General features: G+C 36.0%; 6 protein-coding genes across 6 annotated transcripts; 3 read left to right on the top strand and 3 right to left on the bottom strand.

Moving 5' to 3' along the window:
- Nucleotides 1-2,347: 2,347 nt before the first annotated feature.
- LOC141693787 (uncharacterized protein At2g27730, mitochondrial-like) lies at nucleotides 2,348-5,383 on the bottom strand. The gene is made up of 4 exons (XM_074498949.1): nucleotides 5,250-5,383; nucleotides 3,887-3,998; nucleotides 3,224-3,262; nucleotides 2,348-2,809 (listed from the first exon to the last, which is right to left on the bottom strand). The coding sequence occupies exons 2-4, from the start codon at nucleotides 3,986-3,988 to the stop codon at nucleotides 2,603-2,605; spliced, it is 348 nt and encodes a 115-aa protein (XP_074355050.1). The 5' UTR covers nucleotides 3,989-3,998; nucleotides 5,250-5,383; the 3' UTR covers nucleotides 2,348-2,602.
- A 2,659-nt stretch (nucleotides 5,384-8,042) lies between these two features.
- Nucleotides 8,043-12,124, top strand: LOC141691537 (uncharacterized). Its single transcript, XM_074496267.1, has 4 exons — nucleotides 8,043-8,598; nucleotides 8,962-11,102; nucleotides 11,178-11,470; nucleotides 11,602-12,124. Exons 1-4 carry the CDS (start codon nucleotides 8,043-8,045, stop codon nucleotides 12,122-12,124), a joined length of 3,513 nt encoding a protein of 1,170 aa, XP_074352368.1.
- Nucleotides 12,125-25,512: 13,388 nt separating this feature from the next.
- Nucleotides 25,513-29,053, bottom strand: LOC141689117 (uncharacterized). The gene is made up of 3 exons (XM_074493296.1): nucleotides 28,676-29,053; nucleotides 27,880-27,998; nucleotides 25,513-25,889 (listed from the first exon to the last, which is right to left on the bottom strand). Exons 1-3 carry the CDS (start codon nucleotides 29,023-29,025, stop codon nucleotides 25,693-25,695), a joined length of 666 nt encoding a protein of 221 aa, XP_074349397.1. The 5' UTR covers nucleotides 29,026-29,053; the 3' UTR covers nucleotides 25,513-25,692.
- A 2,435-nt stretch (nucleotides 29,054-31,488) lies between these two features.
- Nucleotides 31,489-32,789, bottom strand: LOC141691536 (putative ripening-related protein 1). Its single transcript, XM_074496266.1, has 2 exons — nucleotides 32,749-32,789; nucleotides 31,489-31,924 (listed from the first exon to the last, which is right to left on the bottom strand). Exons 1-2 carry the CDS (start codon nucleotides 32,787-32,789, stop codon nucleotides 31,489-31,491), a joined length of 477 nt encoding a protein of 158 aa, XP_074352367.1.
- Nucleotides 32,790-34,364: 1,575 nt separating this feature from the next.
- Nucleotides 34,365-34,973, top strand: LOC141691535 (uncharacterized). Its single transcript, XM_074496265.1, has one exon. It carries the CDS (start codon nucleotides 34,365-34,367, stop codon nucleotides 34,971-34,973), a length of 609 nt encoding a protein of 202 aa, XP_074352366.1.
- A 26,909-nt stretch (nucleotides 34,974-61,882) lies between these two features.
- LOC141691534 (uncharacterized) lies at nucleotides 61,883-65,215 on the top strand. Its single transcript, XM_074496264.1, has 4 exons — nucleotides 61,883-63,155; nucleotides 63,757-64,315; nucleotides 64,462-64,810; nucleotides 64,922-65,215. Exons 1-4 carry the CDS (start codon nucleotides 61,883-61,885, stop codon nucleotides 65,213-65,215), a joined length of 2,475 nt encoding a protein of 824 aa, XP_074352365.1.
- The last annotated feature ends 3,296 nt before the right edge of the window (nucleotides 65,216-68,511 follow it).

Raw genomic sequence — 68,511 nt, 5'->3', positions numbered from 1 at the left:
GTTACCACTGCCAAGGCTTGGGAGGAAGAATTTGTCAAGCTTTTCTATCAACTTGGTACAGAAACCAAGTACATATCTCAGCAGGTCTCTACTCGAAGCATGCCATGGCACCAGAAAAAGGACTGGCACTCGTGCTGAATATCGCTCATATATCTTGGAATGGCTCCGCAAGAGAGATGGGAAAGCTCCAGATGCAGGCAAGTTGGACAAGCTTTTCTCTGAGTATGGTGCTCCTCCAGTTTACCATAACAAGGGAAAGAGAAAGACTCGCGATTCAGCTCCTGTCGACGTTGATGATTCTGACTAGTTTCTTTACCCGCCTTTTATGATGTTGAGGGGGAGAATTTTAATGTGTTTGTCTGTTCAAGACAATTGCTTCATTTGTTTGGTTGGTTAAGACTTAAGACTTAATCTTGGTTTATTTATCTGGATGATTTTGTTTGGATAGCACTGGTTTATGTGCTGGATTAAATATTTAAGATTTTATAACTTTAAGTACTGTTGGGTGCTTGGATTTTAATCTTGGTTTTTAATCTTATTTGTTGTCCCATTTGTTTACATGTCTCATTTGATAAGTCATATGTTTCATTTGCATATTCTCATGATTATCAACTGATTGTTGCATATATACACTGTTATTATCTAACATATTGCAACAGGAGATTAAAGTGTTTTTGATAGGGGGAGCATAACACTTCTTTACCCTTGGCATCATCATAAAAGGGGGAGAATGTTAATCCGTGATTTCTGATGATGCATTGAAGAAGTCTACAGCAAATCAGATTGTTAGTTAGTTACATAAGTATTATAGTTTTGTTTAAATGTTAACTTAGTTAACTGGATAACCTTTGACTTATCTTTTCAAAACAAACTCTATTTTGGATAAACCTAATCTATTTCAAATATCCAATCTTTATCAGGTTTATCTCTTTCAAGAAACAAACTAACGGATTACTTGTTTTACACTTTCTAATATTTCAAACCTAATCTTATCTTTTATTATCTTTAAAAGAGTTTGAAATACAATATATCTGTTACGTGTTTTCTATATATACTCGACTTGATGTTTTTTCAGAAACACAACTCTCTGCACTTTCCATCTTATATTTTTCTGAGAAAAACATCCTCTTAATTACATTCATTGATTATCTAGTTAATTAAGAGTTTATAGTCGAGTTGTAATCTTTCACATTATTATCTTTGTATTTGAAAAAAAAGTGTATTGTATCACTTGTCCCGGGTTGTGGGAATATTGATTACAAGATCAAGGCCAAGTAGCTGTGTGCTAGGGAACGGGTTCTTTCATTCAGGGTCACGATTGTAATCAAGAAAAGTTTGTAAGTACTTTATTTAAGTGGATATAATATATTCTCTATGCTATTTGGCATGGAGACTTGGATGTAGGCCATAGACTAGATATAGGGGCCGAACCAAGTGAAAAGTTTTGGTGTTCTTGCATTAACATATTTCCAGCATTGCACGTTTACATTTCTGCAATTTGCATTCGGCTGAATAAACAGTGTCTGTCTCATTTAGATATAGTCTATCTCATTTGCCAAGACAAAAGAGACTGTCCCATTCGTGAACAGTTGCACTTTAATTAATTCGATTGTGCCTACGAATTTCATAATGGTGCTCCCCTCGATCCCTCGTGACCATATGGACCATATCAAGACAAGTTCTCAGCAAACGTGAAACTAATCATCTACATTTGAAATCTTCTCGCAAACAATGAAGCAAGATAATTCTTTGAAACATTCCAGGGCTAGAAAGAAATCCTACAGGTAAAACTCATTTGCAAGTCGGAAAACACGGAAAAACTTGACATCAATTAGCATAAGAACATAAAATTTCACCCAACATAGTTGGATTTCATGTTTTCCTATATCATTTTTGCAAAATAGTTGCCGATGGAATGGAGGATGTGCATAGGAAAATTACTATACGAATAAGCAGAAAAAAGTTCCTGATTTCAAATTAAACATGAACCTAATTTCAACTTATAATCCCAACCAACTAGGAATTTCTAATAATTATACTTCTACAAAGTGCTTGGGTTAATTGTATCCAACTTCCAAGTGCGGGAAAAGGCATACTTAAATAATGGCTGGTGAGGGGGAGGGATGGATGTGGCTGTTCAGGCAGTAAAATACATGAATATTAACTTTTCGTGTGCAAAATTCACACTAGTCTAGAACATGTGATACATCAATGGTCTTTGTTGGATCAACAGTGATAGCTATAATATTGTTCACCTACTCTTGTATTTACAAGGTAAGTGTATAAGATAGAGTGATAACCTCAACTCTGCAATAAATCAGATGGTAAGAAGACAGATTCAAAATACTGAGAGCCAAAACACACATTTAGAAAGATCAGTCGAGAAACATTGATTTCGCTGGACAGTACACAGCATAATATCCACGATAAGACCTAGAAATTTGGGTTTCCTCTTCACTAAAATATTAAACATATACTGTACATGCTTCAGACATGGTTTTATTTTGTTATTTTTCATCATCAACTGGGAGTCTGATACTCACAACTCACGAGGAGTAACTACTGGAGTACTGACAAGGTAACTGCAGAATGTCCAACTAACCTAGTCTTGGACTTCTTCAGCTTTCTTCTTTGAGTAAACATACCATCCCAAGCCACTCAAGCCACCAGCAATTCCAGCTAGAAGTACATAGTTTCGGTCTTTGTCAGTAGAGACTCCAGAGTTTGAGGTGTGTCCACTAGCTTTCGCCTCAGTTGCAGATCCAGAGTCTCCAGAACCGGTTGGTGGCTTCTCTTCTGGATTAGGACCCTACAAACAAATGATTAACAATATTTTCATATTTCATTTTCTGCCCAAGACTAGAGCGATTATTTAACTGGGATGAATTGACCATTCCTGAACCGGGGGTTAACATAACATGCTTCATAACTCTTTAATGTCTATAGTGATACGAGACAGTTGCTCTTATGGCAAGCTGATATGTTCATATCAGGCAACTAAAAATTAAATTAAAGTATAGCCATTTTTTTCTCTTCCGTCACATAAAATCTCATACCAGTGCTTCAACCGTATCTATGACTATCAAGTCTAAAGTTATCATACTATTGGTCATGGTTGCAGACCTGCCAAAACCAAAAGGAGTGCCACGCCACTTGCAAAATAAAAATCACTTAATAAGAAGCATATATAAACAAGAAAAGAAGTATTGAAGCCTGAGATCACCTTGCGTGCGAGTTTCTCCAACTTCTCTTTTTCCATTTTCTGCGGTCAAGAAGAAAGGATTCAATTTACAAATTGCGAAAAGAAATTCAGAGGGGAAAACGAAAGATTTATCAGCTCATAGCAGAGTGTTACAAATTCCATTTCTCACAATAATTATATATTGATAGGCAAAGAATATCTACAAATACCATATATTAAACAAATTGTTAGACATACGTATTCAATAAATAATACATATCTCACAATAATTGAGAAGAATAAATACTACAATAACACAGAAATTTACACATATACTAAAGCAAATTGCCAAACATCACGTTCCCTGCACAGATTAAAAGCTTGTAAGATTGTAAAACAGAAGTCTACACAAATAATAAAGTAAAATTAAAAACATCATGTACACTGCAGAGGTTAAAAGCTTGTGTAAATTAATCAAAATTAGGTAAAAAGGAGAATGAACAGGTATAATTATGTAAAAAGCACACAACAATATATACAATAGTAACATAATGTTCAATAACTATATTCGAAAGAAATAATCACAACAAAAAAGGCAGAAAACAAGAAAAATCACTTAAGAGAAGGGAAACACGCTGACATCCACACACACACACGCACGTATAAAGAGATGAGGGATTCATATTTACACCATCTATGAAGTACCTTAATATAGACATTCTCAGCAGCTTTTTCCTCCTCGCTCAAAATTTTTCCGCTACTTGAAAACCTACGAGACACAAACCTAGCAAGCACCCTTGAAGACATTGTCCTTACCCTGCATAAATGACCCAAAAAGAATGCTATATATTCAATCAAACAATACCCAATTGGTCTTCCACCTGATACTCTAGAACTAAATCATTTACTACCAGTATCATGAAGTTTAAAAAAGATATTGAATCAAATAGTTCATCTATTTTACTCAACAGATATGCATATAGCCTGCACAAAGCAAATCACTTAAAAGGTAAAGCAAAATCGTTTTAGAACAACAGGGACAAACGTATACAGTACTCGAAAACTGCCAAAACCACCAAAGCAACTAAACAATACTTTACCCGAAGTAGATACAGAAGAACATTGTAAATCCAGTCCAAACGACCACAATCATGTTTGAAAGTACATCAACAGAAATGAATATTACTACCTTACGCAAACAAACATTTAAATTAATACTCGTAGCTTCGGTTTCACGATATTGAACACTATCTACACAATTTAGACTATTTTATTTGCGTTAGCAGGACATTTTCTGTTCCAATTACTTTTAACTAATACAATGTATCGCGCAACATTACAACAACGAAATACACATCTACAAACAGAACGAGAAATCGAATTGAAGTGCATCGCAAATGTTCAATGGCAATGATAAGTAGATACAGAACTCAGAAACCACCAAAACCCCCAAAGCGACTAAACAATACCTACAAGATGTAGATACAGATGAGCATAGTAATTCCAGTCCAAACGACGACAATCATGTTTAGAAGTAAATCAACAGAAATGCATATTGATACATTACGCGAAACACACACTTAAATTAAATTCTCAGAGCTTCGATTTCACAAAACATTGAACACCTAGCTAAGCAATTTAGGCTAATTTATTTGCCTTAGAAGGACATTTTTTGTTCTACTTATTAACTGATACAATTAAACGTATCGTGCAACATTACAAACAACGAAATACACATCTACAAACAGAACCAGAAATCGAATGTAAGTGCATCGCATATAAGCGTTCAATGGCAACAATAAGTACAAACACAACAAACGCCTAGTAACACAACTATTGTGCACATACACAGACAGCGAGAGAGAGAGAGAGAGAGAGAGAGAACTCCAACCTAAAAAACGATTAGTAACACAGCTATTGCAAACACACACAGAGAGAGAGAGAGAGAGAGCTTAAATTGGACAAACCCTAAGCTTAAAACAGATAAAATAAGCATAAAAACAAGCTAATCAAAGCAAACAAGTAATTAAATCAAGTAATTGCATATATGTATGTATGTATATGTTACCGAGAAAGCTTGGTAATATCGGTGGAACTTTGTGCGGAGAGAGAGCGCGCTTCGGATGCTTGTTTGGAGAAGATGCTAGAAACAAGACACGTTCCTAAATATAAACAATTTTTTGTTTTTTAAATACAACCCCCGTTCAATTCTATACATTACTTTTGAATTACTTTTGGGTAAGCTTTCGATTCTATATATCATTTTTGTGCACGCTTTTCAATACTAGTTTAAAGTATAATTCCATAATATTTTTTAATTTTTTTTCTGAATAAAAATTTCATGTTTAAACTTTTATTTGAATTTTTTTTGAAAAAAACATCATAAAACAATATTTTATAAAAGTTTCGAAATACGTGCAAACAGTGAACGAAGTTAATAGTATTTACCGATTTTTACTTAATTTGATTTAACTTCAAATTAGAAATTAGTCATTTGCCTGCGACACAACTATTTAAAATATTTCCTTGTTGTTGCGAATATTTTATTATAATTATAATATATATGAGCATCTCCAATGATGTTCGTTATATTTGGTTGACTAATTTTGGACTTATAAGACAATATGTAAAAATATTAAAATTTGTTGAACCTGTAACATATTATACTTCGATGGTATTTGCTATTTTGGTTAGCTATATTTTAAAAATAGTATATTATTAAAATTTTATATTGTTATAAATGGAATATATTACTTCAATATGATAATAAATGATTAAATTTTTTTTACAGATTTCTTATAGGTATATAGTGGTTCAACAAATATAGTCAACATCAAGAGGTTGACTATATTTATAAATAAGGGGAATGTACCATTGGAAATGGATTTTTTTTACATAATCTCTATATTTTTTATTCATAACATGTATTAATAATTTTTAGTTGGAGGGTTTTATATGGTTGAAGATACTCTTAGACTATTAGGCTACTAGGAAAGACTAAGAGTCCATTTGTTTACCCCTTATTACAACTGAATGGGCTTATTTGAGCGCTTTATATATATTCATATCGTTTGGCTCTCCAAGCGAATATTTTTAATCACTGATTGATCCATACTCAAATTCCTCCATGAACCCATTCATATAAATGCTTATTACGTGATACATCCAAATTGCAGTTATGTATTTTTTCCGCGAAAGTAACTGCCGCATCAAGAACAAGTCTACTTACAGAGGTAAAATCATATACATCATTGATACACATAGATTTAATGAACCCACAACCTTACAAGTTCAATGAACCCGTTTTTGACAAAATCGCCTCATGTCAGAAATAAAGAAGATTCGTATTTTATTCCATATTTCATAAACACGAGAATCTCATAATCGTTTGTAAATTTTAAAATCTCGAGTCGTTACAGATTTTATCTTGTTTAGCAGACATGACATGAGTGACGTATCTAATACATTCATTCATGCATGATTAATCTAATTAAAGCATGCATCATTAACTATTATGCCCAAAAATTGGTATAAACATTATTCAGGTGAAAATCAGATAGAATAGTCAAAATTGAGGTATAAATGCCTAAAATTAAGGAATAGATAAGACTACCTTCCTTATGGAAGGAAAGTAGGCGCGCCTTATGGGAGGGACGCGCCCTATATTATGGGTAACTGGTGAAAAAGTAACTGTAGATGCGCCCTATGTATAGTAAGGCGCGCCCTCAGCATAGAGAGAAGGCGCGCCCAGTTACTTGGTGGAAGGTGAGGAATTCTCTGGTAGATACCCACTGGTGATAAATCTTAGGGCGCGCCCTAAGTGGGTAGGATGTCTTGAAAAGGATTTCAACATGGATGCTTGGATGGTTTCTTTGAAGGATTCGAGGAAGATGGAGATTATTATTACTAACCTATTTGATGCAGGTACTCTATTGAAGAACTCTTTTCTATAGTGCATCTATAGGAAGACGGTGTCCGTGGTCAGAGACCTCTAGGGGTATGCTTGGACGGAAGGCCTCCTCCTGTAGTCAATGAGTGTCCTCATTGGGGATGTGGGGTGAATTCTGATATGTGCTTTAGGAGCTATGTCTCTGTAGTCAACGGGTGTCCTCGTTGGGAGACTTCGGAGTATCCTGCACTTTGCACCCAAAAACTTTGGATCACTTGTCCTGTAATCTAGTAGGGGCTTCTTATCGGGGGATAAGGATACGTCCAACATTTGGGGTGAACCACGGCTATACCCGCGTCCACGGATTAGAGAAACAGCTGATAGCGAAGGGTTATCCTTGGTCAGGGAGATGCCTTATCCGTGAAGTCTCGAAGCCGCGGACGAGCCTTGGGCCTTTGTGGTTGGGCCTCATCGGCGGACATTCCTAAAGCTAGTAGAAGACGGTTTCCAATGGGTTCCCCACTGGGCCTCGGGACAAGAGATCTAAGCCCATTAGGTTTCTTGTTCCCCAAGAACAACGTTGGCTTATAGGGATACGTAGGCAAATTGCAAGGGGTCATAAACGAGAGCGCAAAGGAGCCACCACTAACCCTAAGCAATCTCAGCCACCAATAACCACCACCACCAAACACTGTTCATATTTTCCGACGAACACTGTTCATCAAATCCATTAATTACCGTCCACGTTTCCGACGAAGAACCGCCATCACAGATCTTATTTCCGGCTACGAACCTTAGACTTTGTTGCTCCCAAATTCCTCCGTCAACAAATTGACGCTAGAAGGAGGGGCTAATCAAGATCTGCATCTAGGAGGAAAGGTGTCTTAATATCGTGATGGAAGTTTTTATGATGGAAGCTCTGAAGAAGAATATGATCATGGCTATGACCGCCATGAACCCTACGTTCCACCCATGACTGATCGCCCCACTCCAGATGTTGGGGGTCAGCCGCCTATGCTGATCAGCAACGCTGACTTATTGGAACAACTATATCGTATGGGAGATGCTCTGAACGGTTTCGACTCAAGGATGAGCACCGTGGAGCGGCGCAAAACCAGAAGGGGCCTTCGCCATAACCGTGGTGCTCACGCATCTGGGAAGGCTCCCATGATTCATAGAGATACCTTGGCCGGTCACGGTCGAACTGAAGGTGGACGTGTGCCAATAACCCCGCGACGTCTGAACTATTCCAACGATGTATCCCCGATCGTCGAGCTTGTGGACGAAGTTGCTGATGGTCGAGAAATACTGCGGCCAGATAACAGGGGGATTACTCACCAACACCGGTCCGGACGTAGTCTTGAGGAACGTCGGCAAGCTGAGTCCATATCGGAAAATGAGCAACGAGGCTTCACGGCTTTGAAGGATCGCTTAGGGATCCGCTTAGGCGACGATGATCTAAGGATATTGCTACTAGAATGGAAAAAAGAGGCTGATCGCGGAGATGTGACGCCCCATGATATAACGCGTGTGCCCCTGAATTCCCATGAGAATCAGGAGCGGCACCGCGATCATGAGAGAGCTCCTCCCGGTGGATCGGTGGACCGGTATGGTCGAGGATATGGAAGTGACCGTTGGAGGAGACCCCAATGGAGGGGAAGAGGCGGAGGTCGAGGTAGATACTTAGATGGATATCGCCGCGATAACTATCATGGCCGCAGGGATACCCGTTGGTATAACCGAGCAGAAAGCGATAACTATGTCGAATATGATGATCATAGGGATGTGGCAAATTATAATAACGAGATGGCTCAGGGCCGCGATTGAGGTCAAGGAGAGAATCTTGGGGGAGATCAAGGTCGAAACCCAGAAGTGATTGTGATACCTGAAGATTCCCAGAACACCAACCAACAACAAGCTCCTCTAGGTAGAAATCAGGCAGAAGTACCTCCGCCTCAGCCCCAAGGTCCACAGCCTCACATGCAAACTATCTCGGGTATGGGAACCTTCAATGTGGATGATCTGAAAAGGCTGCTTAACCACTTGGAAGGCAGAGTAACGGCCACGACCAACATTCCTTCTCCATTCTCTGTGGCAGTAAGAGAGGCGCAGTTGCTGGTCGGATATCGCAACACTACTAGCGATCTCCGTTTCCATGGAAGCTCAGATCCTGTGCAATTCTTGGGCCGATTCAATATAGAGATGGACGTGTATCAAGTCCCAGAGTTGGCTCGATGTCGGCTCTTGGCGGAGACTTTTAGGGAGAGCGCCCAACAATGGTTTCAGAAGCTCGGACCGAGAGTGATCACTTCCTGGGACCAAATAAAGACCTTGTTCCTGACCAAGTTCCAAGCCGCCGTGAGGTATGCTCCCTCTGTTACAACTCTTGCCAACGTTAGGCAAAGAGAAAATGAAAGCTTGACGTCCTACTTTAAAAGATTCAACGCTGAGTCCACCAGCATAAGAGGGGCTTCGGACGAAGCTTTAAAAATCTTTTTGATAGCAGGGCTAAGGGTCGTCTCAGATTTCTGGAAGCATTTACAGGGAAAAGACCCAGCCACTCTGGCGGATGTCTTTGCTTTAGCAGAATCATTTAAAGCCATAGAGCAGTCTCTGGCAGAAGTGCAACCAACTTCGCAAGCAAGTCAGAGAAGCAAAGCGAGGAAGAGAGGCAGATCTCCAAGCCCGAGATATAGAAGGAGTAGTCGAAGCCCAAATCGGGTAAATACCACGACCACGAGGAGAGAATGGAGCCCTCCCTCGAGCTATGACCACAGAGCAAGCAGATATACGCCTTTGGTCGCGTCTATTGAACATATCTTTGAGGTAAACAAGAATAAAGGGCTATTTAGAAAACCTGAAGCTCTGTCATCATGGCAAAGCAAAGATAAGAAGAAATATTGTGAATATCATGAGTCATCTGGACACAACACACATGAGTGTCGACAACTAAAGGACGAGATCGAAGCTCTTATCAAGGAAGGATATCTTGGCGAATGGGTAGTTAAGGAAGTAAGGAGGCATAAGGATGGCGCCAATAGAGCAAAGGAAGAAGGAGGCCGAGCCCTACAGGGGTCGAACAACGAAGCTCTGGAAGAAAATAAGTTCGTCAGGGATGGCAGCATCCGAGCAATCTACGAAGGAGATCCTGGGATGGAATGCAGTAACAGAGTCTTGGCAAGGTATGCAAGGAAAGCCCGGTTCAGACCTCTAACCGATATTCATAGGGTGGAAACTCGGCCACCCAAAGTATTTAAGGGCGAGTCCAAGGACATCACCTTCAGAGAAGCAGATGCCCGGTGGGTACATCACCCCCACAATGACGCACTAGTCATTTCCATCCAGACCGGGACCAAGAATATTCATAGAGCCTTCGTAGACAATGGAAGCTCGGAAAACATCCTTTACTACATCACCTTTAAGAAAATGGGGCTACCTGATCGGGATATGTCGGGAGAAGACTCTTGGGTCTATGGTTTCTCTAGCGCAGGAGTTAGAGTGATTGGATCAATCTTATTGTCGTGTACCTTAGGGGAAAGTCCGTTGTCTGTCAAAAAGATGCTCGAGTTCAAGGTTCTAAATCAAGAGCCATCCTATAACGTGCTGATGGGACGACCTTTTCTTAGGGAAATGAGGGTCATCACTTCGGTCCACCACCTTACCATTAAGTTTCCAACCCCAAATGGTGTGTGCAACATAAAGGGCTCTCAATATGACTCTCTGGAATATTACAGGCAAGCTATGAGGGGTTTTAGGAGAAAGGATGCCCACAACGAAGATGCATCGGATGATGAGCAAGAGAAGAGCATCGAACAGCCGATCGAGGAAATTCGAGTCCATTACTATATCGAGCAAGAAAACGAACGCCCCACTGAATTACATCCAGCGATGTTGTTTTTAGAAGACACAATCAGGATTGAAATGTTGGAGGAAGAAGAGCCCCCAAATGACATAGTCCAAGCAGACTTCAACGGGGAACGGCTCGAAGGAAGATTTGATGTTTTACAGAGTCTCGGGCAAGATGTGCATAAGGTAGATGCCTCTCTCCCTGAGGGCGTGCCCTTATTTTCGGAAAATTCAAAGGAAGTTGATGCCCCTGTGACATAGGGTGCACCTTCTAAAAAAGTTGATGCTCCTCTCCAAGAGGATGCGCCGTCTCTGCAAAATGATGAGGATCGTAATCAGCTCGACTTAGATCCACGAATACCAATGCCAACGGAAAAGATGGGATCAGCGGAAGACACAATTGAAGTCCCAATTGATGAAAAAGATCCAAGTAAAGTTCTGAGAATTGGGTCTCAGTTGGCACCAAGATTAAGAGAGGGGCTTTCAATATTTCTTTTGGAAAACCTTGATGTATTTAAGTGGAACCATTCTGATATGGTGGGAATTGACCGAAAGTTATTTGCCATCATTTGAATATTGACCCCAAACATAAGGGGATAAGGCAAAAGCGGAGGGTCGTGAGTGGATAAAGGGCAGTAGCCTTGGCAGAAGAAGTGGATAGACTCTTGGATGTCGGACTAATCAGGAAATCTTTCTACCCAGATTGGCTGACAAATCCGGTGTTAGTAAAAAAACCTAACAGCAAGTGGAGAACATATGTGGATTTCACCGATCTGAACAAAGCATGCCCAAAGGATAGCTTCCCTTTGCCAAGAATTGACCAGTTGGTCGATGTCATGGCAGGACATGCCTTGTTGAGTTTCATGGATGCATACTCCGGGTATAATCAAATTCCCATGTATGAGCCTGACCAAGAGCACACCTCTTTTATTACTAATATAGGGCTATATTGCTACATTGGGATATCGTTTGGTCTGATTAACGCTGGGGCCACTTATCAAAGATTGATAAACAAAATGTTTAAGAGGCAGATTGGGAAGGCGATGGAGGTATACGTGGACGATATGCTTGTAAAATCTAAAAGGGCGGAAGACCACATAGCAGACTTAGCTGAGATGTTCCATATTTTGAGAAAATGTAGGATGAAGCTGAATCCTCAGAAGTGTGTATTTGACGTGGAGTTAGGAAAATTATTGGGACATGGTTAACCACCGAGGGATTGAGGCGAACCCAACAAAAATCAAAGCTCTATTGGACATGAAATCTCCTACCAGTGTTAAGCAAGTACAAAGCCTGACCAGAAGGATTGTGGCTTTGAATCGATTTATCTCAAAGTCGTCGGATAGGTGCAAGGAATTCTTCAAGGCAATCAAAGGGATGGGGAAGGATTTCGTGTGGACCTCAGATTGTGAAGAGGCTTTTCTGAAAATCAAAGAGCAGTTGGGAAATCCTCCTATGTTGGCCAAGCTAGAAAAGGGGAAAATGTTGATTCTTTACTTGGTAGTTTTAGAATACTCCGTCAGCGCGATGTTAGTGAAGGAAGAAGCGAGCCACCAATCGCCCGTGTACTATATGAGCAAAAGGTTGCTAAATGCAGAGACTAGATATACCAGCATGGAGAAATTGGTGTACACCCTTATCCTTGCGGCATGGAAGTTAAGACCGTATTTCCAAGCTCGCCGAATAGAGCTTCGCACCACTTATCCACTCCGACATATTCTACATAAACCTGAATCATCGGGAAGAATGTTAAAGTGGGTGATAGAGCTGGGATAATTCGATTTAAAATATTGCCCTCGTACAACAATCAAGGGACAGACGTTGACTGATTTCATACTTGAGTTTCACTCTAAAGTAGACAATAAGGCTATAGTATTGGCATAACCTTCCTCACAAGAAAATCCTCCTATTGACGTGAGAGAAGAGTTCCCACACCCTTTGTGGATATTACATATTGATGGGGCTGTGAATAATAATGGAGCAGGTGCCGGGATTCTCTTAATCACCCCGGAAGGGCATCGTTTGATGAGTGCCATCCACTTCAAATTTTACGTCACTAATAATGATGCTGAGTATGAAGCATTGATCAATGGTTTGAACATAGCTCTGGAAGTGGGGGTTGTGAACTTGATTGTTCGGAGTGACTCTGAGTTAGTGGTAAACCAAGTCAACGGAGGTTTCCAAGCTCGAGGATCTCTGACAGAGTTATATATGAGAATCAAACACTATAAACACATAAATATACATATACTTTTACTGTAGAATCAAAATCAATATACAAGTATAAAATCTGATTCTTGTATAGCACCTAAAAATATACTATGAAACACAAAAAATAACAACTTTACCTATTCGATAAAACATCTTGCAGCTATAATTGAACCTCAAAATTAACCTGAAAAAACTAATTCAAGATTAAAAACAAATCTAAATTATCACAAAACCCTAAATATACGAATTGAAGTTTAATAACATTAAATTTCACCAAATAAAAACAATTCTCAGCCATGTTATGATGAAATCTTCGATTCTGAAGCTTAAATCGCCAATTTGTTACTGGTTTTCGTCATTTTCTCTCTTTCACTCAATCTCTCTGGTAGCGATTGTGGGTATAGTGTGTGTAATTATCATCAGAGAAGGGGCATGGCTTTGGTTTTGTTTTGTTTTAAATTAGTCTTAAAATTTATCCTAATTACAAAAATACCACCGATAATTTGATTTAATCTTAGCTGTTAAAAGAATGGATGGCTAGGATAAATGTTCTCTCTAGTTCTCTATATAAAAAGTTCTCTGTTGATTGGGACTCTACTTATATTATATACATGATTTATTTTTGGTATCCTTTATAGTAAAACAAGATCCCTTTATATTGTGATTCATGGCTTCTTCATTTCTTCTTAACTACAGAAAATTGAAATAGAGAAATTGAGAAAGCTTGAACGTGAGGTATTAGAGGAGGTGGAGAAGCTTGTACGCAAGGTACGCTTAACTGCAAAATTTGACAAAATTTATACTATTTCATTACTGCTATAAATAATATTAGTTCATGTTGACATCCTATTTCTGCTCTCTAATTTTGTGTTGATATTTCAAGAGGCAGTGGTATAATTGGTGCTCGGGTGCATACAAATTTTGTTTTAAAGAATGTCAGTTGTTTGCTTGTGCATTTGCGATTGTATTTTGCAATTGTGGTACAATTGTAGGTAGGTGTAACCATTACTAAAGAGTTATAATTTTTAACATTAAAAAAGGAGATTAAGATATGGGTTGATTAGAATTTGTGCAAGATTGTGTATCATGAATAGATTGGAAAACTCTGGGTGTGCTTCAAAAGATCAGCTTGCCTTGAACCATTAGAGTCAATCTTATGTCGGTTGAACGAACACCCTCCGCCTAATTATGTGAAGCCTGTACTTTCTGTTATCAATAATCTGTGCAGAAACAGATAATCAAATAATAGAAATGAAACGGAGACAGGATGTATTGCGAATGATATAAAAAACCGGGTTTAAATTTCATTCTTATTCTCATCAAGAGTCCAAGTCAAGGCTTTATGGAATACTATATTAATTTTAATTTTGAATTTATATTAATAATCTCATTCATAAATATATATATATATATGTTAGAGTGATATGATCTTCAAGAATTTTGTTTATGTTTACAGAAATAAAATGTAGAAAGGTTGAAGATGAAGATCAAAGTACTGAACTCTCATTGATTGAAATGCAGTGTATTTACAATACTGAAGAATGAAAGTTAAGTTGTATAAGTTACATTTACTCTGTTTATATACAAGAAGAAAAACTGGAAGTAACTAACTAACTAATTGAGCAGCTAAGCAACAGATGGATCCAGCTAAGCAACAAGTGGCGGCAGGTCCATGTGGAGATATAATTGTCAAGTAACTCCAACACCCCCCTCAAGTTGGAGGGTAGACAAAATACACCCAACTTGGAAAGAAGAGTATTGTGATGAATAACAGTGAGAGGTTTAGTCAAGGAATCCGCTAACTGGATAGTGGTAGGTGTATAAGACAAAGAAATGAGACCTGAGCATAATTTTTCTCTTACAAAATGACAATCCAAGTCAATATGCTTAGTGTGTTCATGATAAACAGGATTCTTGACAATATAGATAGCAACTTGACTATCACTTTTAACAGGAATAGGAGTGATGCCAGGAATATCAAAATCAGATAACAAACGAGATAACCAAGATAATTTCAATTTCTGATGGGTCTAAATGACTCATATGCTGTCATGAGAGGCTTAATCCTTATGAGTTATCCTCTACCTACTATAGGCCAAGTTTATAGTCTACTATTGCAAGAAGAATCTCAGAGAGAGATCCATTCTAGTGGACACTTTTTATCAGACTCTGCATCTTTGAATGTGAATTCATACAAGTCTCAACCTAATATGTACTCTAAGAAAGCGACTGATGCTAAGAAATCATCTCTTTACTGCAATTATTGCAAGAAATCTGGTCACCTTATTGACAAGTGTTACAAACTTGATGGATTTCCACCAGATTTCAAGTTTACAAAGAATAGGAGGTTTGTTGCTCATGTTGAAGGACCAGATATTCAAGGTCAACAAATCTCTCAGATTCCACAGAATGCACAAGCTGCACCATCTCTATCACCTACTGGTGGACTTTCACCAGATTTCTGCTCACAACTCATGGCTCTAATACCATGTTAGAGTGATATGATCTTCAAGAATCTTGTTTGTGTTTACAGAAATGAAATGTAGAAAGGTTGAAGATGAAGATCAAAGTACTGAACTCTCATTGATTGAAATGCAGTGTATTTACAATGCTGAAGAATGAAAGTTAAGTTGTATAAGTTACATTTACTCTGTTTATATACAAGAAGAAAAACTGGAAGTAACTAACTAACTAATTGAACAGCTAAGCAACAGATGGATCCAGTTAAGCAACAAGTGGCAGGTCCATGTGGAGATAGAATTGTCAAGTAACTCCAACACCCCCCCTCAAGTTGGAGGGTAGAGAAACTACACCCAACTTGGAAAGAAGAGTATTGTGATGAATACCAGTGAGAGGTTTAGTCAAGGCATCCGCTAACTGGAGAGTGGTAGGTGTATAAGACAAAGAAATGAGACTTGAGCATAATTTTTCTCTTACAAAATGATAATCCAAGTCAATATGCTTAGTGCGTTCATGATAAACAGGATTCCTGGCAATGTAGATAGCAACTTGACTATCACTTTTAACAGGAATAGGAGTGATGCCAGGAACTTCAAAATCAGATAACAAACGAGATAACCAAGATAATTCCAATTTCTGATGGGTCTAAATGACTCATATGCTGTCATGAGAGGCTTAATCCTTATGAGTTCTCCTCTACCTACTATAGGCCAAGTTTATAGTCTACTATTGCAAGAAGAATCTCAGAGAGAGATCCATTCTAGTGGACACTTTTTATCAGACTCTGCATCTTTGAATGTGAATTCATACAAGTCTCAACCTAATATGTACTCTAAGAAAGCGACTGATGCTAAGAAATCATCTCTTTACTGCAATTATTGCAAGAAATCTGGTCACCTTATTGACAAGTGTTACAAACTTGATGGATTTCCACCAGATTTCAAGTTTATAAAGAATAGGAGGTTTGCTGCTCATGTTGAAGGACCATATATTCAAGTTCAACAAATCTCTCAGATTCCACAGAATGCACAAGCTGCACCATCTCTATCACCTACTGGTGGACTTTCACCAGATTTCTGCTCACAACTCATGGCTCTAATACCATGTTAGAGTGATATGATCTTCAAGAATCTTGTTTGTGTTTACAAAAATGAAATGTAGAAAGGTTAAAGATGAAGATCAAAGTACTGAACTCTCATTGATTGAAATGCAGTGTATTTACAATACTGAAGAATGAAAGTTAAGTTGTAAATGTAGAAAGGTTAAAGATGAAGATCAAAGTACTGAACTCTCATTGATTGAAATGCAGTATATTTACAATACTGAAGAATGAAAGTTAAGTTGTATAAGTTACATTTACTTTGTTTATATACAAGAAGAAAAACTGGAAGTAACTAACTAACTAATTGAACAGCTAAGCAACAGATGGATCCCCACAATTTGCACCCCGCGTAGGTGATGGAGCATAAACAACACAAGTGAAAATGTATGTTGCTATATAAAGATAAGGAAACCTCTTTTCCTTTTCAATGCAGGACTTCAGGATTTATAACTCATTTTCCATATTTAAGGAACCATTTTTGGATAATCATATCTCACTCATCCTTTAATCATCTTGAGTGATTCAAAGTGTCTCGTAAAGCTCTCGTAATGGAGAACACATACCATTCCATACGTCATTCGTTGCACACACGCAACAACCACCCACTCAAGCGCGGCTCAAAATGACTCGACAATATGGGGTGTAATACCCACATTTTCTAACACTTTCTTACATAGTTGCATCTTGCATATACATGTCAATTACATGATCGTTTTAGTTACATAATGAAATACATGTCAACTGCATGGTAGTTCTAGTTTTGAGCCAGAAAATCAAGTCATCATTATTGGCGGTGGTTTGTTTTCAGGGTCTTCATTCAGAAGTGAAACAACCAACAGCTGCAGGGTACTGTGGATCTGTAACTAATGCTAAAGCTACTAGCGAGACCTCAATACCTGGATTCTTAACTGATGTAGATCCCTTAAAGTTCATCTTGTTGAATCTTTTGGGAGCTACTGCTTGCGCGTATCTCTATGTTTTGTTTAAATTATGTTGTGCACTATAAGCGGCCTAGCACAGGAGAATTGCTCGTTATGTCGGACGGTTGCCTAATTAGGAGGTACTTGCAAGTTTTTACTATGGCTGAACAAGAAAAATAAGATAAAAACCATCTGAACTACCAATAAAAATTTCTGTTCTGTACGTGAAAGCAGAAAATTTTAGACCTCTTTCTCCTTGTTTAGAAAAGTTTCAACCAATCTAATGGCTGCTCTATGATTTCTTGTAACGTTTCTATATTTTTCCTTGGCTCATTTTGAATTTGGTAAGGCTGGTAAGGCTCCAGCTGAAGATATGTGGCAGACTAGGTGGAAGTGTCACTGAGGTCCAAGCCCTGTGCTTAGATCAAACCCCAGATATTTTAGTAGTTAAGTTGTCAAAATGGATCTAGATCCGAAGAATCAAACTGAACTCAATTTTATATTAGCTACTTATAATTAAAAAACAACAACATTTATTCAACATTTTAGATAAGGGTTGGAGACTTTGAGTTACTCAACTCGAGTTCGTGTTATAGGGGTTTGTTTTTCTCTCTTCGTTTTATTGGTAGCAGACATGCACTGAATAACCATAACCAACCCACTGGTGTGCCGCACCCCTTGCAGATAAAACAGCCTAATGCACAAGTAAAAACAAACAAGCAAAATTGTATAGTAATTATCCAGCTCTCTATTGATATTTCAAATCTTTCTCTTGAATCCTATTAACCTCATGTGACACATTTCACTTATATTACTGTCATCATGTCTGTAGTGTGTTGGTTTTTTTAATGAAAGAGAGGGTAAACAAAATGAAGATCAATGGTGAATATGCAATTCAAACTAACTGCTAAGAGTAATGAGTTCATAGAAAATTTTGCAGACTTTACAATATGCAATTCAGCTAATGAGATTGAGCCTGATGCATATTCGTCACTACCGCAATTGTTGCCAGTAGCGTTGATTTTGTTTTACTTACTCTTAAAACACGGTCAAAGTAGGTTGGAGGTAACATTAGCCAACTGGAATATGTATTCCAGCTTGACGAGCCTTTGTTTCTGGCAGCTTGACCACAAACATGAAACTTCTTATCACTAATTTTTAAGAAGTGTCTCTATTGTTGTGAATCCAACATCGCCAATTGCCAAATATTCAATTTCTGTTTACAACTTGTAGTTATTGGATGCTTTGGTTGAAAAGTTACGTTACGGCGTGTTATAAATCTGCTTAAATGTTATGATGAGTTAAATTATTATTTGGATTATAACATTGCCAGGTAAAATAATTTTGCTCAGTTGAGGAGTGTTTGACAATTTTTTTTTACTTGTAATGGAATAGAGCACAGATTCATAATTGTAAATAGACAAAGAGCTGGTACATTTTTTTAATGAAAAATGGAAAAGATATTAAGCTATTTGATACAGATGAGCTCTGAAAGACTAGGAGAGATGTTACTTGGAAGAGGTTTTGAAAACAAATACTTTTTTTTTGCTAATTGTGTAAATCACAATTGATTGCAGTCCACATTGCTCTATATCCTCTAGTTGCCCAGTAAAGATCTGAACATAGCCAATGTATTAAAACTTCATACAAATCAACTTTACCTCTATATCATACAGTACTATATTGCATCGAAAATAATTTAGAGAGCTCATTATAACAAAAGAACATAGAATTGGACCGTTCAAGAAGCTTATAAATCTTGCATTGTTCCAGATACAATAGAATTTTGACAAAGCTCTTGAACAAAACAATAAAAGATGGATCCAAAAAAGAAAAGATATGCACCGGAATTTGAACGCTATATCTTTTTCCCCATCTTCGACCATATATAGATTGACATGTCATCAGAATGATGAATGATGGGTGTTGACGGAGGAATTTGGTAACAACAAAATTTGAGGTTCGTAGCCGGAAACAAGATCTGTGACGGAGGTTCTTTGTCGGAAACGTGAACAGTACCCAGTGGATCCGATGAACAGTGTTCGTCGGGAAGTATGAACAGTGTCTGGTGGTAGAGATTATTGGGGGCTGAGATTGCTTAGGGTTAGTGGTGGCTCCTTTGCGCTCTCGCTTCTGACCCCTTGCAATTTGCCTACGTATCCCTTTTTATAGGGAATCAAGCCCACGTAGTTTTTGGGGAACAAGAAACCTAATGGACTTAGATTTCTTATCCTGAGGCCCAATGGGAAACCCACTGGAAACCGTCTTCTACTAGCTTTAGGAATGTCCGCCGATGAGGCCCAACCACAAAGGCCCAAGGCTCGTCCGCGGCTTCGAGACTTCACGGATGAGGCATCTCCCTGGCCAAGGATAACCTTCCGCTACCAGCTGTTTCTCTAGTCCGTGGACGCAGGTATAGCCGTGGTTCACCCCAAATGTTAGACGCATCATTGTCCCCCGATAAGGAGCCCCTACCAGATTGCAGGACAAGTGATCCCAAGCTTTTGGGTGCAAAGTGCAGGATACTCCAAAGTCTCCCAACGAGGACACCCGTTGACTACAGAGACAGAGCTCCGAAAGCACACACCAAATTTCACCCCACATCCCCAATGAGGACACCCATTGACTATAGGAGGAGGCCTTCAGTCCAGGCATACCCCTGGAGGTCTCTGACCACGGACACCGCCTTTCCTGTAGATATGCTACAGGAAGGATTTTTCAATAGAGTACCTGCATCAAATAGGTTAGTAATAATAATCTCCCTCTTCCGAGAATCATCCAAAGAACCCGTCCAAGTAACCATGTTGAAGTCTCATCCAAGCTATTTTTCTCACTTAGGGCGCGCCTTCTTCCTTTGTAGTAAAATAGATGCCTTATCTTTTCCTTAATTTTAGGCACCGACATCCCAATTCTGACCAATTGACCCGGTTTTGACCCGAATAAAGTTTATACCAATTTTTGGGCATAACAACTACCCCCCAAATTCCATATGCCATTGAAAATGGGATTGGAATTTTCAACCCCCCTAGCAATCTTGAAAAATTTGTATGAGCATCTACAAAATTGAGGGTATGCCCTTACGAACTTATTCATTCCTCTTTCTTCATCATGCTCTATTTCTTTTTTGAACATGACATGGCGCGCCCCAGATAAAGGCGCGCTTCATGAATCTAGACAACAGCTTCACACCGCACAACGTAACATCTTTCACTCTCTACCGCTTCTCTTCTTAGTGACTTTAACCTTTGGTTTGTCTGGCGAGGTTTACCAATTACGCACCACATCTCTAAGCTTACATGAGCTAACTCGGCGTAAGAAATAAGAGAAATCGTACAAAAGAGTGCACCTCGCGTACCTTGGAAAAGAATAATCCATTTAACAAAGGTTTGAGGGTTTCTTCCAACTTTTCCATCCTAATATTGGTTTCCTATAGGCGCGCTTTAAACAGAAAGGGTCATCATTAGAGGGCGCTCTCTAAGGGAAGGCATAACCAGAATAAAAGACCAGTTTTCTGATCTTCAAATAATAAATAATCTTTGATGAAAGGAGGACGTGTTTTGTTGGTGAAAGTGATCCTTCCATGAACAACACAATACCATTCCATGTTTGATTTCTTTCTCCTTGTCAAATCATAACTCTAAATCGTTGATCTCGTCTTCTCCACAAATAGTATGATTCATTTAAACTCAAAGTCAAAACCTTTACGATCTTCTATAATCATATACTTTTAGAGGGCGCGCCCTTTATAGTGGCGGCGTCTTCCTCAAATAAAATTATCTGTGAATAAGAGGGCGCGTCCTCTTTACGAGGAGCGTTTTGCTCAAAAAAAGTGTTCATCCTTGGAGGGCGCGTCCTTTAAATAAGGCGCGTCTACCTTGATAAAGGTAATCATCCTTGGAGGGAGCTTACTCTGTAAGAGGCGCGTCTACCTTGATAAAGGTAATCATCCTTGGAGGGAGCTTCCTCTGTAAGAGGCGCGTCTACCTTGATAAGGGTAATCATTCTTGGAGGGCGCGTCTTCTGGAAGAGACGCATCTACCTCGACAAGGGAAATCATCTTGTCGAGGGCGCGTCCTCTGTCAGAGAAGCATCTACCTCGACAAGGCTATTCATTCGTGGAGGGCGCGTCCTCTGTCAGAGACGCATCTACCTTGACAAGGGAAATCATTTTGTCGAGGGTGCGTCCTCTATCAGAGACACATCCACCTCGACAAGGGAAATCATCTTGTCGAGGGCGCGTCCTCTGTCAGAGGAGCATCTACCTCGACAAGGCTATTCATTCGTGGAGGGCGCGTCCTCTGTCAGAGACGCATATACCTTGACAAGGGAAATCATCTTGTCGAGGGCGCGTCCTCTGTCAGAGACGCATCCACCTCGACAAGGGAAATCATCCTTGGAGGGCGCGTCCTCTGTAAGAGGAGCATCTACCTCGACAAAGAAAATCATCTTGTCGAGGGCGCGTCCACTGTAACAGGAGCATCTACCTCGACAAGGGAAATCATCCTTGGAGGGCGCATCCACTGTAACAGGATCATCTACCTCGACAAGGGAAATCATCCTTGGAGGGCGCGTCCACTGTAACAGGAGCATCTACCTCGACAAGGGAAATCATCCTTGGAGGGCGCATCCACTGTAACAGGAGCATCTACCTCAATAAGGAAAATCATCCTTGGAGGGCGCGTCCACTATAACAGGAGCATCTACCTCGACAAGGGAAATCATCCTTGGAGGGCGCGCCCATTGTAACAGGAGCATCTACCTCGACAATGGTCTTCTACAGAATCTTCATGTAGTTAAACCAAATCAAAGATCAATATTCTTAGAATGCTTATATCTTCTACAAAGCTCAAGGGATGCCGAAACCATCTCATGTAGAAACATCTCTTGGGCATCTCACGAAGTGTCATCCAATAAAGGGCATCTCACTCTCAATATTTCTTTGAGGGCGCGTCTTGAAAGACAAGAAATTAGTTCTAGTCGAGCCATTCTTCAAGTACTGACTATGACTCATCTGATCATTAAAACATCTTCATTAAAAACTTCCATTTTTCTTCTGAGGGCGCGCCCTGGGAGGGCAATTTTCCACTGAATGTTTCACATGCAGAGGGCGCGCCTTAATAGATTGTGATACTGTGCTTCGCAAATCATGAGATTTTTCCCAGATAAGATTTCCTACCTGCAAGAAATACAATTAATATGAAACTTTAAATGTTACCTGGAGGACGCGTCCTAGAGGGACGGACATGTCCAATCAACGAACTCTCCTGAAATATGTTAGAAGTCTCCTGGGCCTCAGATGTCTTCATCAAGGCGCGTTCGAAGTGTTTGTGGGGGTCTCCTCCGTGCTAAATCTCTTTCACAATATTCTTCCTGCACAAGTCCTAGAAACAATTAACGGAAAACACAACAAAACTAGTCGAGTGTTACCTCGTGGAATCATCTTAACGGCGATGACTAGCTCATGGTAGTAATGCCTTCTTCTTGAAGTGTTCTCCTCCTGATCCTCCTTAGATTTGCTCCTGGTTAAGTCCTCTAAACTGAATAGTGTTCTCAAATATTCTAAATCAAATAGGATTCTTCTGTCTTCTTGTTGGAATAGGATTCTCCAATCTCCTTAATAGAATAAGAATCTTCAATCTTCTAATTAGAATAGGATTCCCCAATTTTCTATATCGAATAAGATTCTTCAATCTTCTAATTAGACTAGGATACTCCAATCTTCAATACCAAATAGGTTTCTCCCAATCTTCTAAACCAAATAAGAGTCTCCCAATCTTCTAAACCAAATAGGATTTTTTGGTAAAAATTCGCAGCTACTGTTTTCCTCTATTTTCGTACTGCTCAACTTTTATTCTCGTAATCATATCATCTCTGAATTAAAGAGAATTCAACAAGCTTCGCGTAGACTGTAAGATCGTTCAAATCTGACTTACGGAACTCGAGATACGGCCCAAACAGTGTAAGCAAATCGCTAAATCCATCAAATCCGAATTTTCCACCCAATTTCGCTCCTTCGTGGCTATGGCTGCAAACTTCAACCTCCATGGCTGGATATCATCATCCATGGATCTCCCTCGTGGCCACGGATACTACACTCAAATCTCCTTCGACCCCCTTGCCGAAAACAGTTATTCACGGATCTCGAGTTATTCATGGATCTTCTTTGTGGCCGTTGTATGCAACTCCTCCGTGGCTATCCTTCAATTCTTGCGTCAAAGAACCTTCATCGTGACGAGACATCTCTTCCTCCTAAGATTTTGATCTTGATTAGGCCCTCCTTCTAGCGCCAATTTGTTGACGGAGGAATTTGGTAACAACAAAATTTGAGGTTCGTAGCCAGAAACAAGAACTGTGACGGTGGTTCTTTGTCGGAAACGTGAACAGTACCCAGTGGATCCGATGAACAGTGTTCGTCGGGAAGTATGAACAGTGTTTGGTGGTAGAGATTATTGGGGGCTGAGATTGCTTAGGATTAGTGGTGGCTCCTTTGCGCTCTCGCTTCTGACCCCTTGCAATTTGCCTACGTATCCCTTTTTATAGGGAATCAAGCCCACGTAGTTTTTGGGGAACAAGAAACCTAATGGGCTTAGATTTCTTATCCTGAGGCCCAATGGGAAACCCACTGGAAACCGTCTTCTACTAGCTTTAGGAATGTCCGCCGATGAGGCCCAACCACAAAGGCCCAAGGCTCGTCCGCGGCTTCGAGACTTCACGGATGAGGCATCTCCCTGGCCAAGGATAACCTTCCGCTACCAGCTGTTTCTCTAGTCCGTGGACGCAGGTATAGCCGTGGTTCACCCCAAATGTTGGACGCATCCTTGTCCCCCGATAAGGAGCCCCTACCAGATTGCAGGACAAGTGATCCCAAGCTTTTGGGTGCAAAGTGCAGGATACTCCAAAATCTCCCAACGAGGACACCCGTTGACTACAGAGACAGAGCTCCCAAAGCACACACCAGATTTCACCCCACATCCCCAATGAGGACACCCATTTACTACAGGAGGAGGCCTTCAGTCCAGACATACCCCTGGAGGTCTCTGACCACGGACACCGCATTTCCTGTAGATATGCTACAGGAAGGAGTTCTTCAATAGAGTACCTGCATCAAATAGGTTAGTAATAATAATCTCCCTCTTCCGAGAATCATCCAAAGAACCCGTCCAAGTAACCATGTTGAAGTCCCATCCAAGCTATTTTTCTCACTTAGGGCGCGCCTTCTTCCTTTGTAGTAAAATAGATGCCTTATCTTTTCCTTAATTTTAGGCACCGACATCCCAATTCTGACCAATTGACCCGGTTTTGACCCGGTTTTGACCCGAATAAAGTTTATACCAATTTTTGGGCATAACAATGGGTGCCAACAATTTCCAGAGAGCGGATATGAAGTTTTCTCCGGATATTCAGACCACGGTATTATCATATGAATAAGTTCTCTCAACTCTAAAAGCTTCAGACAACTAACTAAATCCAGCACAAGGTCTACAAGCATTCCTTTTCATTATAGATATTGAGATATGTCCCCATACAAGATCACAATGTCACCAACAACAATCCATCGTCTATTGTATGACTAAAAGACCAGTGGCCATCCGTTACATATCACAATTATGGTCTGCCAGATTTAGTCAATGGTCTATGAGTTTAAAATAGTTCAAAATGATACATCTTCAAGGCTGCAACAGTATGATAATGGGATAGATTATTAATTGTAGATGAACATAGTGTAATCTAATCGTTACAGTCGACCTAGAGAGGAGGGATGTAGCTGGAAAAGGTTTAGAGAAACTTGGAACATGAATTTTGCTGATTCTGTTGTTCAAGTCACAATTGACTAGACCACATTACTCTACAGCCTCACTTGCCCCTAATGGTCTCAACAGAGCCAATATATAAACTCCAGATCTCTATAGCATACAGTACTATAGTGATACATTATATTATTACAAGAAGAAATGAAGTCCACTAGTTGTATAAAGATCATGACAGAATATTAGAACTTGCAAAGTTTACATTACGAGGATAGAATAATAGAGTGGAACTAGAAAGCTGCTTAAATATTGTAGATGCTATAGTTCCATAACGGCTAATCATTAATCGTATCAACTACCATAATGATTTCAATACTATCATTATCACTGGCCTCACGATAATCTTCATTGCGGTCATCACAATTTTGCTTTTCTTCAGTTTCACTTTTTGTGGGTTCCCCTTTCTTACTCTTTTTGGCTTCCTTCGCCTTTGAGGCTCCCAATCTTTTTACAGTAGTCTTTTGCCTAAACTCTGTGAAAGAAGTCAAGAGAGTGGTAGATTGACATGTACAGTATTTGACTACTTTATTAAAGCTGCTCTAACTAACTACACTAAAGATTGTCACATTCTGTTTATCATAAACAAAAATAAATACTATGCATCAAACAAGAAACATAATGTTGACAAGGCCGTAATCCCTGTATTTAGGATCTCTTTCATACATCGACAAAGAAAATTGCCACCAGCATGAACATTAAGACTTAAGACTTAAGAGAGCCAACAAACTTAAAGATGCTGTACACAAACAACTAGCTTGTCAAAGAATTAACTTAATATAGGCCACAGCAGCATGTGTGTGTGTATATATATATATCAACACTAAAAGAACATCGATTAAGTGGTTTGACATTTTTTCTGGTATTATCTTGGCAATTGCCTTGAACTATTAAAAAATCTCCAGATGCAGCCATAAGAAAAAAAAATCCACGGAGTAGTTTGGTAATGGGTTACTCTGATCTTCCCGCAACTTAACACCAGCTCTAGATTTAGTTAAACTCACTCTTTATTTTAAAATTATATATTAAAATTGTTGACAACAGCTGATTGGCAAAAATTTCCTTAACATGTATCTGTATGGAAGGCAGTATAGAGTTTAGGTTAAGAATGGTTCCCCATACACAGTACAACAAATATCTCAACCAATAAGTCGAGTATAGACATACTGCTTGACGATTCTGCAGATAACATGATTGCTAATGATAACAGTCACAGGTTTAATGGTGATCACCAATAAATCCACAGTGAAATCCTTCTTTAAAAGAGTTTGGTTGATGTGGTTCATATTGCATTGAGACAAGGTACATGGAAGTTAACAAATAGAATATGTGGTGAAGCTTTTATAGGTTTTTGCAATCTCAGATGAATTATAGACAAGGAACCCTCTAGATGTAATTTGTAACAGAACTGCACTGTGGTCAGCAATTTATTCAGGATAGTTATCTGAAAACACGTTATGTGTATGATCACTTAAGTAGTTAACACAAAGAAAGTTAAGGTGAAGAATGAGAAGAAAAGGCTCATTGCAGCCATTTGAAGGAAGCCAAGGCAATGATAGTTGCAAATACTACTCTGGATTATTCTGTATTTTAGTAAGTTTAAATTACTGGCATGTTAAAATAGATAGTAGTTTTGGTGAAGCCTTTTAGCTTGCAACTGAGGCCTACTATCATAGCATCAAAACTGAGTCGGAGACTCAATGCATAATACAGTTTTCTGGAACAAGTTAATCGTAGAGACCACCTTCAAGGTGTGCCAGCTCAATACTAGATTTAAGGTTGACTCACCAGCTGAAAATCAACCTCGCGTACTGTCGAATACTTTTTCTAATGGATCTCTACTGTTGTTCTGATCCAATATAAAACAACTTGACCTTGTTATCTCCTTGCTATGAAACAAAGTGCAACCTTAAAGCACCCTTTCAATTTTTATAATTACACTTCAAGGAAAAGTGAAAACAATAATATATTAGATTGTTCGCTTATCTGAAACATTACTCGCTCACGTAAATTAGCAATAAAGGTAATGTATCTTATAATTTCAGTTTGTTAATAGAAACATATATTTCAAAGACATGAGATGTGCATCCTCTCACCGATAACTACTTCATTAAATATGCGTGTACTTTTACAAGTTATAACACATTATAAAGTCCTATCAACAGAAAGGTTTAGCGTTCTAAGCATTTCAACAATCAATATAACAAAACTGATGTAAGGCAACCATGACTGTGGCAAGCACACCTATAATAAAGAACCTCAGTGACTTGTAGTCTTAGCTTAAGTCTTATGCTACATATCACTTTTAACAAAATGTAAGGCCCGTCAAAGCCCGTCAAACAACTAGGTTCCAGATTTTATAAATAACAAAGCTATACATCCAAAACATCACTCAAAATTTTAACAAATAACATAAGTTCAATGCACAAAAAGAAGCCCAGGTAAAATTTAAAGATACTACCAACCTTCAAGTGAAGCTCTAAGAGGCGCAACAAACTCAGGAAACTCAATATCCTCAAGCGCTTTGAATACATCTTCAGCACTCATCGTCTGCCTATTAGACTCCTTACATATATCATTAGCACTGCACATATACATCAAATCATGTCACTCACCACAACAAATTCTAACTCCTCATTTACACACTCACCCTACACAAGTCACAGTAAAAGAATGTTTCATCATATTCACAACTATTCCTGTATTCCACCTCCAATCAAATACATACTGATCTATCTAGTAACGATCCCTATCATTCCTCAACAATATCTACACACATCAGTAAAAAGAATATGGTTTAATCGAGAAAAAATAAAACAAGTAAAATCACGAAAATTCAACTTCTAATTAACACACGAATCGTTCAAATAACAAGGCCTATTATTCCTCAACAACATCCACACACATATATATATACAAAATTAGGTCTAATTAAGAAGACATAAAACAAGTAAAATCTCGAAAAATCAACTTCCAAACTAACATATGATTCGATCAAATAACAATGCCTACTATTCCTCAACAACAATTACATCTACACGCACAAACACAAAAATCTACGCATTTAGATAAAATATAGCAAACATTTCAACTTTTGAATCGATCGAACAACAATGCCTATTATTCTTTAACAACATTAAGACACACACACACAAACTAACATACAAACAGATACACACATATTATAAAATTACAGTTAATTAAACAGTAAATTGATAAAAACAGACATCTATGCAAAAATTTAAAGAGGAATTTACTGACGCGGCGGAGAGATAGTGAATGAAGATGCGAGAGGTCTCGGAGAGAGCGTCAATTGCCTCGCCAAAGATTGAAATTTCACTATTTTTAGATAATTGAGAGAGATTTCGTTTTACTAATCTACGCACTATACTCTTCGGCAGCGAATCCGCATCTCCGGCAACTTTTTCCGGCATCGACGCCACAGTTGTTTTCTCCTCCGTCATCTCTCTCTCTCTCGCTCGCTCTATCCCTATCCCTAACTCCCTATCTCTCTCTCTCTCTCTCCCTCTCCCTCTCCCTCTCTCCCTATCTCTCTCTCTCTCTGATCTTTGTTCTGTTTGGTGAATTTTGGCGGGGGCAAGGGCGTTCATTTCCCGCCAGTTAAGAATGAAACTGTAAGTTGACTTTACACAGCAACAATAACTTGACTGCAATATAAAATTATTTTTTTAAAATTTTTCTTGCTATATATATATTATAATTTTTTTATAATTGTCCGAAATCGAACTTGTGACTTTACATAAGTGGGACACGAGTTTAACCATTTCTCCGACATTTGTTGATAAAGTTATATATTTTTAGAAGAAATTAAAAAAACTTATTTTATATCATAATAAAATTTTAAAAATTATATGTAAAAGAAATAAATGATTATTAAAAAAGTAAGAAGAAATTCATATAGATAAAAAATAAAGTAAATCGTTGGGAAAATCAAGTAAAAATAATATTTAGACATGAAAAGTAGAGTTAACCGAGATGCACATTATTATTATTATTTTTTTTATTATTATTATTATTATTATTATTATTATTTAATTTTCGATCACTACACATTTCACCGAAAATTTCCTCATATCCTGCCCTACTCCAGCTTAATAGTTTCCAATGCCAGTCAGGATCGAGGCCCGAGGGTGACTCAAGGATAGGGCTGTCAAAAAAATTCGAGAAATCCGATATTCGTCTGAAAAATTCGCATCCGTATCCGAGAAAAAACGGATATTATCCGTATCCGAGAAAAAGCGGATATTATCCGTATCCGAATTCGGGATATTCGAATCCGAAACTAAATAAATATATGATATTTAAATTATATAAATATAAAATTATATATAATTTAAAATTTATTTTTTTAGTTTATAGTGTTTGTAAATGTATTAAATAATACGATTATACAAATTTTATATAATTGTACACTTACTTTATATATATATAAATATATTATGTGTATTTAATAGTAGAAAATGTTTTATAATCATCGTTAAAATGGTAAGGGCAACAAAAAAATTCAAAAAATCCGAAATTCGTCTGAAATATCCGCATTCGTATCCGAGAAAAAGCGGATATTATCCGTATCCGAAATAAAACGGATATTATCCGTATTCGAATCCGATGATTGCGGATGCGGATACGGATATAGGCATATCCGTATCCGAATTATCCGTTTGACAGCCCTAGTCAAGGATTTGACGGCCGACTCAAAATGCCACCACAATCATTATATATTAAACACTCCTTTATTTCAAGAAACTAGACTCGGCCATTATCCATAATGCAATAAAATATTTGATATCCTGGTCAAGAAAAAAACAAATTGAGCTAATTTTATTTCTTATTACTTGCACTACTGGCTAAACTTTTACATTTGATCTACATTTATGCTAAATTAAATAATAACAATAATTATTCTTTTTTTTTTGGATTGATATAAGATAATAATTCTGCTTAATTAAAATTTATATTAGAATTTATCTAAAATACTTTGATAGTTATTAAGCTTTACAAAAAATTCAAAATAAATAATGTTATCAATATGAGTACGATATAAAACTGAGTTATTACTTAATAAATAACCGAATATATATAACATAAATTGAGTTTCAGTAACAGTCATTAATGCATAATAGTTATATTGACATTAACTATGCGGTAACTTATATTTCACATTAAAGCACTAAAAGTATATAAGAGGGGTAACACTTGCTATTTCTCCAAACCATCGATCATAAGAACTTCTATCTTCCAAGATTTATATTTTTGAGAACGGTTAACAATGACTTCCACCAAGTTCATCGTTGTGTTTCTAATTCTCCTGCCTTTTATTGCTGCTACGTCCATTCCAGAGAGCCCAACACCCAGCAGTAGCGGTGTTATAGGTAAATTTGCATATTATATATTTAGTAATGAAGTGTAATTTTTTTTTATTTTTCCTTAAAATTATATATATGATACCTAATAGTATTAGTGTTGTAGGTAAATTTGCATATTGTATTTTTAGTAATGAAGTGTTAAAATTTTTTATTTTTCCTTAAAACTATATATCTGATACCTAGTATGTTTGATATAACCTAATATGTTTGATTTAATTTAACAAAAGAGCTTGTATTATATTATTTTGTCTTGACAGATGCAGTTAATTGTGCCAGACCATGCAATTCATTATATACATCCGGCGACTGCAACAGAGATTGCATAATAGTGCAAAAGCGAAGTGGGGGTTCTTGTCGATTGGATAATTCCGGCGTCTTAAGATGTTGCTGTAACACATAAATGAATTAGATCAAGTCAAGCTCCTTTTAATTTAATTTGAATAAATCATAAATCTAATTATATTTCTCGTCTTAAAGTTCTTTTCAGCAGTCTATCTAATTTATCCTTATCGATTAGATGATAAATTTATGTCAACAACAAAAAATATAAAATTTTCATAATAATTTATACATATACCAACATAAATAATTAAGTCACGTATGTGTATATATATATAGAACACAATTAAACATCAAGAAAAAAAGAGTCAAAGATTTGAAATGCAATATGTAATGAGGCTTGGCTAGCTAAGCATCAGACCAAGTAATGTCCAAATCACCCCAGTTATCTTTAGGCACCCCTAATGCTTTCCACACAACTTTCGAAGCATCAACAATATTATTTGGACACGGTGGCTGGTAATCATGTTCATCATCGCACCCCATTGTCGAATCACACTTATCGACAACCATGGCCTCCACGCTTCGACCATTAGCACTAATTCTGATTTTGTTAAGGCAGCGTGAACCTCCTTTATACCATCCAGTAGATAGTGCCACAACTGGTGTGTCATCATCATGGTAATGGTTATCACATTCTGATGGACCGCCACCATCTCCGCCCTTTTGAAAGCTATTTAGTGTTAAAGTTGCCTTCGTATTTTGAGTTATCTGAGGTGAACATGTGTAAGTTGGGTATAACTTTCCTTGAACACAACAATCAGCAACATGAAAGAGCATCAACCTTCAGAGAACATGCAACGAAGAAAGTAATTAGCAATACCGGAAGAAATGTTACTAAGCTAAACTTCTTCATCCTATCAAATTTGAATAAACTTTTTTTTAATCTATTATACTAGTATGGAAATATGTGATGGCTTAAAGATTACAGAACTTGTTAGTATATATACAATTAGCACTCCGCAAAAGGCCAAGTTTGTACTCAAATTCTACAATAGTATGGCCATATATGGGGATAAAATTATGGTCTAAACAATATTCCTGTACGTAGTTTTCACAAGTAAAAACACACAAACATTCCATATACATGTCATTTCAAGCGTAGCAAATACATTTGGGCTTGCCGTTTTGGAATTCCTTGCAATACAAAAGTAAGAACCGGGGGAAAATATATTTCATGCAACAAGTGCATAATGGAAAAGTGTATGCACTATGTAGTTATGTATAATATTTGAATAAAAAGTACTGGCAAACAACTCTAGCTAACTAATTAATAGATTCAATACAATGCAAAAGGGCGATGGTCCATGAATTAACCTACTGTACTGCTGTAAATAACCTCTACGCATGGTATGATATAACAATCATTCAAAGGGTGAGCCCAAGACAAAATGCCTTTCTATTATTGTATGGTATGGTTGATCATATGCACATTACTGCGTGTAACCACTCAACTTGTATATTTTGTCCTTGTATGTTGGCTATATCAGTAAACGCTAGCTTCTTTAGAAACGACCATATCATTCTCTCCAGGGCATTGTTTTGGAGAACACTCCTCCACAGTCTTGACGTCAATTAATTGTATTATTGTATGGTATGGTTTCTTACCATTTATTCCACACATTACTCTTCTTCACATCCGTATGCATATCCGTTCATATATACTAAAAAACTGTGAGTTCACGGCCGCCGTGTATGTTCTCTTTTTCCTTGATATCAGGACATTTTTTAGATGCTATACATAAATATCCAATCAATTAAATTTTGATAAGCATGCATATGATGAAACCACATATTTACGGACCAACACTATATATAAACCTGCACGTACAACTGTTGATGAGCCGAGACGAGCCGAGTCTGATTGAATCAAGTCGACTTATAAATTTTTTTCTGACGAACTGAACCGAAGAGCCGAGTTTTTTTATAGAATTAAAAATCGTGTTCAAGCTTGTGTTATTATTATTTTAATAATAATTATTATTTTATAAGCTACATATAAATATACCAATTATATTTGTCATTTATTATATTGGGTTAAATTAAGTGATCAAATAAGAAATCCAATTAGATTTTAATTTATTGTATGGACCTAATAAGTGGATATATACCTAATACCAGTCCCAATTATATTATAATGGGAGATTTAATTAAGTTGTATATAAAATGGTTTATAGTCCCCAATATATCAAGTACGTTACACGACTTATCTTCTACCCATCAGAGAGAGCTATTGAGAAAACCTTAAAGAGTACTTGGTTGAAAAAGAAAATAATCGAGAACATAATACAAATTCAGATACCGTAACAATCATCGCCTTATGGATTTAAGTACGCTTCTGCCTTCGGTTTAATCTCGATAATTTAATATGATTATTATGATTCTTGTCTCTATTTTAGATAATTATATATTTATAGAATTATTAGATTCTATGAGCTTGAGCTTGAACTCGTTAACTAATGAGCTACACGAATATAAACGAGACGAGTCGAACCGATCCGAACACGAGTCAAACACTAGCTTTTTCCATCAAAACGAGCCAATTCGAAGTAAAAAAATTATGATCAAATGACTGGTTGACTGTTAGAATAAAAAGCCAAATACATTTATTTTTTTGTAAAAAAATTGCAGCGATTTTGATGTACAATTAAGCGGGTACATAGTTTCATTAGTAAGTTGCATAAAAAGAATATATTAAATTTGTGAGTTGTATTTTTTCTTATTGGTAAAAAAATATTAACATATTTATTTAAGTGGTCGAATTTTTTTATATTAATTAATTGAAACAATATGTCGCCAAAGTGAACTCTTTTGTGTAGATTAATTAATTTAAAAATATTATTGTGACGATAAAATATTTAACTTTATGCAAATTTTACCAGCTCAAAGGAAGGTAACGTTTAGACAAAATTAATATATTCTTGTGATAATAAGTATGTAACAATATTAAGTTTTTCATGTGAATAATAAGTCGGCCCAAAGAAAGGCATACTATTTGACATAAATTAATTATTAATACTTGATTATTACGTGGAGAATACAATTATAAATTAAATTTTCTGTCCAAAAACTAAAATTTAATATTGCGCAAGGTATCTTTTGATGGTTTTTCCAATATTTAAAATTTATCACATTATTGTATATTCTAGTTTTGAGCATTTGTCGTATATTTATTTTCTATTTCAATTACTGCTAGTGCTAATTCTGCTTCCGCTCAGTTGAGCATGATTTCAATGTTGAATGGGACAAACTATATCACGTGGAAAGAGAATATTGAAATTATTCTTGGGTGTATGGATCTTGACCTTGCGCTAAGGAAAGAGCAACCAGTTCCCACTACAGATAATCCCAAAACGGATCAAATTGAGAAATGGGAACACTCTAATCGCATGTGTCTGGCGATCATGAAGCGAACGATTCCAACTGGCTTTCGGGGCTCTATTGTTGATAGCACAAGTGCCAAGAAGTTCCTCTCCAAGATTGAGCAGTATTTTGCTAAAAATGAGAAAGCGGAAATGAGTAATTATCTATCAAAACTCGTGACCATGAAGTATAAAAGAAAAGGGAACATAAGGGAGTACATCATTGGGATGTCTAATCTTGCTGGCAAACTCAAGTTAGAACTTTCAGATGAGTTATTTATTCACTTCGTTCTTATTTCTCTACCTCCTCAGTTTGGACACTTTGTGGTGAGTTATAATAATGAAAAGGAAAAATGGACTCTTAATGAGCTCATTTCACACTGTGTGCAAGAGGAAGAGAGGCTTTGTAAGAGAAGACTAAGAGTGCTCACTTGGCATCAAGCTCTCATGATAAGAAAGAAAGAGAGGTGAGGATATTGCACATCAGTTACAAGAGAAGCATGATAAGGGAACAACCTGCTACTTTTGTAAGACGGCTGGACACATGAAGAAAGAGTGTTCCAAATATGCTGATTGTCGTGTGAAGAAGGGTAAGACTTCTATCTTTGTTTGTTCTGAAGTTAATTTGGCTTCTGTATCTAAGGACACTTGGTGGGTAGATTCTGGCGCTACTACTCACATAAGTGTATCAATACAGGGTTGCCTGTGGAGCCGACCGCCAATTGATGCCGAAAGATTCATCTATGTAGGCGACGGCAATAAAGTTTCAGTTGAAGTCGTTGGAACATTTAGATTATTATTAACATCTGGTGTTTATTTGGATTTATTTGAGACATTTGTTGCACCGTCTTTCAAACGAAATCTTATTTCTATTTTCTTTTTGGACAAATATGGCTACACTTGTTCTTTTGGAAATAATAAAGTGTGTTTCTCTTTAAATTCAAATGTGGTTGCCACCGGTTCTTTGATTGATAATATTTATATGCTTGATACTGTTGCTTTTAATAATGAAATTTTGCACTCAAGTGCAAGAGGTACAAAGCGTAAATTAACGGGGAATTCTGCTATATTGTGGCACAAGCGATTAGGTCATATCTCTAAATAAAGAATTCAGAGGCTTGTGAATGATAGAATTCTTGATCCTTTAGATTTAAGTGACTTTCAAGTCTGTGTTGAATGCATTAAGGGAAAACAAATAAACTCGAGAAAGTTAGGTGCCAATAGAGCTACAAGTGTCTTGGAACTGATTCATACCGATATATGTGGACCGTTCCCTACAGTTTTTTGGAACAGTCAACGGTATTTTATCACGTTCATAGATGATTACTCTAGGTATGGTTACCTATACTTGATACATGAGAAGTCACAAGCTCTTGACGTATTTAAAGAGTATAAAGCTGATGTTCAACTTCAGCTAAACAGTAGTATTAAAGTTGTCAGAGCTGATCGTGGTGGTCAATATTACGGTAGATATGATATATCAGGTGAGCAGCGTCCAGGACCTTTTGCTAACTTCTTAAAGGAGTGTGAAACTATCCCTAATACGCTATTCCAGGAAAACCACATATGAATGGTGTTGTTGAGAGGCAAAACCGTACTCTTAAAGATATGGTGAGAAGTATGATAAGTCATTCTTCCTCGCCCGAGTTACTTTGGAGAGATGCAGTAAAGACTGCAATTTATATCCTTAACCGGGTTCCAACTAAAGCAGTGGCCGAAACTCATTACAAACTTTGGACTAAGAATATTAAGCATTTACATGTTTGGGGTTGTCCAGCTGAGGCAAGACCATATAGGCCATATGAAAAGAAACCGGACTCTAGGACTGTCAGTTTCTATAATGTTGGGTATCTGAAATGTACTCGCGGATTTAAATTTTATGATCCCGCTACTAGATCCTTCTTTGAGACTGATAATGCAAGATTTTTTGAGGATGTTGATTTTGGGAGGGAGGATATAGGTAAAAGTATTATCTTTGAAGAAGATAGTCATGATCCTATTTATGACTCTGCCGAGAGTAATGATCAGATTATGATACCTATCATTGTTCAAGGCCCTCCGGTTCAAGACAACACCGATATTCCCCATGAGGAACAATTGAGCAAACTCAACAACCTCATGAATCACAAGAAGTGCCACTAAGGAGATCCACTAGAGAGCGAAAGAGCGCAATTCCAGATGATTATGTTGTTTTTCTACAAGAACATGAAGATGGAATTGACATTGGGGAAGATTATCAATAAGTCATGCAGAGTCATAACTCTTAAAAGTGGATTGATGCCATGAATGAAGAGATGCAATCTATGAAAGACAATGACGTTTAGGATCTTGTCGAGTTGTCTAAAGGTTCAAAACCTATTGGTTACAAATGGGTATTTAAAACTAAAAGGGATTCGAGTGGTAACATCAAAAGATATAAGGCTCGTCTAGTCGCTAAAGGATTCACTCAAAAGAAAGGTATCGACTACAATGAGACTCATTTAAAATTTTTATGGCACTTGTGGCTCATTATGATCCAGAGCTACATCAGATGGACGTAAAGATGACGTTTCTCCGTGGAAATATTGGCGAGACAATTTCTATGGTGCAACCGGAAAACTTTGTCATTGGAGATCCAAAGACCGTGGTTTGCAAATTAAAGAAGTCCATCTATGGTCTCAGACAGGCTTCTCGTGAATGGTATCACAAATTTCATCATGTTATCACATCATATAGTTTTGAAGTGAACTTGGTGGAACATTATGTATATCACAAGTTCAGTGGGAGCAGATTTATCTTTCTTCTCTTATACGTTAATGACATCTTACTTGTTACTAATGATATAGGCTTATTGCATGATACCAGGAAATTTCTCACTAGTCAATTTGAGATGAAGGACCTTGGTAACGCCTCTTTTGTATTAGGAATTCAGATACATCGAGATCGCTCTCGAGGTATTCTTGGATTGTCACAAAAGTGCTATATCGAAAAGATACTGGAAAGGTATGGCATGAAAGATTGTGCACCAATGGATACACCCATGTCTAAGGGAGACACATTTAGTCGCAAACAGTGTCCCAAGAATGAACTTGAGATAAGGGAAATACAAAGGATACCATATGCATCGACAATGGGAAGCCTAATGTATGCTCAAGTTTGTACTCGTCCTGACATAGCATTCATTGTTGGAATGTTGGGAATATATTTGAGTAATCCGGGAATGGAGCAATGGAAAGCAGTGGAATGAGTCTTACGGTATTTGAAGAAAACAAAAGACTATATGCTCACATACAGGAAATCAGATCATCTAGAATTCATTGGATATTCAGATTCTGATTTTAGAGGATGTAAAGATGAAAGAAAATCTACTTCGGGCTATGTTTATCTACTGGCTGGTGGAAAGATTTCATAGAGGTCTGCCAAACAGACACTCATAGCTTCATCCACCATGGCTGAAGAATATATAGCATGTTTTGTGGCATCCAATCAAGCTTTATGGATGCAAAACTTTGTCACTGGTTTGCTTATCCTTGATGGTGTTGAAAGACCATTAAAGATATTTTGTGATAATAAATCAGCAGTGGAGTATTCAAACAACAATAGGAGCACTACTGAAGCCAAACATATAGATATTAAGTTCCTAGTTGTTAAAGAAAAGATTCAGAGTGGACAGATTTTGATAGAACACATTGGCACTAACTCCATGATTGCGGATCTGCTCACTAAGACGTTAACACCTAAGTCCTTTCACGAGCATACTGCTCATATGAGTGTAATCTTATGTGATACTTTGGTTTAGTGGGAGTTTATATTTTAGTGTTTTATGTAATAAACATTGAGTTGTTTATGTTCTGCAGAATACAGTTGATGGAATTTTATTAAATGTCACTCTACTTTTGTTCAATTTTCTTATTGAGGTTCAACATTGAGTTGAGAAAAATTGGAATCAATCTCATTAGAGATTGACTAAGGACTAGTTGGAAATAGACATTATATAGATCACATAATATGTAATTTCCATGCCACTTATCCATGCATTGATTCATGTCGTTGAATATATTTGTGTGGTGACCATGAAAGGTTTAGTCACGTAAACTTTGTGATGAATGCCGCCATAATCTCATGCATATATAGTAGACGGACCGAATTGTTTTGGTAAAATCTAAGGACGATAAATAGCATAAAGTTGCACACAAAAGTTTTGTATAATTGATTCTGGATTCATATGAAGCCCAAGTAGGAGATTGTTATTATTATTTTAATAATTATTATTATTTTATGGGCTACATATAAATATATCAATTATATTTGCTATTTATTATATTGGGTTAAATTAAGTGATCAAATAGGAAATCCAATTAGATTTTAATTTATTGTATGGACTTAATAAGTGGATACCTAATACCAGGCCCAATTAAATTATAATGGGAGATTTAATTAGGTGGTATATGAAAAGGGTTATAGCCCCCAATATATCAAGTACGTTATACGGCTTATCTTCTACCCATCAGAGAGAGCTATTGAGAAAACCCTAAAGAGTACATGGTTGAGTAAGACAATAATCGAGAACATAATACAAATTCAGATACCGTAACAATCATCTCCTTATGGATTCAGGTACGCTTCTGTCTTCGGTTTAATCTCGATAATTAAATATGATGATTACGATCCTTATCTCTATTTTAGAGAATTATATATTTATAGAAATATTAGATTCTATCAGCTTGAGCTTGAACTCGTTGACTAACGAGCTACACAAACATAAACGAGACGAGTCGAATCGATCCGAACACGAGCCAAACACTAGCTTTTCCATCAAAACGAGCCAAGCCGAAGTAAAAAATTTATGATCAAATCACTGGTTGACTGTTAGAATAAAAAACCAAATACATTTTTTTTTGTAAAATTTATCATATTACTAAAATATATAGATCTTCACATGCGTACGGTTGAATTATTCAAAAAAAATAAAAATAAATAAAAATCAATAGGGGACTAAACAATAGTTACAAGTGCTATTCAAACCATTGAGTGATTGTTAAAAAAATAAACAAAATAAATTTTTTTCCTGAAAATTTTATCATATCACCAAAATAAAGAGATTTTGACATCCATACAGTTGGATTATTCATTAATAATTTAAAAAATCGAAATATCAATATGGGACTAAACCTAGTTAGAAGTACTATTCAAATCATTAGTTGATTGTTAAAATAACAAAAAAAAATAAATTTAGTTTATCTGAAAATTTTATGATATCACTAAAATATATAGATCTTGACATTCGTGTGATTGGATCATTCATAAATATTTTTAAATAGAAATATCAATATGGGACTAAACACTAGTACAAAGTACTAGTCAAACTACTTATTAACTGTTAAAATATCAAATCAAATACATTTAGGGGTGTATTCAATCAAGATTTTTAAAGATTTATAAGGATTTTCAAAGTCTTCGGGTATTCAATTTAGATTTTGAAAAATCATATAAAATCTGAAGGTATTCAATTTGGATTATAAAAAGCCCATTAAAATCCGAGTGTATTCACACTAGTACAAAAACCATCATTTGCATCTGTTTAAAAAGATGATATGTGACTGCTTTCAACAGACGGGTATGGAGGAGATGTATTATATCCTTTTATATATAACAAGTGTAACAGACTTCTTATCCAAAATTTTAGTCCAGTTCCGCCAAAACAATTTCAAATGTTGATCTGATATGATTAAATGAGATGATTATATATTATATCTTATTAGAATAAGTGTACTTTTAAAATAATTATAAATAGAAAATGATTACATTATTCTAATACTACTCAAACACCAATTGCGATACAATGTCCTAATACAATCCAAAATTGGTCATGTACCGCTAAAATAATTTGAACCGTTGATCTGAAATAATTAAAAATAGACGGTTAAGATTATATCTTATTAGAATAAGTATATTTTTAATACAATCATAAATAGAAAATGATTATATTGTTATATTACTATTCAAACAGCAATTGTGATGCAATATCCTAATACAATCATAAATAGAGTATGTATAGAGAAACAAATAATAAATATAATAAGATTACACCATTCTACTACTATTCAAACACCAAAATATACAATATAATTACATATTGTACTATATGTAGCTGAAATTCAATTACTCATCAGTAAATTTCTCAATATATAGTTGTAATTGAATTACGCATCAGTATATTTCTCAATATATGCATATTTGTTGCAATAATATTACACCAAACTATCAACATTTAAAAATTACAATAACACCAAAAATAACGATATATATGCACTTTAAAAAGATTTGGAACTGAATTTTAAAAATAAAAAACTAATTTTTAAAAAACTGTGCATTGCACGGGGTATAAGCTAATAAATTATAGTGCATAGCTGCGTCTAACCATAACAGACGCATAAAGTCACTAGAAAAACACATAAAATGTAACTATATGTGTCTTCTTTCGCTCAACAGATGCAAAAGCTTGTTCTGTCCCGCCTAAACAGACGCAAAATGCAGAAAAACAGACGCATAAAAAATACTTTATGTGTCTGCTTTAGTGGAACATACACATTTGTATCTTTTTTTAATAAAAAAACAGGATATTTTGGCAAAAAAAACAGGGTGATATTTTGGCAAAAAAAACAGGGTGATATTCCTGGAAGCCCTTTGTTACTATACACAAAATTCTAAAATCCAAAAAACCAAATGTACATAAATAAATTTTATTTTAAGTTGCACACCCAGGCATCATAATTTATAGTGATTACTATATTTAAAATATATATGACGAATGATATTAAATGTTAGTGATATCTAAAGATCAACAACATAAAAAATCTTGATGATATTTTTAGCTAGGGTTCTCCGCCTGTCGTATCTTAAAAGAAAATTTTCATATGAAATACGCGAAAACAGAGAAAGTAATTCATGTTGTTACATACAAAATTAAATTTATTTCAATAATTACAACATCTTTAATTTAGTTATTATTAATTTTAATAAAAAAAATTACCAGGTGGGATTATCAGCAACAAAGACAGCAGTTGTATTTAGGGATGTATTTAATCTCAGCCTTGGTAATGCTAAAAATCTGTTGCTCCATTACTTAGTGTACAGCCGTGCAAATAAAATTGTGCATCTTGTCAAATTCATTAATATCATGGATATCCATATCTGTTAACACCTAAAAAATACAAGGTTTAAATTCTACTTTAAAAAAGTAATACTAAACTTAAAGTACACATATGGAAATATACTAGACATCTTGCAGTCAAGATATAAGCATTTTAACTTTTAAGCTAGCCTTGTTCCACTAAAAGCACATTTTATAACTAAAATAGCTCCTTATTACCAACGTTCCCTCTTCCAAGACTCAATTATTACTGCATCTATCTGAACAATAGCTGTTAGACCAACATCATGCACTACTTCCTTTTCTTGTGGTTTGTGGACTGTGGTATAATGGTTGCCTTGCTACCACTATCTCAAACACATAATAGCTCATGAAGAAGACCACCACTTAAAATATTTGTAGTAAGAACACTTAACAATTACCTACACTAATATAATCATTCTAGTGCTCCATTCTGTAGAGGCAAATGTGTTATCATTAGAGGTGACTAATTGGGCGGGTCTGAATCGCACGCTCGGGATCATCTCGTACGGAAACCCGATTTTATTCGGCCCGAATCGGATCGGTTCAAACCCGCACAATTCGTTCAACCATTACTTGTATTAGTCTTATACCCCACTCCCCGCTTACATACACCCTCCCCTATATATATATATATATATTTTTTTTTTTTTGACGGGCCTTCCCCTATATATTTAATTATATATTCTTTAGTTTATTTAGTTAAACTACTTATATTTTAAATTTTCTAATTTTTATATTAATAATATTGTTATTACTATTTTTTTATTTTGTCATTATTAATTCTTATTCTTTTATTAGTAATATTTCGATAACATATACGTATATATTCTTTTGTAATTATTATTATTCTTATTACTATCACTACTATTATTATTAATATTCAGTTGATATTATTTTCTTACATATATTAAATATGTATTTTTTTGTTATTTTTTATTATTTAATATGTAAATATTATTCAGTATACTACTACTATCTAAACCGAAAAGTAATTATTTAAAAACCCACCTTAAGACCTACAAGACACGTAAGTTGGTTTCATTTAAACCAATTCTTTTGTTATTAAAGAAACTAATGCAAGCACGCCAAGCACGCACAGTTAAGCGCGAGTCTTAGTGCCGATTACGAGTCACCATCTTTCGGTTCAAATATGGCCTGGCCCGCTCGCTACTCCTCTGTACTGTTTTAGTGCTCATGTTTCGAGTACCCAATCCGTGATTGGCCCGGCCCGAACCGCACAAACCGCTCGAGTGTCTAGCTCTAGTTATCATCAAACTAGCCCGAAAACAATTAAAAGTAATATTAAAAGTGATAAAGAAATACAACATCAGAAAATATAAATTAAAAAGTTAAAATAGTGAGATTTTTTTTTGCAATAATGAGTTTAACAAGTAAGCTAATATCGACTGGTTTCTCTGCTCCATGTTCACCATCATTTGGGCTTATTTGATTTAATTGTAACCAGTAAGGTGTAAATGCCTGTGAACTGAAATTACTGGATAGTTTTTGCTTCTTAATTTTTTAAATTAAAGTCTTGTTTCTACAAAATCTTAAAGCACATAGTAAATTAGTGTTAGTTTTGGAGAACAGTGAGAGGGAGAGAAACATTGCGGAATCAATTACAAGCCTTTTACCAACCAATAGTTCAGAAAACTAACGTGTCTGACTAAATATTGGTCTACTACAGTGAACACGTAAACATCATTTCAAACAGAAATGAAAATTGATATCAAAATGAAAACTCACTAAATTACATAATAATGCAAAATTTGAAAATAAACACAGGAACGAAATAAATAGAGTATATTAAACATAGATAAAAAGATTTAGCAAAAAAACACGGATAAGAGGGAGAAAAAGAGTTTATATACATACATCAAATATGAACACAAAGAGCGCGAGAAAAAGAGAGGGGGAAGAGAAGAAAGAGATGGAGAATACCTGGAATTGATTTAGGATGGAGATGGAGATCAATTAGGGTGGTCTCACACCTTCAGTACTAAGATGAACTAATTGACTCGGCGACAAATAATTTTAAAATTGACAATATTGATGATGATCATATGAATTGACCACTAATTTCTAATATGATATTTGATAGGTTGATTTGTTTGTGGTTTAAGTGGATAACATGGGCAGTGTTTAATTGTTTCCCATATTTTAATTTTTTTAAGTTAATTTTTCTATGTCCTATGTCAGTGAACGGGACGTATATAGTTTAAAATAGCTGTATAAAAGAGGTTAGTTTTTTTAAAGTTCGTAATTGCATTTAATCAAATAGCCTGTAGGGCTAGATTACACACGATAAAATCAGGAACAGTAGAGTACCATTCTTAAGGACCTGACACAAAATAAGAAGCATGTGTTAACGTATGTGCTATCTTATTTGCAGATCGGTATACAAACACAAGTAACACTTCCTCAAAGGGTTCAAGTAAATTCCTACAATCATCCATAATCGTATTAAACATTGATTTTCCTTGTCCAGCTTGAATTGCATCCACCAGTATTTTAGCATCTGTCTCGAAAATACGACTACATCATAAGTGCACATAGGCAACGGTTTTTATCCGGCGTTGCACGAAAAGCGTTGCATTATTTACATAATTTTCAGTTTATTGCAACATAGTGGAGAAAGCGTTGCAGTACATTGAAGCTACCATTGCTAATAACTGTCAGTGTTACGCAGCATCCAATAGTAGAGGTCATAGCGTTGCAATATATTTTTTTTATTTAATAAATGCTGACATGGAAAATAAATCTGAGGTGGCATGTTGGGACCCACAGATGCTGACCTGGCATGTGGGTCCCACTGTAGGGGGTCCATTTTTACTGACGTGATATTTGTGGGTCCCAAATCCGGGCCCACTGGTGACGTGGCATGTCGACGTGGCACCAGTGGGTCCCACATGTGGGCCCCGAGATGCTGACGTGACATGCTGGCGTGGCAGAAGTGGGGCCCACTTGCTGATGTGGCACTTCAGGCGTTGCATTTGCTTTCTGGTGTTGCGGTAGGTTATTTAGTGTTGCCTTAGGTATTGTACTATTCTTAAAATTTATTTGTTATATTCATGTTCTAATTTTTTTAAAATTATTTTTAATTGATCCAACCGTACGGATGATATTACCTACTAATTTTAGAGATGTGTAATTGTTTTTAATAAAATAGATTTTATATCACGTGCTTTTTTAATAGTCAAACCACGGTGCAAATGGGTTCACATTACGTAGTCTTGTTCCGGGTGGTGATTCTATTTTTTAAAAAATTTTGTTCAACAATCCAACCGTACCGATGATGATATCTACTAATTTTAGAGATGTCTAAATATTTTTTTAAAAAATTAGATTTTATAGCGTATGTTTTTATAATAGTCAAATTACGGTCAACACGGGTTCATATAACCAAGTCTTGTCCCGAGTGATGATTCTATTTTTTTAAATTTTTGTTCAACGATCCAACCGTACGGATGATGATACCTACTAATTTTAGAGAGGTCTAAATTTTTTAAAAAAAATTAGATTTTACATCGTGTATTTTTATAATAGTAAAATTACGGTCAACACGGGTTCCTATAACGAAGTCTTGTCCCGAGTAGTGATTCTATTTTTTTAAAATTCTTGTTCAACGATCCAACCATACAGATGATGTTACCTACTAATTTTAGAGATGTGTAATTTATTTTTAAAAAAATTAGATTTTATATCGTGTGTTTTTATAATAGTCAAATTACGGTCAACACGGGTTCCTTGTAGATTCTTGTCCCGAATGGTTTCTATTTTTTTAAAAATTCTTGTTCGACAATCCAATTATACAAATAATTGTTCCGATTAATTTTATCATTGTCGTGTTATTTTGACATATATTTTACATTAGTTGTACAATTTTCTTATAATATTTAAAATTGTAAATATTTAATAAAAAACTTAAAAATAATTAAATAATGTTGAGAAACAGATCAGCACACTTTCCCAGACCAAAACATTGGGCGGCTATTTTCCCCCTTAACAAAAAATATCAGTTTACTTTCCTTCTCTCCTTCTCACTCTTTCTCACTCTCTCCTTCTCACTCTTTCTCTCAAAATCCGAGCTTCGTTTTCTAAATCTGAGCTGATATTCGAAGGCTGATATTCACTATCTCCTTCTAACGATTTAAACTCTTTCAATTGGTAAGTATCGGCAACGGTTTTCTAAATCTGAGCTTCGTTTTCTAAATCTGGGCAACGTTTTCTAATCTGAGCTTCGGTTTCAACTTGCAGATACTTTGGGGGCTTTACATTGGTGGATTTTGCAGATATTTTGAACATTTTTTCGATTTAGGGTTTATTTTTTAGGGATTTTGATTTGGGGCTTTAGTATTTTGATTTAGGGTGTATTTTTTATGGCTTTTGATTTGGGGATTTAGTATTTTGATTTGGGGCTTTAGTATTTCGATTTAGGGTTTATTTTTTATGGCTTTTGATTTGGGGCTTTAGTATTTTGATTTGGGGCTTTAGTATTTCGATTTAGGATTTATTTTTTAGAGCTTTTGATTTGGGGTTTATAATTTCCTGTATTTCAAACTTATAATTTGGTGTTTCTTTTCTCTATATTTTGGGCTTGTGTAATAATGTATGTATAATTGTAATTTAGTTTGATTTATGTTGTAATGATTTGATTTTGAATGTTACTGATGTTGTATTGTGTGTTTGATAGGGGGATTTATATCACTGGAAGTAGCTTGATTGGTGTGTCGATTAAAACGCTTGGTATTACTTCGAAGAATCTCATCAGGTTATACTCGAATCCTAGCTTTGCGTATTTTTTTGTGTTGTTATTTTTATATGATTTTGCGGATCTATTTTAGTAATCAACTTGATCTGTTTGGGACTGTGCATTGCTGGTGATGTATTTATATGGTGATCTATTTTGTGGATCTGTTTTAGTAATCTCATCAAGTTATATGATTTCATGTTTTATTTAGGAACAATATTTTTAGCAATTTGGATCCGTTTAAAACCCCCAACTTCTCGAAACATCTTCTTTTAAAAATATCGGCACTTCTTGTTTTAATTTCTGATACATATTTAACTGAAATATTGTTTGTACATTACACACGTATAAACTAATCAGTACAGACTACAGAGCTCTATAAACATCATTCTTTTAACAAAAAAACTAAATTATAATAACTCAGCTATTCCAGGTCAATTTTTAAAGTTATTTATTCCCTATTTCCAGGTCACTTGATATAGAATAATTTATGTTTTTATTTCTATGAAATGATGTTAGAGATTTGATTGTGTTCTGCTATGTTTAATTTGATTCTAGTTAGGTAATTTGACTGTGTTCTTTTAATTTTGTGATCGGAATGTGGGTTTTTTTAATATTTTTCGTAGTTTCCTCCATATGTTGGTGTTTATATTTTAATTTGATTGTGTTCTTTTAATTTGATTGTGTTTCTATTTTAATTTAATTTTTTTTCGTGTTTTTTTTAATTTGATTGTGTTTTTTTAAGGCTTCTATGTTTGTCCAATGACATGGATTAATATTCAGTTTTTTAGTGTATTGTGTTATGTGAGGTTAAGACGGGAATTTGAGATCTCCTTGTCAATATACTCCAATTCCCTAAAGCTAATTTAAAGCTAATTAAAATACGAAATCTACAGGATTGAAGAAGAATTAGTTAGGCCAATCTAATTTATACTTCTTCTTGTTTCTGAACTTCTCAAACACTCACACACTGACTTAATGACCTACTCAACATAAACACATTTACCTTTTTACTCTTGTGGTGCTACTACTTACCGGAATTCCCCGCTTTACTGAAAACAGGGCTGCCAAACTGCCGCAAATAAGTCAGGCCCGTGATCAGTTTTGTAACAAGGAGCAAGACTCTGAAGAAGATATAGCTGACTTGAGGATTTGTGTTGTAGACATCGTTTGGCCTTAGAATCATATCTAGAATGAATATGTATACAAAATATATATTAATTTTATTTTTCTGATGCTTTTAATTTGGACCTCTGTTAGTCAAGTATAAAACCTTAAGTTCATTGTCACATCTACTCTATTTTTTCTAGGTGAAGGTAGGTTCAAACTAAGTTTAGACATTCGTAATGGACTCTGAGGGTAACGTTTGGATAGGAATACCACTACACCATAGAATGGCTATGGCAACCACATTTCTAAAAATTTGAGAAATGATGTTGCAATTGGTAGACCATTGTATATATATTGCAAGGACTTTTAAAATTATTGCAATTGAAGTGCAAAAAAAGAAAAAGGTTAACAATTAGCTATCTATTGTAACAAGAGTTGTTAGGCATTGCAGTACATTAAAAAATTAGCCAAATAAATGGCGGCCTTCTGAAACACAGCTGGACATTATATTTTCAGACAAAGTAAACACAGCTGAAAGAAGAACAAAGCTCATAAACACAGCTCAAAGAGAGGAGAATCTGAGGAGAATCTGAGGAGAAACACAGCTCGTAGAAGTTTGAAGCTCCAAAAAGGTAAAACACAGATCCTTGCTTCAAATCTTTTTCCCTAAATCGATTATAAGTTTGATTACAAAATACCATGTGATTGTTCTTCTTTCAAATCTTAATTGATTATGTTTTCTATGTTTGTTAGGTCCCAATTTGTTTGTAGAAGGGGGGGTTGAATGCAAACAATACCGTTTCGTCGAATAAAATGCAGAATAAAATTGTGAAACAAAATTCAAGTTAAATAAAACTTTTATTAAACTTGAAAGGTGTTACAACTACGGTATCGATTACAAGGGATTAATCTCAAATCAATTATTACAAATTTAGAATAAATTCGACATGAACTTTTTCTATTTTTGTAATTAAAAGATCAAATGCTAAAAGCGATTTGAGATTAAGTTCTAGGGATTTTAATCCGCTAGATTGATATACAAGAACAAGATAAGTAATTCTAGTGGTTTGGATTTAACATTAACAAACTAGAATATTTGATCTTGAATAAGCAGAGGAATGATGAAATATTTTCTTTTGTTTTCTGCTGTGTTTTCTTGTTCTGTATCTGCTCTGTTTTTGCTCAGTTGATAGTTGATATTGTCTTCTGCTTCCTTTTAAATCAATCACAGCCGAAGTTGTTGAGAACTGGTGTGACAATCTATTTGAGCTTGAATGACTTTCGGTGAGACAATCTATTAGAGCTAGGAAGACAATTAAAATGAACTAGCAAGACTTTCGGTATGACTATTGATTGTCATACCGATTGTCATAGTAGTACAATTGAAATTGTTTTTCTGAATACATAATTGATTTTAATCTAATTTGAAAATTCTATCAATACAATTAACTGAAATAGCAAGACATTCGGTATGACTATCAATTGTCATACCGATTGTCATACTAGTACAATCAGTTGTCTTATTTAGAATTATCACAGATTTTAATCAATTAACATTCTGAAAATCCTTAATATTAATTCTAAATTAATTAATCAATTTAATTCAATTAATCAATAAATTAATCCTTGCAGATATAATTTATTTTCTTAATTAAATTATATGATTTAATTAATTAATAGAGAATTAATACTAACCCTGAGCAGCATCCATTCTTCTGACAATCTTCTTAAAGTCTCTGAGACTTATGAATCAATTCCGTCACTTCAATGCTGACACTCGATGTACTGTCTGGTTCATGAGTGACTAACTTTCGTGACGTTTCTTCATGTCTTGACTTTGTTGTTCTGATTGAATCCTTGTAATAAATGATACCTTGACGAGATCTCTGTCACTTGATTAAATCCACGATCTTGATTTATATCACTGAGGCATGATCAAATTCTTGAACTTCTTCCAGTGAATCTTCAAGTCTGCAGATGAACAATGTTTCTTTATTCTTTGACAGATGTTACTTTGTGAGATCTCTCTGATGCTTGATCCACTATTTACTTATTACATTCTTATTTGAGTTGAGTTAAATACTCGAATAAACGAGTAGGCTATGACATATGCCTTTCAATCTCCCCCTATTTGCTTGTTAGACAATAACAACAAATACCTAGAGGATAACTCAACTAACAAATAAGAAAAAGATATAAACAGTAATGTAAAGTAAATAGCAGAAAAGTTCTGGATTATATTTAACATTTTCCAGATTCCAAATGAAATTTACAAGTGAATACAAGATAGATGTTCCTCTAGCCTGAACATATAACTACATTAGACTATCTTGATTCATAACGCTCTAATCATATTACATTGAGTTTTGAGCTAATTGACTTTAACTGTCTTCTCTTCTGACTTCACCTTCTTCTAAATCTTGAAGCAATTCCTTGTCAAAAACACGATCCTTTTCTGAAGTGAAGCTTGCAGGTCTGACTGGTTGAACTCCAACTGTCTTCAACTTATTCTTGAGTTGATTGTACCTTTTAACATTCTTCTCACAATAAGCTTGAATCAAGTCAGCAGCTTGAGTCTTCAACATGGATGAATATCCAGCAGTTCTCAAATGATGTTCCATCCAGACCAGATGCTTAGCTGAGTAGTCTTTAAGAGATTGTACATCTAGCTGACAGATTTGAAGACAATCAGACTTAAAGAATCTCACTTGATGAGGATTGTTGACCACTTGAGGACTAGCCCTGCTGGCAAACTCTTTAAGCCTTTCCCGAAGAACTTCATTCAACTCTGAGCTTCTTTTCACTTTGTTTAAAAGAACCCAAATCTCTGACAACGAACGATTCTCAAATAGATGAAGTGACACTTTGAATGATCCTTCACTCTGACAATATACAAAAATGCTCATCTCATTTAGGGATCTATCAAAAGCAGCTGTGATCCTTGAAACTTCAGTCTTGATAGCATTCATGTACATGTCATTGTTAGGATTTGAGATTTCCAGCTTGTCAAGAAGATGTAAGAACTGCCTATCATTGTTAGTGCATAGCTGAGGCATATCAAGTACTCTCCTAGCTTCATCCCACTTTCCACCAATCTTCAGTCTGACATCTCTTCTCCTTTCTTGAGCTTTAATGTCATGAAGACGTTGCTTTTGAAGAGTTTCTGTTCTTTGAATGTCTTTTCTCCTGTCAATGATCTGAGAGACCTTCTTAAGTTCAGCTTCTTTTCTTTGCATCTCTGACTGCTCTTTCTGAAATTCTTTCTCAAACCTAGGATCCACTGTATCTTCTTCTTCCCAATCTTCAAAATCACTTTCTTCTTCAGCTTCAAATAACCCATCTTTATCTTCCTGAACTGGTTCAGTGGGAATGTCAAAAATATCGAAGTCATCCTGTTCTCCACTGTAGTAGGCATCATCAGCCTTTCCTTTATCTCCAGCAGAAGTATCTTTTTCTTTCCCTTTGGAACTACTCCCTTTCTTCTCCCCCTTAGTTGAGGGATCCTCTGCTGACTTTCCTCTGAAACCTCCACCACTTCCAGAGCCTGATCCTCCACCAGACGGTCCTTCAAAATAAGCTTTTTGTTCTTCATTAGGGCAATGAGAATTCTTGATCATGTAATATAAGTGCTTCATGCCTTCATTTAGATGTTCCATGCCCGTCTCTATCTTTAGAAATCTTGAGTTGTCCAGTGAATGATTCATCTCAACGAGGTCTTCAAGAGAAGTCATTCTTGTATGTAGGGAGCAGAAGTTGGATATGTCATCAGCTGATAAATTTGGAGTGTCCTGAATAGAATTGAGCTTTGGTATTACAGTAGTCTTTAAATCTGAGATGTCATTCCTTATGATTGCAAGCTGATTGTCGACATAGGTGGAAGAAGAAGACCGTTCAACCACTTGTGCTTTAAATGCTTGAGCTTCAGCTTGACTTTTAGCAAGTTCTTCTTTCAGTGCAGCAATCTGAGCTAACAGGTTGACAGTATCAGTGTCTGTGTGTGCTCTCACCTGAAGTTCACTCGTATTTGGTTCACTCATCTCACGTGCATGTGTTTCTCTCAATATGATTGCTCGTGAGGAGTCTTCCAATTGCTGTCCTTGGGTACCTGCATTAAAAATCACCCTAGCCTCTTCAAGAGAGGTCAGTGGTGGTGCAATGGGAATTCGCGAGTCCCGATCCTCAGTCAATGCTATCAAATCTTTTGGAATAGATGTCTGAATTGCTTCAGGGATAGATTGACCGAGTTGCCCTCCACTTTCTCCAGATAAATCTGCGAGTGGAGAATCCCATAAGGGAGCCAGAGGTGTTTGATCTGGGAGGGGAGAAAATGACTCTATTAAAGATGGCGGAGAGTCAGATTTTCCCTCTGAAGCATGTGACTGCTCTTCTGCCGTAACTATGGCAGGCACTGTAACCGACACTACGTGCACTCCTCGCTGGGTGTCCTGAGTATTATCTGGGGAAGTGTATGGTTCCATTGTGAGTAATGGAATTGTGCTTGACTCAGTACAAGATGCCATGGCCCGATGGCGAATTTCAATAGATGCATCCTGTTGAGAGAATGCCTCTAGTAACTGTTCATTGGCCATTTCAAAGTCCATGTCCTGTTGGGAGGACAAGGATGGGCTTTCAGATGCCTCAGAATAGGTTTTTCTTTTCTTAGGAGGAGGCAGAGCTGAGGGTTCACTCATATTTAACATTGCACTACTTCCTAGTAATCTTCTGGGTAACATTTTAGACAGTGTGGGAGAGGGTGAGATAGAATGAGACTCTGTGTTTGGCTCTATGACCTGGGATTGAAGCTGTGGTTCTACAACTTCATGGTCAGCCCTATCAACCACTGAGGGTCTGTTAACAGAAGTAGGAAGAGAGTGAGAGTGAGGAGTTACTACCTGTAATGGAAGAGCCTGGGTGGCTTGTACCACTGGAGGTTGAGGTTGCTGTTCATGGCCGGGTAGATTAAAAATAGGTAAGGGAATATAATTGGCCATGAAAGCAGATACAAGTACTGGTACTTGCATAAATTTGAAGGTTGTATCTTGGCGAGTGTAAATCTTTTTGCTAACTGGTGGGGGTTCGGTTACAGCCGAGTTAGCAAAAAGTGCTTTGTGTTCAGGGGTGAGTAGATGATCTGCTATGAGCATAAGAAAACGAGCATAGTAACATGATACCCTACGATTTGTAGAATGATCACGTAAAGCAGAAGTTAGACGTCTCAAGAGAATGGGAAAAAGTAGTTTGCCAAAATTGATCCTTTGATTGAAAACAACCGCAAGACCAATATACTGCAGGGTGGAAGTAATGTTATGAAAATTAGATTTTGTGCAGTTGGCAAACACTTTGGAAAGAGTATCGAAGAATATATCCCATTCAGACACCAAATTCGATTTAGAAAGTTTGGTTAAATTGATCACCCCCTGATAGTGAATGGCATTGAAAAAATTTGTGATATCATTTTCAGAGGGTAAATTACAGAAATTGTCTAGTGGAAAATTTAAAGCACGATTGACGACTGTTTCATCAACTACATACTGTGTGTTTGCGATGGTGAATGAAAAAGATTTTGAATCATCGGCCACAGTAGAAGTTGTGCAAATCAGTCTAAGTAGATCGATGTTTAAAATCACATTTGATTTAATAGCAGAGCTAACAATCGAATGATCATTTAAAAATCTAATCCAAGGCTTAAATTTTTCAACATCACATTTTTCCGGATTGAAATAACCAACTTGATTATGCGCGACAATTTGGAAATTGAGAGCCATTTTTTTTATAAAATAATAATAAGACACAAGCTTTTCAGAATTTTAAGAATAATATTAAGAAAATTCGAATTAATTAAATTAATTTAATAATTCGAATTAAATTAATTATAATCGAAAAATTTAGACAGAAATGTATCTCGTTAAAATTCTTAACTCACAAGCACAATTTTGATAAACCAAAAGACACAAATCTGATAAGTTTTTTATAATAACTTTTATTTTTTAAGAAAATTTCAGCAGCACTTCTTTATGTATATACTTGTATGTATATATCACAAAGTGATGATTAAGAGTGCTGAGTAAAAACTCGAGCAAAGAAATAATTGGATTGATGGTTTTGTTCTTGTTCGAGGAGAGAGAAGAGAGTAAAAGAGAGTAAAAAAAAAAAAAAAAAAAACTGTTCAAATTTTTGAGAAATGAAACTGCTGTGATGGTTTAAAACAATACACAACACACACTTATATATGACAGCTGGTATGACAATCCGGGATTGTCATACCGATTGTCATACCAGGCAAAAAGAAGGAAATGAAACAAATAAAATAAACAACTGGTATGACAATCTGATAGTCATACCGATTGTCATACCAGTACAAAATAAAACAATATAATTCTGATATTAATTTTATTACTGGCATGACAATCAATAGTCCTACCGATTGTCTTGCCAGTTATAAAATTAATCTGATATTAAAATAAGCAATCAATATTACTAAAATGACTTTCAGCAAGACAATTTCAATTGTCTTGCCGATTGTCTTTCTAGAATAAGATAAAATAAGCATAACAGATTTATATTTTCATGTTTACTGAAATGATTTTCAGCAAGACAATTTTAATTGTCTTGCCGATTGTCTTTGCAGTAGAAAAACAAAATGACTATGTACAGACAACTATTAATGTACTGAAACTTTATTACAAAATAGTAAAACTGAACTAAATACTTAACATTTTTACAGAAAATAAAGACAATATTTCAGAATTAATTATTTTTATTCCAAAAATAGATTTCTGTTGAATTTTAGCAAATAAAATTCATAGAAAAATATTTTTAGAGGGAATAAAATATTCTGAGATATTTTAAATTAACAAGTAGAGTAAATAACATAGATAAGATAATATATATAACATAGAAATAAGCAAGAAATATGATAAAATGATAAAATAAATTTGCAAATGAATTTTTCATTTATGAAAAATTCATTTGTAAATTCATTCAAGAACAGATTCCAGATATTAATTAAATTAATCACAAAAACTATTTAACATGCCCAATTTACCAACTAATCTGGTAAATGTGGATTCGTCAAGTGGTTTAGTGAAAATATCTGCTATTTGTTCTTCTGTTGGAACAAAAAATAGTTCAACAGTACCATTCATGACGTGCTCTCTAATAAAATGATACCTGATGTCAATGTGCTTTGTCCTCGAGTGCTGCACAGGGTTGTTGGTGATGGCTATTGCACTTGTGTTGTCACATAAAATAGGAATCTTGTTCAATACAGAGCCATAGTCTCGTAGTTGGTTCCTAATCCACAAGATCTGAGCACAGCAGCTTCCAGCAGCAATATATTCAGCCTCGGCCGTTGAGTTGGAAACTGTTTGCTGTTTCTTGCTGTACCATGAGACTAGCCTGCTTCCTAAGAATTGACAACTTCCTGAGGTGCTTTTCCTATCAACAACACTTCCTGCATAATCTGAATCTGTATATCCGACAAGGTTAAAACCAGATTCTTTAGGGTACCAAATACCTAGATTTGGTGTTCCCTTAAGATATCTTAAGATTCGTTTAACAGCAACGAGATGAATATCTCTAGGATCCGCTTGGAACCTTGCACATAGGCATGTAGCATACATAATATCTGGTCTACTTGCAGTAAGATAGAGTAACGAGCCAATCATACCTCTGTAGCTTGTGACATCTACCTTAATGGAGTTTTCACATGGTCCAAGCTTGACAGCTGTAGTTGATGGAGTCCTTGCTGATGCAGAGTCCTCTAGATTGTATTTTTTGAGGAGTTCCTTGAGATACTTGGATTGACAAATAAATGTTCCATCTAACCTTTGATTTACTTGTAATCCAAGAAAGAACTTCAGCTCTCCCATCATGCTCATTTCAAACTTGCTGTGCATTAACTTAGCAAATCTCTTACAGAGATTATCATTAGTAGACCCAAATATTATATCATCCACATAGACTTGGACTAATATAGTATCATTCTTATGTTTTTTAGAAAAGAGAGTTTTGTCTATGACACCTCTAATAAAGCTATTTTCAATAAGAAATTCAGAGAGAGTGTCATACCATTTTCTTGGTGACTGTTTTAGCCCATAGATAGCCTTGAAAAGAAAGAAGACAAAATCCATATGATCTGGATCTTCAAAACCAGGAGGTTGCTCCACATATACCTCTTCATCCAGCTTTCCATTCAGAAAGGCGCTCTTGACATCCATTTGATAAACTTTAAAGTTTGAAAATGCTGCGAATGCCAGAAATATCCTGATGGCCTCAAGTCTAGCCACTGGAGCATAGGTTTCATCATAATCAATACCTTCAGCTTGAGAATACCCTTTAGCTACCAGTCTTGCCTTGTTTCTTGTAACCACACCATCTTCATCTAGTTTATTCCTGAATACCCACCTTGTACCAACAGCTTTCTTGTGTACAGGCCTAGGTACCAGTTTCCAGACTTGTTGACTTTCAAACTGATTGAGTTCATCTTGCATAGCAATCACCCAATCTGGATCAGTTAGTGCTTCTTCAATTTTCTTAGGTTCCATCTCAGAAAGAAATCCTGAGAACAGACACTCATTTTGAGTAGCACGTCTAGTTCTGACTCCAACATCTGGATCACCAATAATCAACTCAAAAGGGTGAGCTTTATTCCAGACTGTCTGTCTTGGAAGATTTGATCTTGATGATTCGCCTTGAAATTCATTGTGATGTTGTGTCCTACTAGATGATCCTTCAGCATCTCCCCCTGAGTTGTTGCCATGTTGACTTGAAGATTCTCCGTCAGTAGCAGTGGTATCTCCATTGTTTCCAGAGTTTCCATCACTATTACCTTGAGTATTATTAGGATTAACAGGTTCTTCAACAGCAACAACCTCAGGTTCTTGACCATGTTCTGACTCTGAATCTGACGTATCATCAAACTTCAGTTTCTCAGAAGGATCTTCAGTTTGGATACTAGGGAGTTTAGTGTCATCAAAAGTAACATTGACACTTTCAGTTACTTTGTGTTGATCAATGATATACACTCTATATGATCTTCTTCCATATCCAACAAAAATACCCTCATATGCCTTTGCCTCGAACTTACCACGACGATCATCTCCATCCTTGAGTACGAAGCATCTGGCACCAAATACATGAAAGTATTTGATAGAAGGTTTCTGTTCATTCAAAATCTCATAAGGAGTTTTCATGAAGTCTTTGTTGATTAGAGTTCGATTCTGAGTATAACATGCAGTATTGACAGCTTCAGCCCAAAAGTACATTGGAAGACCTGATTCATTTAACATCGTTCTTGCAGCTTCAATCAATGTACGATTCTTCCTTTCTACCACTCCATTTTGCTGAGGGGTTCTAGGAGCTGAAAATTGTCTGGTAATCCCTTTGTCTGTACAAAATCCATTTAGAAGTGCATTCTTGAATTCTGTTCCATTATCTGACCTTATTGCTCTAACAGGGACGTTAGAATCTAACTCAATCATCTTGATATGATCAATCACAACTTGTGGTGTTTCATCCTTAGAGTGAAGAAATAAAACCCACGTATACTTGGAATAGTCATCAGCTATCACAAGACAGTAACACTTCTTTGACATAGAAAGGATATTAACTGGACCAAATAAATCCATGTGCAATAATTGCAGAACACCAGTTATGGAAGATGTGTCAGTGCCTTTGTGACTTGCTTTCTTTGACTTTCCTTTCTGGCAAGCCTCACATAGTCCTTCTGGAGAGAATTCCAGCTGAGGCAGACCTCTTACCAGTTCTCTTTTGACAAGAGAATTCATTGTCTTGAAATTGAGATGGGAAAGTCTCTTGTGCCATAGCCAACTCTCATTTGACGATGCTTTTGCATAGAAACAATTGACTTCAAGATTGCTTCCAGAGTTCATGTCAGCTACGAACAGATTTCCTTTCCGTATTCCCATTAAGGAGGGTTTTTCACTTTTCTTGTGCAGAATCTGACACTTCAGCTTGTCGAATAAAACATTGTAGCCGTTGTCACAGAACTGACTAATGCTAAGCAGATTGTGTTCAAGTCCTTGCACAAGATATACATTTTCAATGATAACATTTCCAGCTTGCAAACAGCCATATCCCTCCGTTAAACCTTTGCTGTTATCTCCAAAGGTAACCACTGGGCCAGCTTTCTCAACCACATTTGATAGCAGGGCTCTATCTCCGGTCATATGTCTTGACGATCCACTGTCAAGAATCCACACTACCGGTTGTACCTGTTTAATGCCCTGCAATACAAATGGATTAGAACTTCTTCGGAACCCAAGCTTGGCTGGGTCCGGCATACTTGTAAAATTGGCCTTTATCAGGCAAAACAACATTCTTAATTTCACTATTCTCAACATTCTCAATGACTGAACATTTGACCTTTAAAACAGCCTTATCAGATTTATGTTTAGGCTTAGGCACAAATGTCTCCTTTCTAGCTTTAGGAGGACTAGCAGTCTTAGACCTATCATGCTTTCTATTATTCACATGCTGACGAGGAGTAGTCTTATCATTAGAAGCATGCTTACCATTAAAATAAGCAAACAACAGATTAAAAGCACAAGACATACAATCAGGAACACCACATGCTTTATGAGAAGGATTAACAATAGGCAACTTATGCATGGTAGACATGGCATTTGTGCTATCCAACTCATGTGTGTCTGAGTTAGTCTCAGTTGCTTTCACAACCTTGACTGGAACTTTTGACACACTTGACTTGGAGACAGTTTTCCCATTAGCATTATCTTCAGCACGGATTTCTTCTTGAATAATAAAAGAGGTCTCATCAAATGGTTCAGCAATTGATTCCTTATAGAGGGGTTCATCAACACCCTTAAGCACATGTGGTACTTCCCTGCCTTTAGCACATACATGAGGAGGGGAGTTTATGCCTAATTTTCCAATAGCAGCATTGTAATCATAACCTATTCCATGTGTTTGATTAACAGCTTGCTTATTGTAAAACTCTTTGGACTTCGAACAAGAATTAAAGTAAGCTTTAACCTTAGCCTCAAGACCGGTGATCTTGTCTTTGAGAATAGTTTCGAGTTGTCTATAACAGTCAACTCTATTCTCTAGAAAAGATACTTGGTCTTTAAGTTTATCTTGATTAATGTGCACAAGTCTTAATTCATTGACCTCTTTCTCAAGGTCTTTGATTTGTTGATTTAACAATTCATTATCACGACGAGCACAATCTAAGTTACCTCTTAGATGATAAACCATTTCAGCATCAGAAAGTTTTACCTCTTTTCTTGACGATGAGGTGCTTGCATCACTAGCCATGAGAGCAAGATTCCCAACTTCTTCGTCTTCACTGTCAGTATCATCCCAACTTCTTCCCTTTGCCAGGTACGCCCTTTCAGATTTACTCTTCTGATTAGAATCATAAGAGTTCTTCCTTGCTTGTTTTGGCTTCCTGCATTCTGTGGCAAAGTGTCCCAACTCATTACAGTTGAAGCATCGAATGGTGCTTCGATCAACCATCCCTGTTTTATACCCACCACTGCTGGTGTTAGAGGATGAAGATCCACCTTTCTGGAATCTGTTGTAGTTGGACTTGTACTTGAACTTGGGATTCCTTTTGAATCTGACATTTGAGAATCTCTTGACAATCAGGGCCATTGACTCATCCTCCAATTGCTCCAGTTCTTCCAAGGAATAAAAATCATCTCCTGATTGATTTGTAGTAGGAGAATCAAATTCTGCTACTATCACATTATCTTCAACCTTGGAGGACTGTACCATTCTATCTGACTGTTGAGATTGTTGTTGATATAGTGGTAGTTGTTGTTGTTGTTCATCAGCTACCAGAGCAGTAGACGTGCTGACCACTCTTCCTTTCCCGTAAACTTCCTTCTGCTGAATCTGCTCCAACTCATAAGTCTTTAACACACCATATAGCCTTTCCAAAGAAATCTCACTCAGATCTCTTGCTTCTCTTATGGCAGTGATTCTATGTTCGAGATGAGTTGGCAGTGTTAAAAGGAACTTTTTATTGACCTCCCTGATGGAATAGTATTTCCCATTAATGTTCAGGTTGTTGATCAATGCATTGTACCTCTCAAACACTTCAGTGATTCCTTCTCCTGGATTAGATTTAAAGTATTCATACTCAGAGGTTAGGATTTCTAGTTTGTTCTCCCTAACTTCCTCTGTGCCTTCATTAATAATCTCAATAGTTTCCCAGATATGTTTAGAATCTTTACAATTCATCACATGTCTGTTCATTAGGGGATTAAGGGAATCTACTAAGATTAATTGAAGGCTAGCATCCAGGGAAGCTTCTTCTATTTCAGCAGGAGAGAAGTCCTCAGGATCCTTCACATACGTTCTCGCTTTGGTGATCACCACATCATTCTCTATTACCTCTGGTTCAATAACCATAGGAATTTTTGGACCCTTCTTCAACACTTGCAAATATTTGGGATTAGCAACCTGTAAAAACAGTAGCATCTTCTTCTTCCACATCACATAATTTTCTTTATCGAAAAGTGGAATTTTAACGGTTCCAACTTTTTGTGTAGTCATTATGAATTTTTGAGTGAATAAAAATTCAAGAAGTGAAAGAAACACAAAAGTCTAGGATCTAGATTTGTACGTTAATCAGAAGGCTCTGATACCAATTGTTAGGTCCCAATTTGTTTGTAGAAGGGGGGGTTGAATGCAAACAATACCGTTTCGTCGAATAAAATGCGGAATAAAATTGTGAAACAAAATTCAAGTTAAATAAAACTTTTATTAAACTTGAAAGGTGTTACAACTACGGTATCGATTACAAGGGATTAATCTCAAATCAATTATTACAAATTTAGAATAAATTCGACATGAACTTTTTCTATTTTTGTAATTAAAAGATCAAATGCTAAAAGCGATTTGAGATTAAGTTCTAGGGATTTTAATCCGCTAGATTGATATACAAGAACAAGATAAGTAATTCTAGTGGTTTGGATTTAACATTAACAAACTAGAATATTTGATCTTGAATAAGCAGAGGAATGATGAAATATTTTCTTTTGTTTTCTGCTGTGTTTTCTTGTTCTGTATCTGCTCTGTTTTTGCTCAGTTGATAGTTGATATTGTCTTCTGCTTCCTTTTAAATCAATCACAGCCGAAGTTGTTGAGAACTGGTGTGACAATCTATTTGAGCTTGAATGACTTTCGGTGAGACAATCTATTAGAGCTAGGAAGACAATTAAAATGAACTAGCAAGACTTTCGGTATGACTATTGATTGTCATACCGATTGTCATAGTAGTACAATTGAAATTGTTTTTCTGAATACATAATTGATTTTAATCTAATTTGAAAATTCTATCAATACAATTAACTGAAATAGCAAGACATTCGGTATGACTATCAATTGTCATACCGATTGTCATACTAGTACAATCAGTTGTCTTATTTAGAATTATCACAGATTTTAATCAATTAACATTCTGAAAATCCTTAATATTAATTCTAAATTAATTAATCAATTTAATTCAATTAATCAATAAATTAATCCTTGCAGATATAATTTATTTTCTTAATTAAATTATATGATTTAATTAATTAATAGAGAATTAATACTAACCCTGAGCAGCATCCATTCTTCTGACAATCTTCTTAAAGTCTCTGAGACTTATGAATCAATTCCGTCACTTCAATGCTGACACTCGATGTACTGTCTGGTTCATGAGTGACTAACTTTCGTGACGTTTCTTCATGTCTTGACTTTGTTGTTCTGATTGAATCCTTGTAATAAATGATACCTTGACGAGATCTCTGTCACTTGATTAAATCCACGATCTTGATTTATATCACTGAGGCATGATCAAATTCTTGAACTTCTTCCAGTGAATCTTCAAGTCTGCAGATGAACAATGTTTCTTTATTCTTTGACAGATGTTACTTTGTGAGATCTCTCTGATGCTTGATCCACTATTTACTTATTACATTCTTATTTGAGTTGAGTTAAATACTCGAATAAACGAGTAGGCTATGACATATACCTTTCAATGTTCAATCTTGTTTCTTATCCTCAAAATACATTTTAATCGATTGTGCATGTTCTACTTTTTTGTTTTAGTTATTTTGTTTAATCGGTTGTGTATAATTTTAATTAGGGATTTTGTTTTGTGATTATTGTATGAGTACTGACTATGTTGTCATCGATTATAACTTTGTTTGTTTATTTTTTGATTTAGTTTATAACTATGAGATCTTTCAATATGAATTTTAATTAGGAATGGTTAGGCTTGTATTGATAAAATCTCATTTTATAAATGAGATTTTATAATTATGATTATATAATTTATGATGTATGTCTTTTGTTTCTTTCTTTGTGTAGAAAATAGGTTTGTGAACAATCAATATGACTTTGGTTTCACTTCCAAAGTACAGTGAGGCCTATTGTAATGGGGTGACAGATTTTATACAAAATGCTTTCGATAATTTTGCCACAGGATCTGAACTAAGATGCCCTTGCAAAGATTGTAGTAATAGTTTCTGGTTTTCTGAAGAAGACGTGTATGACCATCTCGTTAGTAACGGTCTGTGTCCATCGTTTGTTAATTGGGTATACGAAGTGTCAACCCCTAAGTTTAAAAAAGTTGATCAGGAGATGGATTGTGATAGTGGTATGGGCCTAGGTGAAGATTTTGATAAAATGATTCGTGATGAAAGTAGAGTTAGGAATGGAATGAATAACACAGCAAAAAGGTTTTATAAGCTTGTTGAGGAAGGGAAACAACCTTTGTATCCGGGGTGTGAACAATTTACTCTTTTAGGATTTATAGTGAAACTTTACTTATTAAAGTGCACTCATGGTTTTACTGAGGGTGCCTTTAGCGGTATTCTGAAGTTGATAAAGGAGGCATTTCCTGATGTTAATCTGCCTTCTTCTTTTAAGGTGGCCAAAAATATGATTAGAGAATTAGGTCTTGATTATCAGAAAATACACGCTTGTCCCAATGATTGCATGTTGTATTGGGGGGAAAATTTAAACTTAACAAAGTGCAAATTTTGTGGGGTTTCAATATGGAAACTCCCAAAAAACAGGACTGATGCACCTGTTTCTCCTGACTTAGAAGAAAAAAAGTCGAAAGTTCCTGCAAAAGTCTTACGATATTTCCCGTTGAAACCAAGGCTCCAACACTTATTCATGTGTAAAGACTACTCTAAACTCATGACATGGCATGCACTAGAAAGAACAAAAGATGGAAAGCTACGACATCCGGCCGATGCAGAGGGTTGGAAGTCGATGGATGCTAACCGTCCAAATTTTGCAGCGGACCCTCGAAATATCAGGTTAGGTTTAGCAGCAGATGGGATTAATCCTTATCGATCGATGAATATAAGGCACAACACTTGGCCAATTATTCTAGTGAATTATAATCTTCCTCCTTGGTTGATTATGAAACCTGAAAACTTAATTCTTTCAACACTAGTCCCCGGACCCGTGTACCCTGGTAATGATATAGATGTATATATGCAGCCACTCATCGCTGAGTTGAAAGAATTATGGGAAGTAGGTTTACAAACCTACGATGCCTATGCTGATGAAACATTCATGTTACGTTCGAATCTTCTCTGGACCATTAGTGATTTTCCAGGGTATGCCATTTTATCGGGTTGGAGCACGAAGGGTAAGTTAGGTTGTCCGAATTGCCATTACTGTACTTCTTCATTGTATTTGAAGCATAGCCGTAAAGTCTGCTATATGAACCACATAAAATTTCTACCTCCTGACCACAAGCATAGGTTTGATACTAGAAGATTTAATGGTAAGGTTGAAACTGATGTTTGCCCCCTCCATTATCTGGAAAGGATATTGAAGAATTATTGCACGGATATGAAAATTATTTTGGGAAACGAGATGCAAAGAAGAGGAAAAGGGGTGCAGATTGTCCATTTAAAAAGAAGTCTATATTCTTTCAATTACCATATTGGAGAGATAATTTAATTAGACATAATCTAGATGTCATGCATATAGAAAAAAATATATGTGATAAAATAATAGGGACTTTGTTGAATATGGGTGGCAAGACGAAAGACCATATCAGTGCCCGAAAAGATTTGCAGGAAATGGGTATTCGAAAGGTTCTTCATCCCATTAAAATTGGAGATAACAATCGCTATGAAATCAGGGCAGCAACTTTTGACATGAAGAAAGCTTTTGTACATTATTCATGGACGCTAAGTTGCCCCACGGAACTGCATTTAATATCAATCGATGTGTAAATGTAGCTGAACGAAAGATATTCGGGTATAAAAGTCATGATGCGCACTTTATACTCCAGTATCTACTACAATTTGTTGCTGTAAAGAACTTAAAACCAGAGGTCGCAATACCTTTAGTCAGATTAGGTGCATTTTTCCGGGGGATATGCGGAAAAGTGTTGGACCTGGAAGAAGTTCATAAGTTGCAGGAGGAAGTTATTGAAATACTCTGCCAATTAGAAATTAACTTCCCGCCTGCATTTTTTGACATCATGGTTCACCTTCCAGTCCACTTATGTAAGGAAGTGGAATTTGGGAGACCGGTGCATCTAAGATGGATGTTTGGTATTGAGAGATATCTAGGTAAATTGAAGTCATATGTCCGAAATAGAAGTAAACCAGAAGGGTCTATAGCAGAAGGGTACCTGGCAGAAGAATGCGTGACATTTTGTTCCAGATTTCTAACTAATAGTAGAAAAACAGAGATTGAGAAGAACATAAATGTTGGATACCCCATTGGTTCGAGGAGAAACAAAGATGGAAAGTCTGTCTACTTGGCGGAACATGTTTGGATAAATGCTCATCGGTACATACTATTAAACAGTTGAAATGTCGAGATTGAGAAGCTTATCGAGTACGTTCGTATTCCCTTTATATGTTCAAGTTAATATAGTAGTTTAAACTAGGAATATAGATGGTAATTTTAATTTCATTTTGATGTACAAATTGTAGGGAACATCGTATTTTATATGATAATGAAGCAAAGACAAAGAAATACAAAAAAGAAAGAACACATACTCTAGAATTTCATAACTGGTTAAAGGCTAAGGTTGAGAAAAGAACTGAAAATACATTGGAATTATCAAATTTGACAAGGGGGCCTCAACGAGCAGTGAAAAAATTTAGTGGATATGTCATAAATGGATTCAGATTTCACACCAGGATAAGGGATACCAACTGTACTACACAAAATAGCGGTGTCATCTTGACAGCTCTAACCACCAGTTTTGCGAGTTCGAAGGATCAAAATCCAACAATTGGGGATGTTATTTACTACGGAGCAATTGAAGAGATTATTGAAGTAGATTATTAGGGTGCATTTACGGTTGTTTTGTTTAGGTGCATTTGGTATCAAAAGGATAAGGACTGCTTTGGGCTCACATGTGTCAATTTTAGTAAATTATGTCAAAAGGATGATCCATTTGTACTAGCTACACAAGTACAACAGGTATTCTACATTCAAGATTGTACCGAAAAGAACTTGTGGTTTGTTGTTAAGAAACTACCGAAAGAGCACAATGGAATAGACGAGGAAACTGATGATATGCTTGAAGATCTTTGCGGACCTACCATGCATGATACTGAACTTGAATACCCATTTCAGAAACAAACTGATGATGTGACTTGGCATAAGGATGACATCCCGAATGAAAATGTGTCATCCGGTGAAGAGGAAGAAGATCATGATGATGACCATGACGAATGAATGGACATGCTGACTTCTTTATTTCTGTTTTTTATGCTCATCTGTTGCTTTTAAGTATGAAAAACTTTGTACCACTACTTGTAACTTATTCCTGATTGCTTGTAAAATTTGATGATCAGTTCACTTGTTATTTGCTACTTGTTGTTTGTTGTAACTTATTCCTGATTGTTTGTTATTTAATTTTTATATTTCACTCGTTACTTGATAGTAATTGATTATATCTGTATAATGTGGGGACTAATTAATATTCATGTTCATGTTATTTTCAGGTTATGGAAGAAAACTATTTTTTCCTCAGGTTCCACCATAAGGGCCAGTTTCAAAAAACCAAATACACAAATGGAACAACTACAACAATTAATGCAGCTGCGGATCCTGATAGATTTTCATTCTCGGTACTGATGGAGTATGTTAAAGATGACCTTGGATATACAGAAATTGGAGGAGTTTATGCGAAGAAAGAAGATGGATGGAAACTACTGATGACTGATAAAGATGTAGATGATCTTGTAGCAGGGGTAAAACTTGGTTCTTTCTTGGATATTTACCTTGACAATATGGTGGACACATCTATTGTTCCTGCTACCCAGATACAGCCACATGTTGTCATAAGACCAAGGACACAATTTGAAGGTAAAATAATTTTGGCTCCAAATAATTTTTTATATGAATTTGAGTACTGAACTGACAGTTTATATCTTTTTTGTCTTTATATCGTAGGTGCTGATTTACCCTTGAAAAGGAAGTTTGTGACGATTAAAGATCTTAAACAACAGACAACTGATAAGATAAAGTCACGAGCTTTGGTGGAGAATGAAATAGAACATGATAAACAGATCAGTACCAGAAAGCTTAGAAAGGCAGGTGATAAGGTAATTTTTTTATCCCGGTGTAATGACATTGTATGCTTTATTGTCATCTTATATTTAAGTTTATTAATTGGGTGCTTGGTTTAGAAGAAACTTGTTGATTATGAGCTAAACAGAAGAAGGAGAATGGAAGCGAATGCGAAAGAAGCTGATAAGTATAAACTGAAGGAGAAGGCATATGAGTTCTTTACTGCTGGGAAATCCACCAAGAAAGCAAAGAAAACAGTTACAGATCCTTGGTCAGAAGCTGAATTTGATCGAGCATATGTTTCTGGACATGATAGTTTAAGCGAAGAAGAAGCAGAACATGTTATTCCTCAGGTTTATTTTTTTACAAATACAACTCCTTTGTTTTTGTGGAACATAAAATTTTGTTGACTATTTTTTGTGTATTTAGCCAAAAAAGAAAGTAAAAACTGTTAAAAAGGTTAACGAAGTCGTCGTCAGACCAAGGACCCGTTCATGTTCAGTAAATCAAACTGAAGGGAGAACAGAGGTATATGAAATTATTTTAATATAATTTATCTTTGTGTATTTCATATGCATCTACATAGTTGATTTTAGTTGTAATTTAATTCTTGTTTTAATTTAATTTATTTTTTTGTATTATTCGCAAGGTTAATGATAGAGATATATTACCACCTCCCCCGCCACTACCAGCTCCCCCGCCACTTCCTCTTGATCTTACACAGTTGCAAAGGCCTCCTGCCAATGAAGGGATTGGTACAATGGAGGCATTTGTTGATTTACAAAAATGTAAAAAAGATGCGGAACAACAAATGCGTGTCAATGATGATGAAAATTGTGATGGGAATAACTTCCAAACTGTTGTGGATAGTGTCTTCGAAATAGGTTTGTTTCAAATAGTAGGTAATGGTCTTATTTTTTATATCAGGAATACGCATATTTATTTGTGGCTATTTTTGTAGGTAAATCTAGTACCAAAAGTACAAGGCGTAGAGGACCTACAAAAATGAATCATGTTTTCACAAGGAGACTCGATGAAAGGCCGGTTATTAATTTAAATCGTGACCTCCAGCCCGTGTCAAAGGAAAAAAAGGTCATTACTGAATTCAGTAGTTTCATCGGGACGATAGCAAGGCTGTACATCCCACTTGATTATGTAAATTGGTCTAAAGTTCCTGAAGCAATAAAAGATGGATGGTGGGAATATATCAAGGTAAAAAGCACTTTAATTGTTTTTTACTAAACATGTTCAGTATTTTTTTTCTAAATTAACTTGTTATGTGTTTTAACACAGTATTTTATGTAAATTGTGTTGTCCTTATTATTTATTCTAGTGACGTAAATTGTGCAATAACCTGTTTTTTTTATCATAATATTTCTTTAATTCTTGATTCATATCATTTCCTTGTTAGACAAAAATACTGGTTTGTTTATCGTAAATAGTTGCTTCTTTCTTGATTCTTATCCGTATTTTTATATACCTTATTAGACAAAGTACATAATTCCTGAGGAAGGCAAGGATTGGGTAATTAAAAGCCTTGCTGATGACTGGAGGGTATATAAATCTCGTGTTAAGAGTGCATGCTATACCAAATTTGATACCGACGCTGAAAGGATGAAAAGCAGGCCTGCAAATATTCTAGTGGAACAGTTCAAGGTGCTTCTCAAGTACTGGAGTGATGAATCAGTCAAGAAAAAAGCTGAAACAAATAAAAAAAATCGAAAGAATGTGACTGATACTCATACTGCTGGGCGCACTAGTTTTGCTCATATTCGTAATGAAATGGTATGACGTACCCATATTTGTTGTTTACCAGTCCCTTCATTTATTTCTTGTAAGAAAACTGATATATTTTATTTTATTCTAGAAAATTGGTAAAGATGCCCGTGCACAAGAAACAAAGACGGCAATTTATCCAAAAACCCGCAAAGGCCATAAAATGATGGTAAAAATAGCACTTTTATATTTCTTGACCAATTTTACAAGTATTTTTGTTCATAAATTGCATCTTCAGATTTTATGACAAATTTTATAAGTATTTTTGTTAATAATTAGCCCTGCTTTATTTTTTCATAAATTTTACAAGGAGAAATTGTATTTTATTGAAATTAATGTTTGTTGCTCAATTTTATACGTAGGAAAAGAAAAATGGAAAAACTCCTCAAGAATCAACTGATGAGGATGAGGAGATGGCAGATCTTGATCTTGCAGCTCATGGGCCTAACTGGCTTGTTGGAAGGAGTGGCATAACAAGGAAGACGAAGAAAAAATTGACAAAAGAGGGAAAAGCAGATTCTTCGGAACTGGAAAAAGCAACTGAAAAGCTAGCTGCTGCAATGAAGGAGAAAATGCAGAAGAAGCTAAGGAAGATTTTTGAAAAACTTGGTGAACTGAATCCTGGTCTAAATATCGATGTTGAAGAACTATGTGCTCAAAGTTCTGCCGAGATTGATGAAAAT

This window comes from Apium graveolens, chromosome 10 (assembly GCF_009905375.1).
Source record: "Apium graveolens cultivar Ventura chromosome 10, ASM990537v1, whole genome shotgun sequence".
Classification (NCBI taxonomy): domain Eukaryota; kingdom Viridiplantae; phylum Streptophyta; class Magnoliopsida; order Apiales; family Apiaceae; genus Apium; species Apium graveolens.
The sequence above is the reverse complement of the archived record's forward strand: the minus strand, read 5'-3'. Positions and strand labels throughout refer to the sequence as shown.

What these genes read in the sequence shown, in the direction of transcription:
- LOC141693787 (XM_074498949.1), bottom strand. Translation starts at nt 3,988, where the DNA reads ATGTCTTCAAGGGTGCTTGCTAGGTTTGTGTCTCGTAGGTTTTCAAGT. An exon ending in CTGAGAATGTCTATATTAAG is followed by an intron (nt 3,263 to 3,886) that starts GTACTTCATAGA and finishes TCTTGACCGCAG; the next exon opens with AAAATGGAAAAAGAGAAGTT. An exon ending in TGGAGAAACTCGCACGCAAG is followed by an intron (nt 2,810 to 3,223) that starts GTGATCTCAGGC and finishes ATTTGTTTGTAG; the next exon opens with GGTCCTAATCCAGAAGAGAA.
- LOC141691537 (XM_074496267.1), top strand. Translation starts at nt 8,043, where the DNA reads ATGACTGATCGCCCCACTCCAGATGTTGGGGGTCAGCCGCCTATGCTG. An exon ending in GACGCCCCATGATATAACGC is followed by an intron (nt 8,599 to 8,961) that starts GTGTGCCCCTGA and finishes TGATACCTGAAG; the next exon opens with ATTCCCAGAACACCAACCAA. An exon ending in TCGGGCAAGATGTGCATAAG is followed by an intron (nt 11,103 to 11,177) that starts GTAGATGCCTCT and finishes CCTGTGACATAG; the next exon opens with GGTGCACCTTCTAAAAAAGT.
- LOC141691534 (XM_074496264.1), top strand. Translation starts at nt 61,883, where the DNA reads ATGACTTTGGTTTCACTTCCAAAGTACAGTGAGGCCTATTGTAATGGG. An exon ending in ATCGGGTTGGAGCACGAAGG is followed by an intron (nt 63,156 to 63,756) that starts GTAAGTTAGGTT and finishes GTGTAAATGTAG; the next exon opens with CTGAACGAAAGATATTCGGG. An exon ending in GTTTGGATAAATGCTCATCG is followed by an intron (nt 64,316 to 64,461) that starts GTACATACTATT and finishes TACAAATTGTAG; the next exon opens with GGAACATCGTATTTTATATG.
- LOC141691536 (XM_074496266.1), bottom strand. Translation starts at nt 32,789, where the DNA reads ATGCATACGGATGTGAAGAAGAGTAATGTGTGGAATAAATG. An exon ending in AGTAATGTGTGGAATAAATG is followed by an intron (nt 31,925 to 32,748) that starts GTAAGAAACCAT and finishes TGTTCTCTGAAG; the next exon opens with GTTGATGCTCTTTCATGTTG.
- LOC141691535 (XM_074496265.1), top strand. Translation starts at nt 34,365, where the DNA reads ATGATTTCAATGTTGAATGGGACAAACTATATCACGTGGAAAGAGAAT.
- LOC141689117 (XM_074493296.1), bottom strand. Translation starts at nt 29,025, where the DNA reads ATGAACGCCCTTGCCCCCGCCAAAATTCACCAAACAGAACAAAGATCA. An exon ending in ATTCACTATCTCTCCGCCGC is followed by an intron (nt 27,999 to 28,675) that starts GTCAGTAAATTC and finishes GTATATGTGCAG; the next exon opens with TGCTAATGATATATGTAAGG. An exon ending in TCTTAGAGCTTCACTTGAAG is followed by an intron (nt 25,890 to 27,879) that starts GTTGGTAGTATC and finishes CTTCTTTCACAG; the next exon opens with AGTTTAGGCAAAAGACTACT.